The sequence below is a fragment of the Capricornis sumatraensis genome, chromosome 3 (assembly GCF_032405125.1).
Source record: "Capricornis sumatraensis isolate serow.1 chromosome 3, serow.2, whole genome shotgun sequence".
In the NCBI taxonomy this organism is placed as follows: domain Eukaryota; kingdom Metazoa; phylum Chordata; class Mammalia; order Artiodactyla; family Bovidae; genus Capricornis; species Capricornis sumatraensis.
Window position 1 is genome coordinate 24,488,869 of NC_091071.1, and position 72,089 is coordinate 24,560,957.

The window sequence follows — 72,089 nt, forward strand, 5'->3', positions numbered from 1 at the left end:
ATTATCTGTGGGTCACAAGGTAAGGAAATCTCTAAATAGCCTGGAAGCTTTGTCAGATCACGCACACCTGCCCCTCCCGAACCCCAGTTTCTCATCTCAGTCTGGTCGCCTGCAGACAAATCTAATCTATAGATTCTTGAACAATTATTTGCCAAACCTCTATGATGGCATGGTTTATTTATTAACAACCTGGAAAGGTTTTTTGTTTTGTTTTGTTTTTATTTGGCGTAATCACATTTAAATGGGAAAGTTCACAGAAAAGTTTTAATATCCAACTTGGCTTGAGTTATCAGACCTGGCCTCACGGGGCCTACATGACTCTGTAATAATCTAACAATGACATGTAATGATCTAACAATTCTAATGATGGGAACTGGACACAGGTCCCTTGTTGGGCAGGGGAGAGGCAAGATAGAGGGGCCAAAGGCCTCTTTATCTTGGGCCACCTGGAGTCCACCCAATTCCCTTCCCCCTTGCAATAAATGTTAAGGAGGGTGGGACACAGAGGGGGGACTTAGTCTTCGCTCAGCTCATCATATGCTCCTGCCGTGGCAGCTGCTCATCCCCACCTCTTCTTGGGATTTCTTTTTTTTCTTAATTTTAATTGGAGGCTAATTACTTTATAATATTGTAGTGGTTTTTGCCATACATTGACATGAATCAGCCATGGGAGTACATGTGTTCCCCATCCTGAATCCCCCTCCCACATCCCTCCCCCATCTCCTTGGGATTTCTACAAAATCTCTAACTCTCTCACACACTGTCTTGAGCCCGGGACAGGCATGTCTCCTTTACCAACTCTGTCGTGGCCCACAAAAGAGCCGCATGGAGAACTCTCCCTCTGCCTACTGTGAGATGGGATTGCCTGTTCAACTCCAACTCTCCAAGATTGCTGATATCCCCACCAGCTTCATTTCTTTTATCCTTCGCTCAACCTTCAAACATTAGTCCACCCCGCAGATAGTTTCCATGTGCATCTGTGTGCCCCGTGAGTGTGGTCATTGTGCATGTTGATGAGGATGCCCTTCCGTGTTCATGTGTCTAGATGTGGGATGAAAGGGCTTCCACGTGCTGGCCTCAGTGTATGAGTGCGCCCCCATGATGAGGTACTAAGTTTGTGAGTGTAGATGAGTCTGCCTGCGTGGCTGCCATCCTATCGCTGGCAGGAGGGCTCCTGTGTGGAGGGCTTCTGCTACCCTGCCCACATCCCATTCAAAGGCGCTCAGCTCAGGTACAGCCCACCTCCGGCCTCCCCCAGAGTCAGCACACACACTCAGCTGCACACACTCTTTCTTTTAAACTCGGGCCCTCTGGACCAGGAAAACAGAGAACCCTAGACAGAGCATCCTCATGTATGGATGTGAGACTTGGACTATAAAGAAAATTGAGCACCAAACAATTGATGCTTTTGAATTCTGGTGTTGGAGAAGACTCCTGAGAATCCTTTGGACTGCAAGGAGATCAAACCAGTCCATCCTAAAGGAGATCAGTCCTGAATATTCATTGGAAGGACTGATGCTGGAGCTGAAGCTCCAATACTCTGGCCACCTGATGGGAAGAACTTACTCATTGGAAAAGACCCTGATGTTGGAAAGATTGGAGGCAGGAGGAGAAGTGGATGACAGAGGATGAGATGGTTGGATGGCATCACCGAGTCAATGGACATGAGTTTGAGCAAACTCCAGGAGTTGGTGATGGACAGGGAAGCCTGGCTTGCTGCAGTCCATGGAGTCGCAAAGAGTCGGTCACGACTGAGCGACTGAACTGAACTGAACTAAGAGCATCCTTGCTCCTACAGTTTCCTCTTCTCACCCCCTGCCCTGAGTGGAGAGTCTTCTGTAGGAGATGGACTTGAAGCACTGGCGGGAGTGGGGAGAGGGAGCGGGAGGTAAAGGGGGAGAAGAGAGCTGGATGAGGGGAAGGTCGAGAAAGGCAAACTGAGGACACCCCGCCCCAATACAGAACCTTTGCTGGAGAAGCAGGTCCCACCCACACCACGCCCCTCCCACTCAGGGCGGGGGACGGAGGGTTGGAGATGAAGGTAGGCTGTTTCCACCCAGTCTTCCTTTGGGGTTCTCAGGTCTAAGTTCATGTCTCCTCCAGAATCTGGAGCAGAGAGGGGCAGCTGGGACCCCCTCCTCCAGAGCATCTCACCCCACCCCTCCACCCCTTCCTTCCAACGGGTCCAGGCAGTTGCTGATTGGCTGCGGGGACCGGCGTCCCAGCCCCCCGGCTCCGAGGCGGGAGCCGAGCGAGCCCGAGGTGGGAGGCGCACAAATGGGCTCCGGGAGCCCCTCCCGAGTCCCAGCGCCCAGCGCCCAGCGCCCAGCGCCCAGCGCTCTGCGGGAGGGCTGAGCCGGGATTCCAGGCGGGCAGGTGCGGAGGGGACCGCGGCCAAGGGTAGAAGCAAGTCCTGCGGGAAGAGAGGCGCTGCTGCTCCGGCTGCTGCCTAGGCGGTCGCCACCACCGAGCCGGCGTCCGGAGCGGGGCTGGCAGGCCGGGCGCCGAGCCGCGGGGAGCGAGGGGCGCGCTCATGGAGCACACGCACGCCCACCTCGTAGCCAACAGCTCGCAGTCCTGGTCCCCCGGCTCGGCCTGCGGCTTGGGCTTCGTGCCCGTGGTCTACTACAGCCTCTTGCTGTGCCTCGGTTTACCAGGTGAGGGGCGTGGGGGAGAGGGAGGGAAGCCGGGAGCCCAGAGAGTGCGGGGCGAACCCTGCTCAGGGCCCCCGGGCCTGGCCACCTTCTCGATGAGATCCCTGGCGCCCCCTCTGCAAAAAGTTTACGCCTTTCCGGGCAACTGCGGACATTTCCAGACTCTGGGGGGTGAGAGGAAGTTGCGGTGGCCTGGCAGGGACGGTGCGTGTGCGTGTGTGTGTGTGTGTGTGTGTGTGTGTGTGTGTGTGTGTGTGAGCGCGCGCGTCTCAAGAGTGTGCGCGGTGGGCGATGGGCCAGGATGTGTGTGGGGTTTGAGCTCCTCGGTGTGTATTTGTGTGCGCGACTGAAGGGCTCGGTCAGGCGTCCGTGAGGGGCTCCAGGGAGGGCTGTGTGTGTGTGTGACTCGACTGCAAGTCCGGACAGATGGTGTCATGGGGGCCTCCCCTCTCCCGTCGCCCCCCAGGTCCACCCAGACTAGGGGCACCTCTGCCCCGCGCCGCCTGACCCCAGGGGACGCTGAAAACCCTGATCCTGGGCACTCTCTTGTTCCGGGGGGGTGCTGGGATTGAGCAAGGGATGAGCCCCCTCTGCCACCCTGAGGAAGGCGAGGCTAGGAAGAGTCAGGCTGGCTCCAGGACCGTGCCCTGGACAGGGCAAGGGTGCGGAGGGACATGCGGGCTACCGAGGCCGCCACCGCAGGGGGTCACAGTCTCCTTGAGGACCTGCCTCACCTCTTGGCTTTGCCTCCAGTCCACCGACCCTGGGCAGCTCACTGCTGCTGCAGATGTCTGTCTGGTTCCACAGCTTAGCCTGCTGTCCGAAGTGTAGCTGAGACTTGCACTGAATTCCTGAAGAGAGCTTGGGGTCGGGGGGCGGCAGGGGGCATTGCCGCCGCGGGGAAGTGGGGAGTTGGTGCTTGCCAGGGCACCTGAGGCAAGCAAGAGTTTGGGGGGCTCCAGCTGGAGATGGACACTTCTTCCAGATAGTCCCTGCGACAGTCCCTGAATCTCTGTGGCTGAAATATTCCTGAAGATCACTTGCGGGCAGATGGGAGAGAGGGACAGAAAGAAATAGGAAAAAAAAAAAAAAATCCAGTCCTATCTAAAGCCTAGAATCATAGCATCATCTACCCTGCTGCCTTCAGGATCCTGGGAACTTGACAGCTGGATTTCTGAAGAGCCTGGCTGAGATTTCCTTTCCAAAACATTCAACTTGATAGCCACAGCCTCTGCCGTATTTAAATAAATCGCCCCCTCCCAAATTTGGCAGGTAGGAGAAAGCATAAGTTTGCTAAGACTGAGCCTCTCTGCCAATGAGTGATGAGGCTTTTATTACTAACGAATTGCTCTGGCTGCCCTGGCAGAGAGCTAGCCTGATTCGCACTGCTGGGGTGGCGGGCACGTGTCCTGTAATTACCCCAAGCTGGGATCGATTTAGGCCCAGCTCCCACCTCCCCGCCCCCACCCCCTGGCCCTCCTGAACCTCTCCAGAACTGTCCTTTGAGGAGTGTTTTTGAGAAGGTTACTTATTTGATGAACCACAGAAATGACAGAGCCCCCTTTCCTTTTAGCCCTCATACCAGAGTATATCTGACTCCCATCGGTCACCCCTCCATCCTCTCTTTAGACTGAAGTTACCACTCTCTCAGGCTTTTCTTCTGAAAACCCCTTGAGGCACAGAACCATAGAGACAAGGAAAAGCTCTCAGGGTCCAGAGCAGAGAAATGAGGATGGGGAGAATGAGGGAAAGCTCCGATCTTCAAACCCCTCAAGGTGGGAGTCAAGGTACTGCACATTTACAGATTAACTCCCATGCCTGCTAGGACCTTCCTGCCCCTAGCATTGGCACCTGTCTTATGCCAGGCACAGACTCTTCAAGGCTGAGCCCAGGGCTTGGAGATTCAAAAGAGTGAGGAATTTTGATCAGAACTTGGAGGACATTGATGTGTTCATACATTCAGAGTTATGACCACCTACTGTTGTGCCAAGAGCTGAGGAGGTGACTCAGAGACCCCTAAGACACAGTCTCTGAGATCAGGGAACTCAGAGATGGACGCAGAGGGTCAAACATCCTGGAGAAGAACCACTGGAGAGGTCAGGCTTGCGGGAAGATCATGGGCTGGTAACAGCTTGGTTAATGGCTTGCAAGGTGGCTCAAGGGTGACATCCTTAAGTCATTCTCTCAAAACCGTAAGGACAAAAAATATGTCCTAGTGACTAAGAGTGCAGACTGTAGAATGAAGCAGAGTTGGCTGTTAATCTATGAACTTTTTAATGTCTCCATGCCTCAGTTTCCCCTTCTGTGAAATGAGCATTATGAGAGTAGCTACCCTTGAAATTGTGGTGAGAAGTAAAGATGTTGATGGAGATGGGGGTGCAAGTCAAGCGCTCAGCTCAGTGCCCAACACACCACACATTGATTGCTGCTGTGTGTGCTGCTGCAGTTGTTATCATGAAGCTGATTCAGTTGTAGGAAGGACTGGGGCTGCTTAGCCCTGCCTGAGCTGGAGGAAGGACTTGGAGGCATGCGGAGAAGAGCACTGGGCTCAGTGCCGGCTCCTCCGGCAGAGCTCATTTCAGTATTCCCCACCCTGCCCCCAGCCCCCAACAATTAGCAAACTCTCACTACCCTACCTCTGAGGCTCAGCTATGCTGGGTGTGAAGTAACAGACCGAAGAGCTTGGTAATATTGTTGAAAACTGAGATTTTAATTGAATCACTTTTCCTGGCAGTGGACTCACCCCAATTTCAAATTCTCACTGTGGTGGTAGAGGGTTAGGGAGTGGCTGTGTGTTGGCAACAGGGGAGCCAGTAGCTAGGGGAAAGCAAGGCTGTTTCTTAGCCCCTTCAGCCTCTAGATTAAGAGGAAGAGCTTGGTAAAGGCCATATGGTCCAATCCCCTGCCTCTAGGAATTGCCCCATACAGTCTAATTTAACTGGTCTGGTGGAGAATACAGGGATTTCTAACAAAGCTCTGCCACTTGAGAATTCTTACTCTCTGCACCACAGCTTTCCCCACCCATTAAATGGGTGGAGCACACAGGCACTTTATGTTAAGATAACCTATGTTAAAATGGCTTACCACAGTGCCCAGACTGTGGAAAGCACTGTCACTCAATGCCTTCTCCACACTGGATTTTTTTCCTGTATAAAATGCTTCTATTTTTGCACTGAATTCCCCCATGATGTGTACATATCCCGAACATGTTTTACGGAGGAGCAAACTGAGATCCTGAGAAGTGGAGCACCTCGTCTATAGTTGAGCAGTCCAACCAGCATGCAAACAGCTGTCCTTCCATTGCATCCAGTACCTTCATTACTGTTGAGAAGTTATTTCACTAACTTCAGTCCTTCTTGCTGTGTGCTCAGTGAACAAAACTAGTGTCCCAGCTGTTCCTAAAACTCCGTCTCTTTCCTCTTCCTTATAAAATAAGCAAGATGTTTCCAACTTTTCAAAACACATACAATAAGCCAACAAAATCGAGTTGGGGACCCTGATTGGGCCAGCTGGGACAAGACAGTGCACAGCAGAAGGCAGTGCGGGAGGAAAAGATGAGCCTGAAATGCTTGAGGAAAGAGAGCAGGAGAGAGGACCGGTGAGCCTGCCTGATAAGGAAGGAGTAATGCAAAATTATACTGAGATTTGAAGGAGATATTTTTAAAACTTTTCCTTCTAAAAGGCACAATGAATGTTAAGGGAGACAAAGTGAGAGAGATGGAGTCACACAGCAGACGGGAGCCTTTGCCCAATTGCCTGTCTGCCTCTGGGGGTTGGTGCAGGATGAAAGGAGGTGATGAGGCTGTAACCTATCAGGTAGTAAACGCTTTGACATGTGCTAGTTACTGTTGTCGGAGAAGGCAATGGCACCCCACTCCAGTACTCTTGCCTGGAAAATCTCATGGACGGAGGAGCCTGGTAGGCTGCAGTCCACGGGGTCACTAAGAGTCGGACACGACTGAGTGACTTCACTTTCACTTTTCACTTTCCTGCTTTGGAGAAGGAAATGGCAACCCACTCCAGTGTTCTTGCCTGGAGAATCCCAAGGACGGGGGAGCCTAGCGGGCTGCCATCTATGGGGTCACACAGAGTCAGACACGACTGAAGCGACTTAGTAGCAGCAAACTGATCTGAGCCCTCTAGACGTGTTCTCTTTTGCCTGTAAACATCTTTGGAGAAAGTGTAGTAAACAGATTAAGAGTACCCAGTCTGAAGCTGGACTTCTGGAGTTTGAGTCTTGGCTTTGGTACTTAGAAGCTGTGTGACTTTAGGCAAGTGACTTTAACTCCTCTGTGCCTCAGTTTCCCCATTTGTAATGTGAGGATGATGACAATAATGGAGTCATAGGGTTCTTGTAAGGATTAAATAAGCACTTAACTCAATGCCTGGCACACAGCAAGCACTCTATAGGTCATTTTTTCATCATTTAAAAATTAGGGAAATCAAGGGAAAATTCCTGACTTGTTTTATGACATCACCTTTACCCTAATATCAAAATAAGACAAAGACATTATAGGAAAACTAGCAACCGATAGTCCTCATGAACATAGACTTAAAAATCCTTAACAAAACATTAGCAACTCTAATCCAGCAATATATGAGAAGGATAATATTGAGTTGGTCAAAAAGTTTGTTCAGGTTTTTCCATAACACCTTATGGAAAACCCAAATGAACATGTGAACCAACATAATACACAACACCAAACTGGATTTATCCCAGGAATATAATATAGTTATATATAGTTATAAAATAGTTCAATATTTGAAAATCATTCACCATATTAACAATGTGATTCACCATACTGGCAAACTAAAAAAGAAATTCTATATTATCATTTTAATAGATGCAGGAAATATTTGACAAAAGTCAGTATCCATCCATTTGATTAAAAAAAACTTATCGAACTAGGAACAGAGAGAGAACTTCTTTAATCTGATGAAGAACATCTATTACCTATAGCTAACATCACATTTAATGATGAAAGATGGAACGCTTTCCCCCTAAGATCTAGAACAAAGCAAGGATGTTCTCATCACTCCTATTCAGCATAATACTGGACGTTTTAGCCAGTGCAATAAGGCAAGAAAAAGGGAGGAAAAGGTGTACATGGAGGAAGAAATTAAATTGTTTCTATTCTTAGATGATATAATTGCCTTCATAGAAAATTACAAAGACTCCACAATAGAAGCTCCTAAGGACAAAATTAATGAATTAACACACTTGCACACTGTTAATATGCAAAAACCCTATTGTATTTCTACATATTAGCAATGGAAAATTTGAAATTAATAATTGGAATTAGGGGCTTCCCTGGTGGCTCAGTGGTAAAGAACCCACAGACCAATGCAGGAGACACAGGTTCAATCCCTAGTCCAGGAAAATCCCACATCCCACAGAACAACTAAGCCTGTGCACAACAACTATTGAACTTGTGCTCTAGAAAGCAAGAGCCGCAGCTACTGAGCGCATGCTGCGACCACTGGAGCCCACATGCCTAGAGCTGTGCTCTGCAACCAGAGAAGCCACCACAATGAGAAGCCCAAGCACAGCAACTAGAGAGTAGCCCCGGCTCACCACAACTGGGGAAAGCGCTCTCACGGCAATGACGACCTAGTACAGCCAAAAATAAATAAACAAATAAAACTGAAAAAAAAAACACCCACTTAACTTCAACTCGCTATTGTAAAAAAAAAAAAAAAGGGGGGGGGATTAAAAAAACATATTTCCAGCTTCCCTTGAAAAAACAACTGAAAACGTTAGACTCTTGTTCCCAAAACAGTAGCAGTCAGCTAGAGCTGAGCAGTAGGCTGCTTTGCCTTTCCTGTGCAACTCTGTGTGTGTGTGTGTGTGTGTGTGTGTGTGTGTGTGTACATGCACATTAACAGGTAATAACATTCATAGTACTTGAAAACCTAATAGTATAGAAAAGGCACATGTTGCAAAGTCTCCCTCCTGTTCCCTTTCCCCTGCTCATCAATACCCAAAACCATCCCATCATCACCGCCACACATAAGTAATCACTGTTGTTGTTTTTCAGTCACTAAGTCCTGACTCTTTGCGACCCCATGAACTGCAGCATACCAGGCCTCCCTGTGTTTTGCTATCTCCCGGAGCTTGCTCAAACTCATGTCCACTGAGTCTATGATGCCATCCAACCATCCCATCCTCTGCCACTCCCTTTTCCTCTTGCCTTCAATCTTTTCCAGCCTCAGGGTCTTTTTCAATGAGTCGGCTCTTCACATCAGGTGGCCAAAGTATTGGAGCTTCAGCTTCAGCCTCAGTCCTTCCAATGAATATTCAGGATTGATTTCCATTAGGAGTGACTGGTTTGATCTTGCTGTCCAAGGAACTCTCAAGAGTCTTCTCCAGCACCATGATTCAAAAGCATCAATTCTGCAGTGCTCAGCCTACTTTATGGTCCAACTCTTACATCTGTACATGACTGCTGGAAAAACCATAGCTTTGACTATATGGACTTTTGTCAGCAAAGTGATGTGTCTGCTTTTTTAATTTAAAAAAAGGGTCTAGTTTCCAGTTTATTTCGGTGCATATATACAAGCAAATATGAATAGGGGTTTTTAGTGTATATATACAAGCAAATATGAATAGGGGATTTCAAGTCTCCTTTTTTTTTAATTCTTTTGAGCACATAATACACATCAACTTATATCTTGCTGTTTTCTCACTTCATATATCAATAAGCCAAAACAGTATATATAATGCTTTTTCCTTCTTTAATGAAGTGATGTAGGATTCCATTGTATATTTGTACAATCTATTTAATGGTTACCCCTTCAAAAGAACACATGCACCCCAGTTCGAGACAGTCCCTATGTGGTGCACCTAATTCTCTGCAACCTGTCTGGCCCCTCTTAATTCTCATTTGGCATTAGGATCCTTGTCATAATAGTGGGAGAAAGAGCATTGCATGAGGAGTCCTGAATTCCAGGCTTGGTTCTTGTAATAACCCACTGTGTGACCTTGGACAAGTCATTCTTAATGAGTCTGTTAAAGGCCCAGGAGAGCTGAACTCTGCTTGTGTTGCTCAGTTGGAGATATGGCCCATTGATGGGATTTAAGCGCAGACCAATGAGGTAGCTATGATGGAGGCTGTCTGGGCTGGCCTTGGGCTGGAGTCCAGAACAGTAGCTTTGTAATCCTTGTCTCTGACTAAGAGTTCAATAAATGTTATTAACCTTCTATTCCCTGCATTGTTTTGTGGCAATTTGAAGTAAAACATGCAAAGGCTTCACATGGTCCCTCACACATTGTAGAAGCTCAATAAATAGTAGCTCACATTGTTTTTATTGCCTAACATGTCAGTGTGTTCAAGCACTGTAAACCCCCTAAGCCACAGACTGCTTTGTACATAGGACTTTTCCATAAATGCACAATTCCACTCCAAGTGTACCTACCAGACATGAAGCTCCATGTCATAGCAAACTAGGAGAGAATGATCCAATGGATTAAGCAATCAGTGCCATCATGAGCCTAGGGAATTTGTACCCCTAAGAGAGTTGCCTGTGGCTCTGTGAAGCCTCCAAAAATAATATCAGTCCAGGTCATGAAATGGTCTTCAGCTAAAATTAGTGGAGAGAATGACAAGCACCACCAGCAAGTTCACACTACGTGCTGCAGCTAGGATGGTGAACAGAAGAGGGAAGAGAGGTGAACACAGATCCTGCCACTCAGCCTCTATGTGGATCTGAAATACGTGGATGTTTATAGGAAATGCAGCTCTGCAGTGCTAGGGGTGGGGCAGTGCAGGTGTCTTGAATTCAGATACCTGCATGGGGCAGCCCAACAGTGTGAATAAACAAAATAGGCCAGTTTTAAGAACTGTTTCACTTATCCAAAGAATTATGCTTCCCTGCTGTTTTGCTGAAAACATGTGACTCTTTCAGTCTATTTCCTTTTTTCTCAATGATAGAGACATATATACCAAAAACACTGCCCTTTCCCCTTAATGATTGCTAACACTTATGTAGCACTTACTTTGTGCTGGAGATTCTTCAAAGTACTTTACATACATTCAGTTCAGTTCAGTTGCTCAGTCGTGTCCAACTCTTTGCAACCCCATGGACTGCAGCATGTCCAAATTCCCTGTCCATCACCAGCTCCCAGAGCTTACTCAAACTCATGCCCATTGAGTCAGTGATGCCATCCAACCATTTCATCCTCTGTCGTCCCCTTCTCCTCCCACCTTCAATCTTTCCCAACATCAGGGTCTTTTCAAATGACTCCGTTCTTTACATCAGGTGGCCAAAGTATTAGAGCTTCAGCTTCAGCATCAGTCTTTCCAATGAACACTCAAGACTTATCTCCTTTAGGATGGACTGGTTGGATCTCCTTGCTGTCCAAGGCACGCTCAAGAGTCTTCTCCAACACCACAGTTCAAAAGCATCAATTCTTTATAGTCCAACTCTCACATCCATATATGACCACTGGAAAAACCAAAGCTTTGACTAGACAGACCTTTGTTGGCAAAGTAATGTCTCTGCTTTCTAATAAGCTGTCTAGATTGGTCATAACTTTTCTTCCAAGGAGCAAGGGTCTTTTAATTTCATGGCTGCAGTCACCATCTGCAGTGATTTTGGAGCCCCCAAAATAAATTCTGTCACTGTTTCCATTGTTTCCCCATCTATTTCCAAAGAAGTGATGGGACCAGATGCCATGATCTTAGTTTTCTGAATGTTGAGTCTTAAGTCAACTTTTTCACTCTCCTCTTTCACATTCATCAAGAGGCTCTTCAGTCCTTCTTCACTTTCTGCCATAAGGGTGGTGTCAGCTGCATATCTGAGGTTATTGATATTTCTCCCAGCAATCTTGATTCCAGCCTGTACTTCATCCAGCCCAGCATTTCTCGTGACGTACTCTGCACATAAGTTAAATAAGCAGGGTGACAATATACAGCCTTGATGTACTCCTTTCCCGATTTGGAACCAGTCTAGCTTATTTAATTCTCATGACAACCCTTTGAGGTCTGGACAATGATTATGCTCATTTTCAGATGAGAACGTTGAGACACTTACCCAAGGTCACACAAGTAGAGAATGACAGAGCAGTATTCGGCACTGCTGTCCAGCTTTAGTATAAGAAAATGGCAGCACATGTGCAATGACAGCTGACAGTTGACACTCAGGCTGGGCTGAGAGGTGGGGTGATAGACAGTAGGGAGGAGGAGGACCTAGGGGAGTTAGAAAATGCTACCACCACTCAGTTTTCCAGCCAATGGTCCAGTGTTGTAAACTGTTCTAAAAACTCTAGAAATCCAGATATTTACATGAAATGCCCAACGTTTCAATGTTGGCACTGAAATTCAAAAATTTTTTAAATCACTATGTGAGCCAGCACCACCTGAGCCAAATCAAAAATGTCTGCAGGCTTGATGCAGCCCACCAGGCTGCCAATTCACAAACTCCAAAGTGGGCAGAACTTCAAGAAGGACCAAGAAACATCAAGCAGCTCGCAGATGAATTGCGAATAAAAACAAGCTGAAGGGAGGAGCAAGAAATAATAGAGATGGAGACCAAAAGAAAGTGTGGGTAAATCAGAAAAGCATAGCAACTCAGAAAACCAGGGACTTGGCATAAACTGGAAGGAAAAGTTCCAAGAAATCCACAAACTTATGCTGACAGTGTCTTGAAAGCTTACCATTTAGGGGGAAGGGAATTGCCCTGCGCATCTGACAATGATCTCTCAGTGGTCCCCAGACATGGATTCAGGTTCTAAATTCGTGGCTTCTATTGGTGGGGCTCTAGCAGATTGCTCAAAGCTCTCTGAGCCTCCACATTCCTCTCTGCAGAGAGAGTGGAACAGTGCCTTTCTCACAGGGTTGATGGTATGGACAAAATGAGATAATTTGAGACTAGCCAGGGCCCAGAGCCTGCCACTCCATGGTTGCTGGGTTTTGGTGAATCTAAACACTCCCATTTCCCAAAATGAGGAAACTGAGACCTCACCCAAAATCACAGTGCTGGGAATGACCGAGTCTGAACCAGAACTTAGTTTTTCCAAGTCTTGCTTAGTTCACTTCTTACAAGGTCACATGCGAGTGGTCTCTGACAAGGAAACAAAGTGATAAGAGTAAAGGAGCAAAAGGCTACTTTTAGAGCTAAGAGTGACCGTCTAGATGCGGAGGAGAGGTGTGGGTTGGTGGGGGCGCGGGGGGGCTGCTGGTCCGGTTGTTGTTTTATCTAGGATTATTTTAGGTGGTACAAGGCTGCAGCATCAAAATCCCTTTTCAGTTTTCTTAATCCTTCTAATTCCATCAAAGGGAGAGTCTCAGCTAGGTGCCAGTGTGTCTTTAACACCTTTTCACATGTGCTAAAAATCTCCCTTTCTAGCAGACACAGAGCAGACCTAGAGCTCAGCACCTCAGCAGGAAGCAGTATCTAGCGAGAATTTAATGTCACTCTTGTAGTGTCACTGTATTTATTTTTAAGGCTACCTTTTGTTTACAACAGGGAGGTGGGTTTGTTTGTGACATGTACAATTGTCACATGTCCATGCTATCCAGTATAGTCACCGCCAGCCACATGTGGCTATTGAGCACTTGACATTTAACTAGTACAACTTGCAGAACTGAGTTTTTTATTTCATCTCATTTCAATTAATTTACAATTAAAATCTGATACTCGACTCAGTTATTAGAAAATAACTGTTTGGAACAACATGAGTATGTAAGTCTATCCTTTCAACTGTACATTTCATGACATCTAAACAGATCAAGGATTTTCAGTGAAAATTTAGCATCCATAGAGAGATGTGCAGGAAGTATAAAAAAATACAACAGACTTTGGACATTTAGTATGAAAAAAGAGTTAAATATCTGGATAATTTCCATTGATTACATTTTGGATGAATAAGGTTAAATAAAATATATTGTTAAAATTAATGTCACCTGTTTCTTCTTATTTTTTCTAATGTGGCTTCTAGAAACAATGAGAGTGCATATGTGGTTCACATTACATTTATATTGGACAGTAGTACTGTATAAATACAAGAAAAAATGCATATCACTTTAAAACAAGATGTCAAATAAATAATAGTACACAGGACACAGAATATGGCAAAAGTTACAACATTAATGGGTCAGTTACTAAAATCTGGGGAACACTGATCTAATAGAATGCTCTTGATGAAGAAACTGAGACCCAGCCAGGGCAAGTTACCCAAAGTTTCATAGCTAATTAGGGGTGACCTTGACCCCAAACCTTCCAGATTCCAAATTAAGTAAGGTTTGACCACAGCAAGGGGAATAACCCTGTCAGCTCCACCTCCACCAAAGGAAACGTAAGGCAAGTAGAATTGCCGGGTGGGGAGAAGGTGGCTACCCTGAGTCCCAGTGGAATTCAAAGGGAAGGAACCTCTCTGTATGGATGACTTAGGAGCTTGGCCTTCCTACCAAGTGAAAGCAGAATGATTGGGACTTCTCTTGAGGAAAGGCATGACCAGCTGAACTACATTTAGGGGAAAGTAGGCTTTTATCCCAAAGATATATATTCACTTTGCCCCATGACAAAGAAGGATGAGATGAGAAACCAGACAGCACAGTTCCATTCAGAGAGCATCTGCACTCATTGATTCACTAATCCACCCATCCCTCCGTCCATCCACCTGTCCATGTAACTGGCAGTGCCAAGTGCCAGGCACTATACTGGCATGCAGTAAACCAAAAGAGATCCCTGCCTTGCCTTTGTGTGCATGTGCACACAACCATAAACACACACACACACACACACGTACATACAGAGATGGGGAAAACCAGCATGACCAGAAACCCTAATAAATGTAAACAGTCATCTGTGAAAAGATCTTGAAGCAGAGAAGGGCACGTGGTGACCTGCACATATAGGGAGCCTCAAGGGGAACAGCTGAAACCCGAGGCTGAGGAAAGAAAGGATGGAAGGATGAGGACAACGGGAGCCAGCTGTGAAGCCACCCTTCAGGAGGCGACCCGGTGCCCACACAGCTGAACAGAAAAGGCACTCAATTCTGGGAGTAAGGTGGCTGAGGCAAGGCGAGCGCATAGTGTGAGGTGCAAGCAGCCAGAGCTTCATTAAAACCATGCACACCGATCCTGAGCTGGGACAACACACTCTGCAGTGTGAGGACTGATGTGTCCACCAGCAACTTCTATCCTTCCCCATTGTTTGCTCTTGCTAGAGCTCAGGGAGCTGCTTTTTGCCACAGACATTTCTTACCATTTTCAGCTAAGTGCAGAGCAAGCTATCAGCCATATCTCTTCAACTGAGGGCCTCTACACACACACACACACACACACACTCACTCACTCACAAACAGACACATAGACACACACATACAGACATGCATACATATATCCACCCCACCCCCCACCCCCACAGACACATATTCCATAGTCAAAGGAAAAGAATGGCCTGTGATTCTCTTCTGGCTGCAACCCTTGCTTTTAGCATTCCTGGCCTCACCCCACGGTTCAGCTCCACAGAACCTGCTGACAAGGGCCATCATCTGCCTCTTGAAAAAAACCAGCAGCATCCTTGGAAGGTGGTAAAACAGAGCGTTGATTGCAGGGGCCACTGCTGTGAGGAGGGGGTGCTGCTGCTGCTGCTAAATCGCTTCAGTCGTGTCCAACTCTGTGTGACCCCATAGACGGCAGCCCACCAGGCTCCTCTGTCCCTGGGATTCTCCAGGCAAGAATACTCGAGTGGGTTGCCATTTCCTTCTCCAATGCATGAAAGTGAAAAGTGAAAGTGAAGTCGATTAGTCATCTCCGACTCTTCGCAACCCCATGGACTGCAGCCTACAGTCCATGGCTCCTCCGTCCATGGGATTTTCCAGGCAAGAGTACTGGAGTGAGTTGCCGTTGCCTTCTTCTCCAAAGAGGGGATGGATGTGCCTTAAAGGAATCACAGGCCCCACAAACTCTTGACCTTCACAGAGCACATGTCCGCCCTTCACACCCAGGATCCTTCCAGAACTCCACTGCTCATGGTCAGAGGCATCACAGAACAATGGTTTAGGAATTAAGTGCCATCTTGCCAGTTGTGAGGTCTTTCCCCATCTTCAAGGCTTGGTCTCCCACTGTGCATGTGTCTGTGGAGCCCCTGTCAGGTGCCAGGCACCCCTGTGGGCACTAAGGGAGGCAGCAGGCCCTCCAGGAGGCACACAGGAGTGACAAGATAACAGTGCAGCCACAAAGTCACATTAGATGCTGATGCAGTCTGAGAGGGTAAGACGTGGCAGAGAGAAGGGTGCAGGACAGGGCTCCCCGGAGAACGATGTCTGAGCAGAGGCTGGAATGACAAGAAGGAGGGGCATGGCAGCCGGAAAGGAAGGGGCAGGCAGAGTGTGAAAGTGGGGGAGGGGATGCGCTGCTCGAGCTGGAAGGCAGCGCTGGGGGGGCTTGAACGTGATGCCAAGAGGTGGGAACCAGGGAGTCGCAGGCTGGACGGTGTGGGCCTTTGGGGTCGATGAGGCGCTTGGGTTTTACTCTAAGTGTTGCAAGAGACACTAAGCAGGTGACATGACCTAATTTGAGTTTTTCAAAGAACTGTCTGGCTGCTGTGAGAAGAATGGAGGGAAGGTGGTGGGAAGGGAGAGGCTGAGGAGGTGGCTGCCGTGGAACGGGGTGTGAAGGGCCTCCGGGAGCTGGCACAGGGCAGGGCATGCAGCGGGAGTGTGGGTCAAAGGTCACGTTTACAGCCCACCCCACATCCCACTCCTGCCCCAACCACCATCTCCTCCGTCTCCAAGTAAAACAGGCAGCCAAGAGAAGTGAGCCAACTGGGGATGTCTTCGGACATGTGCCTGCTCCGGGACAGTGTGGGACCCTGCGCTGTAAGATCCCTGATCAGGGTCGTGGCCCTGGGTAAGTCCCGCTGATGACCCAGCTGTCAGTTGCGGAGAGTTCTGATCAGAGAGGAGGTGACTGCCTGGGCGAGAACAGTAAGTCACCTTCAGCTCTGTCACTTGACAAAGGAACGGGATCGAGTTGTGGCCGGCGTGGCAGCAGGACGTCATCATCATGGCTGCACTCAGCTCTGAGGCCTAGGGTCCAGCAGGAGGAAGGGAGTAATGTCCCCAGGACTGTGGTGGAGAGGCTGAAGACAACGTGACCACGGACGGAGAGGTGTGTGGAAGACGGGAGAAAGGGCTCTTGGATCTTCTCAGAGGAGACCTTCTGGCCAGAAGAGGCGGAGTCTGAGAAATGAGATGACCTTTTTTTTCTTAATCACTGCCAGCACTAAATGCTGGTCAGATGCTTGCTGGTTAACACCCTCCTCAAGCCCCTGGTTTCACTTCCGGAAGAGGTCTAGAGGGGGTCACAGCTTCCGGCGGCTGACTGGAAACTCAGACCTTTCAGAATATGAGAGAAGCCTATTCAAGGTTTTCTTAAAAAGTAGCACCTTCCCTATTAACTTTCAGAGAGAAGTTCATAACAATTCACATTTCTCATGACTCTTAAGAAATTTTAAAGTGTGGCCAAACTGAGCTCTCCCAGACTGTTATCAAGCGGCCAAAACCAGGAAGCCGTGACCACCTTTGCAGGGAGCTGGTGCTGTGCAGTTCACCACAGCCCCACCTCTTCCCTTACTCACGCCCAAGACAAAGATTTTTTTCTTCTACCTGGCCTGTGTCTCTCACTTAGGTCCTCTGCCTGGCCCCTCTAGGATTTTGAATTTTCTGTGTTAATGCCTTTCCTCAAATGTAACCTTGTATACACTACAGACACACCTCCATGTCCATTTACGCCCTCACACTTATGACTGCATAGCCACCTTCCAACGATTCTAAATGCTTTATTGCAAGAAAAGTTGCTAAGACCTGGATTTGAGGCCCACTGGACTTTCTGGGTGTATGTAGTTAACTTCTCTCTCTCAGCCTCTATTTCCAGATCTATTACATAAGGTTAAGAGTACCCACCTTGCTGAGAATATATGACATCATGTACATCAAAGGTGTTCAGTTCAGTTCAGTTCAGTCACTCAGTCGTGTCCGACTCTGCGACCCCATGAATCGCAGCACGCCAGGCCTCCCTGTCCATCACCATCTCCCGGAGTTCACTCAGACTCACGTCCATCGAGTCCGTGATGCCATCCAGCCATCTCATCCTCGGTCATCCCCTTCTCCTCCTGCCCCCAATCCCTACCAGCATCAGAGTCTTTTCCAATGAGTCAACTCTTCGCATGAGGTGGCCAAAGTACTGGAGTTTCAGCTTCAGCATCATTCCTTCCAAAGAAATCCCAGGGCTGATCTTCTTCAGAATGGATTGGTTGGATCTCCTTGCAGTCCAAGGGACTCTCAAGAGTCTTCTCCAATACCACAGTTCAAAAGCATCAATTCTTCGGCACTCAGCCTTCTTCATAGTCCAACTCTCACATCCATACATGACCACAGGAAAAACCATAGCCTTGACTAGACAGACCTTAGTCGGCAAAGTAATGTCTCTGCTTTTGAATATACTATCTAGGTTGGTCATAACTTTTCTTCCAAGGAGTAAGCATCTTTAAATTTCATGGTTGCAATCACCATCTGCAGTGATCAAGGGTGTAGCAGGTGCTTAATAAATAACGCTGACAAGGATTTCCTATCTGATCCCCACTTGGGCTCTTAGGCTGCATAAAGTATCAGGCTCCATTCCATGAGGCCCTAATTTGTGCCGAAGGTTATAGGGGATAATGATGGAGGGAAAGAAAAAGATACAGTGAAATTGTCCCTTAAAGCACTCACTCTAGTTAGGTAAAAAAGCAAATCAATAATCATAATATAATGTGACACATTCTTTAACAGAAGTGAGGGTGAGGCATTGAAATTCATGTAAGAACCCAAACTTACCTCTTCCTGGAAGCAGCAAAAAGATACTGAGTTAGGCAATGTGCCCTTGATAGTAGGCACAGAGTCTGAGTCTACTCTTTGATTCCAGTGCCCTCTGGTTTTGGCACATGCCAATGGCTTTGGTAAGTATTGGGTGGGTGGATGGATAGATGGATGGATGGATGGATGGATGGATGGATGAATAAACAGATGACTGCCATCTCAATTCCATGAGTATAACTTCCTTAATAATCTTGAAGAGACTGAAAATACATCTTGACCATAATATCGTCATCACCACCACTACCATTACTGAGCCCTGACTCTGAGACAAACACCAGATCAAACGCTTTGCTCCACAATGCATCATTTAATCCTCACAGCAATGGCTATGAGGTCGGAACTTCTGTGGCAGGTGGGGAAACCGAGGCTCTGAGAAATACAGTGAGCCACCCAAGAGAGTTCAGCCACTGAGCAGCAGATCTGAGCTGTGACAATCCTGTGCACCCATGCTTGTGCCTGAGCTGCCACGGGGCCTGCTGTGGACATTGGTATTCAGAGTATGAGAGAGGACAAATGCTGTGTCTACAGACCTCTGCCTTGGTTCACCCTCCCAGCCTGGTCTTTGCAGGCATTTTGAGGGACTACGTCTTCCTTTCTGATTGAGGACACTTCCTGGTGTCCCTATTGCCCTTTCCCCAAGCAGATGCTTTAATTACTTGAAATTATTTTTAAGCAAGGACAGGAAGGTGAATTCCCTATCCACCCCACACCTAACCTACAAAATGGAAATTGAGTTGCTTTTTTTTAAGAAGCACATTGTGATGAAATGACTCCCTGAAAAACTCTGCCATCTTCCAGAGACTTCCAAGGTGTCCTTTATCAGCCAGAAGCAAACTCACTTCAGTCAAGTGCTCAGAATTCCAAATCCAATTCATGTGGTGAATGTTTATTGACCACCTATTATGTGCCAGGCTCTGTTCCTAATCCTTAAAAAAAAATCATCAGTAATAGCCATTAATGTTAATATAGTGTTGGCCAATATACAAAGTGAATTAAAATTTACAGAGGGCTTGCTCATCCATTATGAAACTGAAGTTAGAAGGAGTCAGACAGCTTTCCCAAGTTACTCCCAATAGGCAGGCTTGAAAAAAATTAAACTACATCCTTGAATCTCAAACCCAGGCTCCGAGTTCCACAAAATGCACAAAGGCTATGAAAGACAGGAATGACCCCTACCCAAAACGGAGCCACCCCTCTGAATCTTGCTAGGACTGTCCAGTATCCATTCATTTGAAAACAGAGTGCTCCCTACTGGTGCTGCAAATAGATCTGGGCTCCTGTCCTTGGGGAGAGCACAGTCTAGCTGAAGAGATGAAAAAGCAGGTACATCTGTGTGGTATACATCTGTGGGGTGTGGTACACCATGGGACACAGAGGAAGGTATCAACTGCAGTCCTGGGATGGGGGATGGCACTGCTGGAGATGGGGTGGGGCTGTCAGGGCAGATATTTACCACTACCTGGAAAATCCCCTCTTCCCCTCTGTGATCTGACATGATACGTGTGTTCTGATCACAAGTCTGTTTCTTCATCACACACACACTGAGTGTCTCCTTCAGCATCAGAACCACTGCCAAGGACTGGGGATAAGAAAGGAGAATGAACTTTTCCCATGCTTTCAAGACATACACTACACTGTCCAGTACACAAAACAAGTAAATTGAAAATGATTAGGTTGTATCATATGAAATTGTCAATATTTGGCCACTTCTTACCTTTTAAAAAGTCCATTCTGTATGGTTCAATCGATTATCCAATAGTGTAATAACTTGCTGTACTAAAGAAAAACTCAGGATGATGTGAAAGTCCCAAACCCTCAGCACACTTCTTCCTCCGCCATCCCCCTGTGCCAGAATCCACAGCTGCAGCTTGGAAAGCAGGACCGCTGAAACCTTGATGGTAGAATCATAACGAACTTTGAGTGCCTGCTACCTGTTGGACAGTGTTTCTGGCACTTTCCATGAGTTAACTAATTTAATCCTAATCAAGTAGGTGCTGTTATTACCCCTCATTTTACATATAAGGAAACTGAGGCACAAGGTAAGTGATTAAGTGGCTCGAGGTCACGCAGTTACTTCTATTGCAAAGACGGACCTCTGACCCAGACACCAGGAGCCAGAGCCTGTGTGCCCATCTATCAGCTGCAGCAAGAGATAGAGATTTCCATGGTACTTTCCATCAGTTTTGTGAGAGATTTAGGGAGATTTCAGGCACAAGCAGGGCTGCTTGGGAACCCAGGAGACAAAGTACAAACCAGAGTTGGAAAGGAGACCATTCTCCCCACCGTTGGGAGCTTAGAATGCTGTGGATAGAATCTTCTTTCCGTTCCATTTTCTAATCAACTATTGTTATTACCTTTGACTTTGGTCCTCTTGAGGTCTCAGCTGCTGGTTCCAATAATGTTTTGACTACTTTCTTGAGTTCTGTAAACATACTATTGTATCATCTGCAAATAAGAATAATAAGTTATGCTTTCTTGAATAGTTTCACCTCTTTGTTTAGTTTCCTACCTTAGCATTTTGTTGAAACCGTAGATTTGGATTCTATTAGTAGTAGTATTAGTATGTAACATTAGTTAAGTTAGTTTTACCAATTTCATGAGACTGAGGAAAATGGATTGAGGTTTTGAGCAAATGTAGACAAATGGCTTCAGGAACAGAAGGGCAAGAGCCTGGGTGGAGTTGAGCAGTCCTGCAGTAACTCAGGTATAATATGATGCCGTCTAGACGTGGATGCTGCATTAAACAAATATTTGTCAAGTGTCTACTGTCTGTCAGAAACTGTGCTAGAGACACAAAACGAGGCAGACACACGCCTGTCCCCTACCCCAGAGCCCCCAGTATCAGGCTGCCTGAGGAAAGAGAAAAGATAGGGTTCATCAAGGAAGTATTTCGATAAAGAATTAGCTGGATGTGGTCTTACGGGTGAGCAACAAAAATTATTTCAAGTCTCAAAACCTATCACTAGGAAATCAACTGATATTTTTATTAGCTTCCAAAATCTATTACAATCTACTCACCTGAAAAAAAAAAAAAAAAGATGAGAACAAGGAAATGGGAATTTTTCATCTATGAATGCTTTTGAAAATGTGGATTCAAGAGAAATTAACAGGCATTTTAATTTTCTGCTATCTCATTCCTGATACCAATGAGGCTCCTCTGAAATATCTCGTGATAATTAACATTTGCCTAGCGCTCTTTGAGTTGCAAAGGCGCTTCCCATGCATTGTCTCCTTCAGTCCCCACAACAACCTTGGGAGTTTGCAAAGCAATTTCACTGAGGTTATCACTCTGCAGTCTTGAATTCTCAAACCTCATTTCCCCACGGTCCATATGCTAGCCAAGCCTGTCATTTTACAGTTCTGCAAACACAGCATGGTTTCACACTTGCTTGATTTTGTACTTGTGGTTCCCTCTGCCAAGAAAGGAGCCCATCCCTTCTCTGTCCAACCAAGGAGGGCCCTCTGCATTCTGGGAAACCCTGGGCAGGTAGGCAAAGACCTTTTACCCTGGGGCAGCAAGGTAGGTCCACTACCTTGGAGTCGGGAGCACCCCGGGATGGTGCTCCTGTCAGTGGCAGACCAGCAGACTAGTGAATGCAGAATCTGCCCTGCAGCTAATTTGGTGTCAGTAGAACAATGGTCCCAAGGCCCTCTGACTTCTTAGAAAGTGTAGCAGTTACAGTTGGACAGACCTGAGTTCAAATCCTGGCTTCGTGACTTACTAGGTGTGTAAACTTGGGCAACTCTAAATCCAGTCCAAATACCCTCCTCTATAGGATGGATCTGATAACACCAATCTATAAAGTGAGGGAAGCAGCAATGAAAATTGAGTGTAAAACACTTATCCTAAGATTGCTAAGTAGAAGTTATCCTTTTTATTATTAAGACCACTTCCAGGCATTCCCTGGCAGTCCAGTGGTTAAAACTCTGCACTTTCACTGCCAAAGACCTGGGTTCAATCCCTGGTCAGAGAACTAAGATCCCACAAGCCATGTGATGTGGCCAACCAAAAAAAAAGAAAATGTAAACAGTGTGGAAACCTGGAGAAATATAGTAATATTTTTTTTTAAAGACCACTTCCTTCATGACAGAAAAATGTATAGAATCATTCATTGTCATTATCAGCATCACTGCTACTACTACTACTGCTATTAGTACTTACATTTTCTCTTATTTCTAAAAGGGAAAAAAAGACTTGCATTTTTTACTGACATTTTCCCTATCATCTCTTGGAAATGGTATTTCTGCTAGGAAAAGAAAGAGAGGCAGAGGCAGATTATTTTGTCGTAGGGAGACCATAGGGGCATCAATGGGGGGAGGGGTGGACTAGACCAGCTGGCTCCTTGAGGGTCAAGGACAAGGGTCATCCTAATGAAATGGAAGAGGAGCATTACAGGAAGGGAGAACTCCATAGGCAAAGCTCAAAGCTGGAGGCAATGGGCTTGTTTGGGGTGCTGCAGGTGCCACGGTTCCTCTAAACTGGGAAACAGGGAAGGAAAGAGTGGTGAGTGAAATGAGATGGACAAGGGAGCTGAGGTCACAATTCCAGTGATGTCTACTATGCAAGTCCTAACTTTTTTAGGCACTTTCAATGCATTAACTACTTTAGTCCTCACAATTGTCTCCATTTCAAGATGCACACATGGAGGCACAGAGACGTTAAGTAACTTGCCCAGGGTCACACAGCACGTAGGAGTCAGATCTGGATCCCATGCCCATGCTCATCATCACAGCACTAGTCAGGGCAGTACTGGTTTCTTTTCTTCTGTGATGTTCAGGCAGAACATCAAACCATAAAAGATACAGGCCCCCTGAAAATCACAAAGAAGCAAACTGTCCTTCACCTGCTGAACCCAGCTTAGGCAGAATGGTAGCTAATCTCTCTCTCTGCCACCTCCCTGTGTGCAGAGGTGGGTCTTTAGAAGTTCCCAAACATAAATCCATTTCCATGTAATTATAGCTCCTTGACCTACATGTCATTCAGCTATGTACATGGGCTGGAGGCACAAAAACCAATTTCTCCAAGCAGAGAAAATTGCTTCCTGAGGCCCCCGGGTAATTAGACATTGTCTTCCGGGCATGGCCTGTTCCCTGTCCGTCCACGTCCCCTGGCACAGGTACTGCCACTTCAATCCCGCATCGGCTGAGGGGAATGCAGGTCCCATCGTGGAACAGAACATCCACCAGGACGGTAGCCTTGAAGAGCGTGCAGCGCGCGGGGGGTGTGCATCAGAGAATTTCCGACGTTCTTGAACATCCAGATCCTGTGGAGGTTTCCCCTGCCAGCCTAAGAGGAGAAGGGGACATATTATGCAGGAAGATGGTACCTCTAAACATTTCTGCTGCTGCTGTGAAATTGTATATAGGAGGAGAGTTATTGCACATATGAAGAGAGTAACATGGAAACTTACAATACCATATGTAAAACAGATAGCCAGTGGAAATTTGCTATATGACTCAGGGAACTCAAACGGGGGGCTCTGTGACAGTCTAGAGGGGTGGAAAGAGTCTAGTGGGGAGATGGGAGGGAGGTTCAGGAGGGAGGGGGACATGGGAAGAAAAAAAAAACTTTTATATAGGAGGAAGCTACAGTGCCAACCCATGTTTGAAAGTTTCAATGAACGATGTAAAGGAAACTGTTCTCCACCACCCCCTCATCTACCTTCAGGGATGTCTGTGGTTAGGTACAGAAATAATAGGCATCTTCCTTAGTAAAACCCTTTAGTGCTTAAAGCCCTTCAGTGAATCTCCATTGCCTCAGGACAAATTCAACTCAAACCCAGTTTAAATCATTAGAATCAAGTGCTGTTACTTCTCTACCTCTTCTCCCACCAGGGCTCCCTCCAGCTCCCACTCCAGCTCTGGGCTGGGACAGGCAGATGGCAGACATGAGTGAGGCCCATGGGGACTTACTGAGCTGGAGGCTAGCCCCAAGCGGAAATGTGGACCCAGTGTGGCCTCCCCTTCCAGTTTTCAAAAGGAGCTCAAATCTTTGATTGGACATGAAATACTCCAATTTGTAAACATGGCAACTGATTCAAAAACGTCCAAGACATACCTGCAGCCTGAAATCAGCCCCTTGGGCCCCCAGTCTGTGATTCTCTAGGTCGGACTCATCATCCCTTCCTAAGCACAGCCAAGGCATGCTTCCTCCCACTATTGTGGAGCTTGTCTCTGGGGATTGATCTGGCTTCTGCCAGGCTAGGAGCTCCAGGAAGGAAGAAACCATTTCCTCTGATTTACTAGGACATCCATGACTGTAGCAAGGTGCCTGAATTCAGCAGGAAGTCAATATCTCTAAGGGTTGGCCGAAAGGTTCATTCGGTTTTTTTCCACGTGTGCATGCATGCAAAGTTACTTCAGTTGTGTCCGACTCTTTGCAAACCTGTGGACTGTAGCCCACCAGGCTCCTCTGTTCATGGGATTCTCCAGGCAAGAATACTGGAGTGGGTTGCTGTTTCCTTCTCCGGGGGATCTTCCCCACCCAGGGATCAAACCCACATCTCCTGTGACTCCTGCATTGCAGATGGATTCTTTCCACTGAGCCGCTAGGGAAGCCCACTTTCCTCTTTAAGATGGCTCTAATAGAACTTAGTTGCCATTAACTTCATTCAGAACAATTTTCTTAGATAGTATTGTGACAGCTGACATATCAGCATGCATTTTTTTTTAAAGTATCAAAATTGGTGAATTTTTGTGTAACCATTTTAATACTGAAGATGGAAGGGGAAAAAGCAACATTTTTGGCAATATAATGCTTTATTATTTCAAGAAAAGTAAAAACATAACTGAAATGCAAAAAAAAAATGTGCAGTGTATGGAGAAGAAATTATGACTGATTGAATGTGTCAAAAATGGTTTATGAATTTTCTTGCTGAAGATCTTGCTAGAACAGTTGAAGTTGATAGTGATCAAATTGAGATATTAATTGAGAACAATCAACATTATACTACACAGGAGATAGCTAATATACTCAAAATATGCAATTGAAGTATTGAAAACCATTTGCACCAGTTTGGTTATATTAATCACTTTGATGTTTGGGTTGCACATAAGTTAAATGGAAAAGAAAAAACCTCCTTGACTGTATTTCCACATGTAATTCTCTCATTAAACATAACAAAAATGTTCTATTTTAAAACAAATTGTAATGGGCAATGAAAAGTGGATACTGTACAATAATGTGGAATGGAACATGGAACAAGAGAAATGAACCACCACCAACCATACCAAAGACAGATCTTTATTCAAAGAAGGTGATGTTGTGTATATGGTGGGATTGGAAGTGAGTCCTCTATTATGAGCTCCTGCTCAAAACCAGACAATTACTTCCAACAGTACTGCTCCCAACTAGACCAACTGTAGGCAGCACTTGATGAAAACCATTCAAAATTAGTCAACAGAAAATACATAATCTTCCATCAGGATAACACAAGACCACGTGTTTCTTTGATGACCAGGCAAAAACTGTTACAGCTTGGCTGGGAAGTTCTGATTCATCTGCTGTATTCACCAGACATTACATCTTCAGCTTTTCATTTATTTTGGCCTTTACAAAATTCTCCTAATGGAAAAAATTTCAATTCCCTAGAAGACTGTAAAAGGCACTTAGAAGAGTTCTTTGCTCAAAAAAATAAAAGTACTGGGAAGATGGAATTATGAAGTTGCCTGAAAAATGGCAGAAGGTAGTGGAACAAAATGGTAAATATATTGTTCAGTAAAGTTCTTGGTGTAAATGGAAAATGTGTCTTTTATTTTTACTTAAAAAACTAAAGGAACTTTTTGGCCAACTCAGAGGCAGGAAGGGGCAGGAAGTTGGACTGAGTAAGGAGTCCTGGTGAACACACAAAGTCCTCTTCACCCCTGAGTCTCTTTGGTTGAGCTGGCAAGCAACAAAATGACCACTTACTGAGCACTCACTGTGTGCCAAACACACTTCTCAGCTCTTGATTTAATTCCCACAAGAACCCTAGGAGACAGGAATTATTATCCTCACTTTACAAATGAGGAACTTCAAGGCACGGAGTGTTTAAGTAACTCAGCCAAGATCACAAAGCTAGGAATTGACAAACTTGGGATTTAAGTCCACAGAGTCTGGTTTCCGAATTGGTGCTCCCTGCTTTCTGACAAGGGAAAGAGTTGATGCTCTAAGAAAGAAGCTAGCACATCCAATGTACAAGTGTGTGTGCATGCTCAGTCGTGTCAAGTGTTTGTGACCCATGGACTATATCCCACCAGGCTCCGCTGTCCACAGAATTTTCTAGGCAAGAATACTGCAGTGGGTTGCCATTTTCTCCCCCTGGGTATCTTTCCTACCCAGGGATCAAACCTATGTCTCTTGCATCTCCTGCCTTGACAGGCAGATTCTCTACCACTGAGCCACCTGGGATGAATAATACTTTTGAGCACCTGCTAAATGCTAGGCATAGTATTAATGCTCTACTGTATGAGGTTACTCAGTCTTCTTTCTTAAATTTTATTTATTTAATTTTGGCTGCACTGAGCTTTGCACTTTTGCCTTCATTGCTGCACATGGGCTTTCGCTAGTTGCAGCAAGTGGGGACTACTCTCTAGTTCTCTAGTTGCGGTGCACAGGCTTCTCGCTGCGGTAGCTTCTCTTGTTAGGGAGCACGGGCTCTAGAGTGCAGGCTTAGTAATTGTGCACATGGGCTCAGCTATGGCATGTGAAATCTTCCTGGATCAGGAACTGAACCCAGGTTGCATGCATTGGCAGCCAGATTCCTATGCACTGGACTACCAGGGAAGTCCTACTCAGTCTTCTTAAGAAGTCCTTTGGGAAATAGTATTGTGCCTGTTGCACAGATGAGGAAACTGAGTTAAGACCATGCCTGGACAAGTAAATGGGTAATCTGAACCTAGATCCATCAACCATCTTAGGAGGAAACAGGAAAATTTTCCCAAGAGGCTACCTAGAGAAACCCGGTTTAGAGAGAAGACAGAGAGATGGGATAAGATCATGTCATCATGGACAGAATGGAGCACCTCAGAAGTGACAGCCAGCAGATGAATGCTCCACAGAGAGTGCCTTGGGGAATCCATTCATCCACCCATCCATCCATCCACCTGTCACTCTTTTATTTCTCTAACATTGACAGAGTGCATACTCTTTGTTTGCCCTGTGATAGGCCCCCCAAGGTTCACAGAAAAGAAATACAGTCTCTGCCTCCCAGGGACTCCCAGTTAATGGATTGGTAAAGATTTGAAGGAGATCATTATAAAAGGTTCTAAATACTCTATCCAATAAGGTGCTTACCTCAGTGCCTTGAGAACAGGAAAGGCTTTAAAAATAAAAAGTCTGCCAGGCAAAGTGGTATAGGCAGGGAGAAGATTCCAAGCAGAAGAAATAGCCCATAGTGTGCTACAAAGCTAGGAAAGAGCACTGCACACTGGGGCAACAGCTCATGAAGTGAAGAGCGTTTGCATGGGATGCAAAGATATGGAAGGTATCTGGATGTTTGTGCAAAGACATGGGATTTTGCTCTAGAGCAGAGGTCTCAAATCCAAGACCCATGGGTCACTGTGTGTTTGTGTATGTGTGTGTTGCTTGAAATATTGGATGACCGAGCCACAGTTGGCTTCCCTGGTAGCTCAGTGGTAAAGAATCCACCTGCAGTTCGACCCCTGGGTCAGAAGGATCCCCTGGAAACAGAAATGGCAGCCCACTCCAGTATTCTTGCCTGGAAAAGTCCCACGGACAGAGGAGCCTGGCATGCTGCAGTCCACGGGGTTGCAGAGAGTTGGACACGACTGAGCAACTGAGTACAGCCACAGTTGGTTGTCATTCCCTTCTGGGAAACCACTTGTTGTTGTCCAGTTTCTCAGTCATGTCTGACTCTTTGCAACCCCATGGACTGCAGCACACCAGGCTTCCCTGTCCTTTACTATCTCCCGGAGTTTATTCAAACTAATGTCCATTGAGTTGATGATACCATCCAACCATCTCATCTTCTGTCTCCCCACTCTCCTGCCTGCAATCTTTCCCAGCATCAGGGAAACCAGTAGGTGGAAATGAACAGTGACTGCTCTCTTGAAAGGGAATATAAGCTAGGGAGTCGATTAAAGGCCCCTGCAGGCTCACCTCACACATTGATGTCAGCTGCCTGGTATCTTGTGACATCTGAGTTTATAAGCCATGGCATAGTCACTGAAGGGAGCAAGGAGTTTGAATGATTCCTCATGCTGCCTTGGGATGACTTATTCAGTAAGATCTCAGCACCCTGAGCCCAGGGTCTTGTACTCCTTGAGAGACTGATCCAGGCTTGGCACATAGTTAGGCATCACTGAATTTATACTGAACTGAAATTGGATTCACATGGAAGATTCTGGCACAAAACATTGAGAAGCTGATAGTCTTTAAAAGATCTCTCTCCCACTGAACACTAAATTAATTTCCAATTACCCTTGATCACATCACCTGACTTATTTTCCACAGTAAACACTTAGCAATCTTCCAGTCTATTCAAAACTATGACAAAGCCCTTTTCTGCATGTCTACAATGTCATATTAATCTATATTCATAATCATTCATTCAATAGATATTTAGAGTACCTACCATATGCCTAGGACTTCTTTCATGGTTCAGTGGTAAAGAATCCACCTGCCAATGCAGGAGATGCAGGTTAGACCCCCGGGTTGGGAAGATCCCCTGGAAAAGGAAATAGCAACCCACTTGTGTATTCTTGCCTAGGAAATCCCATCGACAGAGGAGCCTAGTAGGTTACAGCACTTGGTTGCTAAGTCGTTGCAGTTGTGTCCAACTCTTTATGACCCAGTGGCCTGTAGCCCACCAGCCTCCTCTGTCCATGGGGATTCTCCAGCCAAGAATACTGGAGTGGGTTGCCATGCCCTCCTCCGGGGAATCTTCCCTACCAAAGGACTGAACCCGTGTCTCTTATGTCTTCTGCATTGGCAGGCAGGTTCTTTACCCACTGAGCCACCTGGGAAGCCTAAGTTACAGTACATGAGGGTCACAAAAGAGTCAGACACAACTTAGTGATTAAACAACAACAACCATATGCCTGGGACTGTGTAAGAGGTTGGCAATATGTTAATAGTAATACACTTCATGCCCTTCTGGACTTCTAACCTAATAGTTACAGTGTTAAAATTAGATGGCCTATATGGTACCATGCACTGTGCCTGGCACTTTCCATGTGTTAATTCATTTAATGCTCACAAAAGCCTGTACTGTATCATTATTTTTTACATAGATGTGCCAACTGAAGCACAGAAAGGTTAAGTAAATTGTCCAAGTTCACACAGCTAGAAAGTGGCAGAAGCAGGTTTGCACCCTAGCAGCAAGTCTCCAGAATCTTTATTCTTTGCCTCTTTTCATTCTGGGATGACACTGGGAATCCCTGAAGTGCCTCCCAAATCATCAAAGAAGTGTTCGTGAGAGTTGTGCTAACATTGGTGTTGGTGGTGTCTGTAGCAATGGAACCCTGGTGTTGGTGGTGTCTATAGCAATGGAACCCTGGGTAAGTAGATTGACCTTTACAACATGTCCTGGGACTTTTGTTTATCCTAGCGAGTGGGATTTGTTTCTTGGCATCACGTGGTATTGCTTTTCCTTCTTTTAACTTGGAGACATTTGATGCAGACCTTATACTAGAAAGCAGCTGGAGGTGCAAAGTCGACAGCTGATTGCTGCAGGTTATACCTGGCTTTAGCTGCAGGGCAATCAGCTGTCCCTAGGAAATGGTCCCTGGGAAGAGAGCCTTCAGGCTAGAAAGACAGCTTGGGTTATTAGCTGAAGAATTATTTGTTTAATTTATCTATTATGTTCCTCGTTCTTGACTGTGTCACCTATGGCCCCATTTCCTTTGCTCATGCAGGTCCTGGATCCCAGCTCCTCTTCACACTTTCATGCAGCTTTCCCAGGCCCCAAAGTCAGAATTCATTCCCACTTTCTCCCTGTGGGCCCAAGAAAATACCTGGGCTCCCTGGGTCACACTCGCTTCTCAGTCATGCAACCTCTTTCCCTTTCTGCCTCCCTTGCCAGTGGAGAGAGACTTGCCTCCTCGCTCCAGCAGCCTCAGTACTGTGAATGCCACATTGCACCTGCCCAGCACATGCTTTTTGAATAAGAAAAGGTCCACAGAAACGTGTGATTCACCCAAGGCCTCAGAGCTAATAGGTAGCAGAACTGACCTATACTTGGTTAAAATAGATCGTAAGCCCCTTGTGGACACGATCCACCTATGTGTTTGCACAGTGCTGCATCTGCAGTGCGTGGCCCAGTGCCTGGTGTAGGGTGAGTTGCTCAGTAAATGTTTGTGAAATGTGTAAATGAGTGCCAGCCTCCTTTAATTGTCCCATTGTCCTTGACTGCACAGAAGATAGGCAACAGGAATGAAGCTTTCATACTGGCTGTGTTTTATATGCATGATTGATAAGAAATTTGCCCATAGCTGCAAATACCTACCCCCAGCAGCCACTGGGAGACAGATGGATGGTGCTTAGCGCAAGATGTTTAATCAAACAGTGACAACCTGAGCGGAGCCACAATTAGCCTCTGACACCCGAGTGAACTCCAGATGAAGAGCCCAAAAGCCTCTGATTTCCTGTTGGTCCCCTGACACCCAGTGACCATCACTCTGGGTCCACAAAGCTGTCAGGCAAATGAGCATCCTGTGCACACAGCAGCCACCAGCGGCAAGCACCTGGGGTGAATCCCAGGGAGGATTAGCCAGTGTAAGCACCATTCCATATCCGGAGGAGCCACAGAGAGGGCCCCAGTCATAAACCTTGTACTTGAAGGGAGAAATTAGACCTTCAGAGGCAGAGATGAACCCCCTGTCTCTTTATCCTTGCTTATTCCCAGGGGCTGGGAGTGGCAGGTGTTCTTTAAAAAAAAAAAACAAAACTTCTTACTTTGTATTGGGGTATAGCCAGCTAACACTGTTGTGATAGTTGCAGGTGAACAGTGAAAGGGTTCAGCCATATGTATACCTCTTTCCATTCTCCCCCAAACTCCCTTCCCATCCAGGCTGCTACGCATCATTGAGCAGAGTTCCATGTGCTATGCAGTATGTCCTCGTTGGTTATCCATTTTAAATACAGCAGTGTGTACATGTCCATCCCAAACTCCCTATCCCTCCCTCCCCATCTTTCCCCCGGCAACCATGTTTGTTCCCGACGTCTATGAGTCTCTTTCTATTTTGTAAGTTCATTTGTATCTTTTCTTTTTAGATTCCATGTATAAGGGATGTCATAGGATATTTTGCCTTCTCCGTCTGATTTACTTCACTCAGTATGACAGTCTCAGGGCTTCCCAGGTGACGCTAGAGGTAAAGAACCCACCTGCTAATGCAGGAGATATAAGAGACCCAGGTTCGATCTCTGGGCTGGGAAGATCCTCTGGAGGAGGAAATGGTAACTCACTCCAGTATTGTTGCCTGAAAAATCCCATGGGCAGAGGAGCCTCGTAGGCTATAGTCCATGGGGTCACAAAGAGTCAGGCATGACTGAAGTGACTTAGCACTTAGTATGACAATCTCTAATCTCTAGGCCCATCCATGTTGGCTCTATTTCATTCTTTTTAATGGCAGAGTCATAGTTCATTGTACATATGTACTACATCTTTTTATCCGCCCCTCTGTCGATGGACATTTAGGTTGCTTCCATGTCTTGGCTACTGTAACAGTGTTGCAGTGAACACTGGGGTGCATGTTTGGGTCCTTCTGGATCATGTTTTTCTCTGGATATATGCCCAGAAGTGGCACTGCTCTATTTTTAGTTTTAAGGAACCTCCATACCATTCTCCATAGTGGCTATACCAGTTGGTAAGTATTCTTGAAGGACTTACAAATCCTCTGTAGGGAATTTTTCCCTCAGCTACCTCATGCCATATACATACCAGCTGACACCCACTGTTAAATAAAAAAAAAGAAACAGAGAAAGAATTGACCCATTTCTACTTAATGGTCAGTTCCCTTGAGCTAATGATGGAAGAAACTGGATGAGCAGGTCCATCAAACGGACTCTAAAGTCTAATAAATTGTTTTTGAATCCTAGGTCCAGAGCACATTTGATATCTAGTGGGCCAGTCTCTTAACCCACTGAGCCTCAGTGTTCTCAACTCTATAATGGGCTTATTAATAAATAGTATCTACCTCCTAATGTTGTGTGAGGATTAAATTTGATTCCAGTAAAACCTCTAACAAGTGGGCCACAATAGCAAGTGCCTAGTAAAGGGAATCATTATTAATAAACGTCCCAATTATTACTGCAGATGCTCAGCCCTTGTATTATAGATCTGTGTGAGTGGAAGAATTGGAAGAGGCATTGGACACTTTTGCATCCAACTTCAGTCAACTTCTTCACCCTCTGAGCCTCCGTCTCTCTCATCTATAATAAAGGGATGAAAATAGTATCTACTTTATTAGCAAATATTGTATATTGGATATTTGAAAGTGAAAGTGTTAGTCACTCAGTCATGTCTGACTCTTTGCAATCCCATGGACTGTAGCCTGCCAGGATCCTCTGTCCATAAAATTTTCCTGGCAAGAATACTGGAGTGGGTTGCCATTCTGTTCTCCAGGGGATCTTCCCAACCCAAGAATCGAACCCAGGTTTCCTACATTGTGGGCAGATTTTTTACTATCTGAGCCACCTAGGGAAGCCCTGTTGAATATTTAATATTAGATATTGTTTGATATTATAGACATGAAATATTCTTCATAGATGAAGAACTGAGTTCAGGGCCTGACAAACAGTAAACACTCAGTAACTGTTAGCTGCCCTGAGAGGATGATGAGGGATCTTCCTTTTTCCTTCTCTTTGCCTTGGCACATACTGGTCACACTCTCTGGGAGCCCTCCCTTTTCTTGTGTACCTGTTAAACCCTTGCCCACCTTTACCGAATGGGAGCTATGATACTATTTTTAAATTAGTGCTTTGTTAACTGGCTCGCTTTGAAGATCTGGAAATTGAGGCCCTGAGAAGGGAAGCAACTTGTCCAGGAGCACACAAGTGTCTATGTGAGAACTCAGTCTAATCCCGAGGGGTCTCCTAACAAAATTGAAAAGGCTAAGGATGCTTTCTTTTTTCAGTTTTATCAAGATATCATTGGCATACATCACTGCATAAGAGTAAGGTGTACAGTATGATGACTGACTTACGTATAGCATGAAATGATTACTCCAATGAGTTTAGTTGACATCCGTCATCTCATACAGATGCAATACAAGAAAAAGAGAAAGCAGGAAAGGAAACAAAAATAGTTTTCCTTGTGATGAGAACTCTTGAGATTTACTGTTTAACAACTTTCATATGTAACATACAGCAGCCTGAAGGACACTTTTACTGCACGAGTAAGAAAAATAAGTCAGAGGACTCTCCTAGAGCCAGTTCTCCAAGCCTCAAGAACTACACCGGGAGAAGCCCCACCTAGACCCGTGTTGTTGCCTCTGCATCAGGCTTTTGCCTGGTCCAGTTTGTCGCCTTCACAGGACTGGTCATCACACTCAAAGACACTAACTGAGACCACTTACCACACGCTCTCCCTGTACCAGGCACCATGCCAAGAGCTTTATCTGCGTGTGATTCCCTCTAATCCTCAAAACAGCCCTCTGAACCAGACACCACTGTTACCCTCATTTATCACTTTCCCCCTGCACTTACTTGCCCAAGGGTGCCGTGAGAAATGTGAGGAACTGGAGTGCTAACCCAGCTCCTGCAGACTCCAAAATCCATGCCTCTCACTTTTACCCAAGCCCATTCTTTCTGATAATTCTTCTGCTCTCTGTTTCCTGGCCAGTCACCTCAAGCCCTGCCCACATCTGTCTCTGTGACAAAAGCCCCAGAGCTGAGAAAAAAACACAGCTGCATCCCTCACTTGGCACAAAACTTGACCCAGAATGGCACCATCAAGTGCTCTCAAAATGCATCTTAGACTTCCCAGCTGTGCCATCTTGGGCAGGTGGCTCACCCTTTCTGAATATTAGTTTCTCCTCATTTGTAAAATAGAGATCAGAGAATGCTTGCACTGCCATTTTATATACTTCTTTAAATCAGCTCAGTTTTTAAATAAAGTTACTTTATACACAGGCTTTTATCACTGCCCTAAATGGAAAAATAACATTCCTCTAATACCATTTAAATTAAATACATAACTTGGAAAGTAAAAATATTCATCAGCAAATCTCATAAAATCATCTCATCTATACAAAGCCATCCAGCACACAGTAGATGTTCAATATATGGCAGTCATAAGACAATGAAGCTTGGCACTGAGAAGTGTGGTTTGGAAACATTTGAGTCGTTGGCCAGCTTGAATGTGGTTTCCCAGTTGAGAATCTAGTAGTTGTCATGGTTACCCAAAGAAGCTGCCCCTGGTCAAAAAGCCAGAATCAATTTTACTGACAAGAGAAGGCCAACTGATTGGTCCCTGGCCTAGATGCTGACTCCCTTCTCCCCATTGCCCTGACTCAGACTGGCCTGAGGTGGCAGCAATCTTAGCTCTTGCTGACTAGGCAACTGCAAAGGCAGGCTTGGTTGGTGGTGGTTTAGTCGCTAAGTCATGTCCGACTCTTGTGACCCTATGGACTGTAGCCTGCCAGGCTCCTCTGTCCGTGAGATTCTCCAGGCAAGAATACTGGAGTGGGTTGTCTTGCTAGGTCTCAACTAGTCCTGGTCAACACCGGAAATGACTACTTCCTTAAGTTCTGAGGGAAAGGAAAGCTGCACTGTGGATTCCAGTCCTAAGACTTCCTCATGGCAAATCCCCACAGCGTTTTTGTTTTTTTTCTCCCATGATGGCAGACATCACCAATGCGTCACAGCACTACCAGACACAAGTGTGATTTTGGGAAAAGTTTCAATACGGTCACTGCTGAGTTTTCCAGATTTGCTGGCATATTGAGTGCAGCACTTTCACAGCATCATCTTTCAGGATTTGAAATAGCTCAACTGGAATTCCAGCACCTCCACTAGCCTTGTTCGTAGTGACGCTTTCTAAGGCCCACTTGACTTCACATTCCAGGATGTCTGGCTCTAGGTGATTGATCACACCATTGTGATTATCTTGGTCATTGAAGATCTTTTTTGTACAGTTCTGTGTATTCTTGCCACCTCTTCTTAATATCTTCTGCTTCTGTTAGGTCCATACCATTTCTGTCCTTTATCAAGCCCATCTTTGCATGAAATGTTCCCTTGGTATCTCTAATTTTTCTGGAAGAGATCTCTAGTCTTTCCCAATCTGTTGTTTTCCTCTATTTCTTTGCATTGATCCCTGAGGAAGGCTTTCTTATCTCTTCTTGCTATTCTTTGGAACTCTGCATTCAGATGCTTATATCTTTCCTTTTCTCCTTTGCTTTTCACTTCTCTTCTTTTCACAGCTACTTATAAGGCCTCCCCTGACAGCCATTTTGCTTTTTTGTATTTCTTTTCCATGGGGATGGTTGATCACTGTCTCCTGTACAATGTCACGAACCTCATTCCATAGTTCATCAGGCACTCTATCTATCAGATCTAGGCCCTTAAACCTATTTCCCACTTCCACTGTATAATCATAAGGGATTTGATTTAGGTCATACCTGAATGATCTAGTAGTTTTCCCTACTTTCTTCAATTTAAGTCTGAATTTGGCAATAAGGAGTTCATGATCTGAGCCATAGTCAGCTCCCAGTCCTGTTTTTACTGAGTGTATAGAGCTTCTCCATCTTTGGCTGTGAAGAACTGATGCTTTTGAACTGTGGTGTTGGAGAAGACTCTTGAGAGTCCCTTGGACTGCAAGGAGACCCAACCAGTCCATTCTGAAGGAGATCAGCCCTGGGATTTCTTCAGAAGGAATGATGCTCAAGCTGAAACTCCAGTACTTTGGCCACCTCATGCAGAGTTGACTCATTGGAAAAGACTCTGATGCTGGGAAGGATTGGGGGCAGGAGGAGAAGGGGATGACAGAGGATGAGATGGCTGGATGGCATCACTGACTCGATGGACGTGAGTCTGAGTGAACTCCGGGAGTTGGTGATGGACAGGGAGGGCTGGTATGCTGCAATTCATGGGGCCGGCAAAGAGTCGGACATGACTGAGCGACTGAACTGAACTTCAATATGGTGTCCAGCAGCCCCTACCAATCAATTGAAGATTTAATATTTTTGTCATCCCTGCCTCAAGCTGTGCTCTCACTCTAGGCATGAGATCCTAGAGCAATTCAAAGAAAGCAGGAAACACTGATCCTGCTTTGAGAAGAATACATTCAAATGCTAAGTGTGGTGACAAGTAGTATAACAGTGAAGGGCATGATAGTAAAATTACAAAGAAAATTAAAGGGCTATCAAAATAAGAACTAGAATTTAAAAAGAACAAAGGCTGTTTCAGAGGACCTAAGGGACACCTGAATCATCAAGTAGTAAAGCGCAATGGTTTTCTCCACCAAACAGAGAAACAAAGAGGAGGCTGGAGGTGAAATACAGATGCAGCTAGAGGGACTGGGAATGAAGAATTTCCAGATAAGGTGACAGGACTGTAATGCCTGGAATGATCCATAGAGGGAAATGGGACTCTGCTATGGATTCGTTGAGAGCTCGCACTCTCGCCTATTCAGCTCCACTTCCAGCACGGGGTCTGGCCTCTAGCTCAATATGGTCTGCTGAACTGAACTGTGTGTTCAGGCCAGATGTGAAAAGTAACAATTAACATTTACAGAGTGCTCACCATGTTCTGGGAGCATTTGACACACTTTATTTCCTCTATCTTTCTATCAGTCTATGATGATACCGTTTATATTGATGCCAAATTCACAGATGTAGGAACTGAGGCTCAGGGAGATTAGTCACTCTACTTCATAACTTCTTCCACTATGATTTGCAACTTTTAGCCTGCAAAGAGCAAAAGGAACAAATGGCCCTTCCAGGAAGCTTGAAGGCATCTCTTAGGGATTACCTTCCTATGAAGTGGGGCCCCACTGTCTGATCTCCACTCCACCAGCCACAGTCAGTTTTATGCCTCTAACAACCAACTTCAGGAAGGACATCCACATTCCCTGGCTTCTGCTCTGAAGCAAGTGGAACAACAGGAAACAAGGATGGCCACTGGCCAGCAGGCAGTGCCTGGGGTTGGAAACCCTTCCCTGCTCCTCTCCTAGGAGCCCTCAGGAGGGCACAACCTCCTGAAGACCTCCTGACACCGTCCACAGAGGCCAAAAAAACTGAATACCAAGTCTTGTCAGCATCATCTTCCCCACCAGCCCGCCCCCACTGGAGACAGGAGATTTTCTTGAGGCTGATGGGGTGGGAAGGGTCCAGAGGGGGTAGGGGCAGAGTCAGTCAGCAGATGCAGAAGCAGCCTGGGCACATGGGGGTAGGTTAGGGTGCATTTGTTTTCCTTGGGTTTTGTGGCTCCTTCTTTGGGGAAAGGAGAGAGCATCTTGAGTGGGGAACAGTTTGAAGAGCAGTGAGGGAGCAGTTAAGGACAGGACAGCTGAGAGCTCTTAACCTGAGAGGACGCAGCACCTAGGCAGCAGTGTCTGTGTGGGAAAACAGGGAGGGGCACCGGGCTGCTTCTTGGGGAGGGGCACCACCTTGAGCTTTCAAGAGTACCTGGTGTTCCCAAGTGGTGTGGAGCAGAGCCCAAAGCCCCTTTCCTGTGGGCCTCTTTTAAAGGCATTCAGGAAACACCTCCAGGGGTTTCAGAATTGTCCTTTAGGCTCAGCTGGGGCACTCAAGACACAATTAGAGGCAGGGGCTCTCCCAAGCTGAGTGCTGTCCTGCCACCAAGTTGAGCCCTGCTCGTAGCACACAGCATGGGTCTGCCCTGCTCCTTGAGGAGCCACAGGTATCAGGCTGGGCTCTCGGGTCTTCCCTGATGTCCACCAGGTGGCTGGGCACCTCTGGGGAGTGGTCACACGCTTCTGGATGCCACTGATGCCACACATTCTCTGCAATGGAGGCACAGATGACAAAGACATTGGCCTAAGGGTGAGAGAGTGTGCAAGAGGGTCATACTCCTCCTGGCCCTGCATCCCACAGGTCTGGGCCCACCATGCACTCAGGGCACTGTAATCATCAGACACTGCAGAGCTGTTCTCCTTGGGGAAGGCATCAGTTTTGTAGCTCTGAGTCCCATCACCTGCCACCACACACCTGATGCTCTGCATCGTCGGTGTGGCAGCTGCAATGGAAACAATGCCTCCTTCCACTTTTGGCCCCTCTAGATGCAGCAACCTGGTGCCCTCCCTACCACAGGGGAACCGGGGCAGTAGCAGCAGCCTGGTTCAGGATTCCAGAGCTAGCATCATTTTGTTTCCCCTTTCTCCACTCCAAGATCTGTAACTGAAAAGGTAACAATAAGGAAAGCAGCAGCCCAAAAGAGGCAATGTCCCATCACACAGTTCAGCCCCCACAGCTGATCTAAACAAGGACACTGCTGATTTCTTGCTCGTGGGACTTGGAAATTGCTTTCCCTAAAAATCTGTCCTTGAGGTACCTTCCAGCAGCCACATAAATAACACCACCAGAATTGCTCACAATGTCAGGGGTCCTGCTGTGTCTGTAGGACACGAGGACTGCCTCTTCTAGTGCAAAACATGGGCATCCGAAGGAGAGGGGGGATTCATTTAAGTCACAGGTGATGGTGGCTGAAAGGGTTGAATGGTTCTCTTTTGGGAAATTCACAAGAACATGATTTAGGATGCAGAGAGAGGATTTGTAGAAGGTAATCCCAGGAATTTAATCAGCCCAAATACACAACTCTCTGTTCTTTTTGGAAGACCTGCATGGACCAAACAGCTGTGGTATCAGTGGCTTGCTCTAGTTCACATAACTGCCACTGCAGTCAGAAAGTGCTCTTTGGATGTCTAACCTAAATCTTTTTGTAGCTTCAACTTGAGCTTCTTTACTTCTTACAAATTCTATTAGCTGTCTTTAGGAAGAGAGGAGGCTGACAGGGAGGGAAAGAGGGAGGAAGGAAGGGAAAAGGGAGAACAGGAGGGAAGGAGAGAGAGGGGAAGAGAAAAAATGTGTTATCCTTTAAACCAGCATTTCTACTTTGGAGAACTTATTCCACAGAAATATGCAAAGATGTTTAATGAAACTCTGTAGTGGCCAAAATAATAAAATAAGTAATGTCCAGCCATAGGTGAATATTTCCTGAATATTGTTGACATAGGAAGATTCTAATTTCTAATTTTTTAAAAAAAACAGCTTGCACGACAGTATTAGTGTATGACCTCATTTTGTGGTGATGATCACATTACTAATTATATTTATAATTATAGGCATGTAAATATCCTGGAGAAACAAACACCAAATGGTTAATCTCTGTTCTGGTGGCAGTATCGTAAACTATTGTAAACCAGTACTTACAGCCTTAACACAACAGTGTAGGATTGTTTGTCCTGGTTCTTAGGCTGACTGGGCTCAGCTGGATGGCTCTTGCTCGGGGTCTCTAGCAGTTGCAGCAGAGAAGCAGCTGGGACTGCCATTATCAGGGGTTCCATTGAGCTGGACATCCAAGAGTGTTCACTCACATGACAACTGATGTTGGATGTCAGCTATGAACTCACCTGGGGCTTTCAATCAGAGTCCCTACGCACAGCCTCTGCAAGTGACATGGACTTCTCACAGTTGGACTCCAAGATAGAGCTTCCCAAAATAAGTTTTCTTTTGAAAAACTTACAGTCTGATTGTGCAATGTCACTCCCACAACAGTCTCCTGGTTAAAAGTGAGTCACAGGACCAACCCTGAATCAAAAGGAAGAGACTGCACAGAGGCATGAATATCAGGAGGTGGTTCCCTGAGGGCCATCTAAGCAACTAGATATTGTAATATTTCTAGAAAATGGGATTTGGACAGACTTTCACTTTCCAGTGTCTGATGTAATAGTTAAATGTACCAGCACAGGAGACAAAAAGCCTGGCTGTCCTGGCTCACCACTCGCTTTCTGTGTGACCTCAAACAAGTTACTTATAACCTCTCTGAGCCTCAAAGCTTTTAGATAACTGTTATGACCTCATAGGGTGGTTGTAAAGATTAAATTGAAGTGTTGTATGTAAGATGCTTAAAAATAAATGCTCAATAAAAGTGAGCTAATAATATTATTATGCACTGTTATGTTCAATTTTTACAAGTATATTTTACTTTTATAATTGAGGAAAATAATTTTCAAAGACCAAAAAAAACTAGACATGTAGCGGAATTAAGAAATGTAAACTCCAACCTCCCAGTCAGGGCTCTTCTGAGGAATCTGAAGGGACTCTTATTCCTCACAGACATAGAAAATACCTCAGCAAAACCTTGACCCTTCCCCTCTGCTCCAGTCAACCACCCAGTGGTGGGGTCTGACAGCCCGACCTGTGTTGTTCTTTTAGCTGTTCCCCAAATCCTCTCAAATTTGTGTACAGTAAGCTGCAAAATATAGGAAATGAATTCCCCCAATAATATAACCAAGAAGCTTTGCAATCACAAAACATGGGCTTTATATTACCCAGGAGCTTAAACCTGTCCAAAGACAACATTGACAGAAAGGATTTGTTTTATAGAAGCATTGATATTTTGATCATGAAGTTGATGGGGACTTGCTTGGATGGGATTTGGTTGGGTTTCCACACAACAGATTCTTGGGCCAGTTAGTTTGAGGAAAAAAGTAAGAAATGGAATTTCAGGCGGTGATGACTCGGGTTCCTTCGCTTATTCAACCTTTATAAATACACACAGGCCCTGTCAACACCACTCCTTTTCTTCGGGGAAAAGCTGTCACAGTGGAAATGAAAGGATTTTTCAATGTGAGGAATTATAGCAAATGTCAAACCCTAAGAGTTGAAAATTCTACCTTCTCATTTCTTTTTCAGAAAATCAATACACAGGCACTGTTCCAGTCCCCTCTGGGTCTCTGTGGCTCACACATCTCTCTCATCCCAAGGATGTCTTAAGTGTTCTTGATGTTGCCTTGGGGGCAAATCTACCTGCATGAAAGAAATGGGAAACTCAATGGCTGCGGGTTAGTTTCTCGAGAGACGCAATTACTAGGAACTTAAGGAAATGTCAAATATGAATAGCTGGCAATTTCATTTGGAGTTGATGATTTGCCTGGCTTAAAACACTAATTAGATGGAGCTTGAATATTTTTAAAGAGTTTAGTTATGGAAGATTTTTAGCACCACACTACAAATAGGTTTCCATGAAGAAGTAAGAGATGGTGGTGAAGAGTCACTCTCTGCAGAATATATACAGTCAGCCGTCTGTATTTGTGAACGCTGCTACGTCACTTCAGTCGTGTCCGACTCTGTGCGACCCCATAGACAGCAGCCCACCAGGCTCCCCCGTCCCTGGGATTCTCCAGGCAAGAACACTGGAGTGGGTTGCCATTTCCTTCTCCAATGCATGAAAGTGAAAAGTGAAAGTGAAGTCGCTCAGTCGTGTCCAACTCTTGGCGACCCCAAGGACTGCAGCCTACCAGGCTCCTCCATCCATGGGATTTTTCCAGGCAAGAGTACTGGAGTGGGATGCCATTGCCTTCTCCGTATTTGTGAATGGGAACCCACAAAGTCAGAGAGCCATCTGTACTCTACAATTTTATACACAGGACTTGAGTACTGGCAGATTTTGGTATCAAAGGAAGGTCCTGGAACCAATACTCTGTGGATACTAAAGGATGACTGTATGACATTTCTTTCTGGGGAGATCTCAGCATTTATTCATTCTGTCCCCCCTTATAAGTCGGGAGCAGAGCAGGGGCATGAGAGAGATTTGGGGCATTATTTAATGAATGGGAAAAAGAGGTTCTGAGAAATAATGGCACTTTTCTAAGTCAGAGGCAACCTAGAGAACAGGAATCACTTTTCTCTGGCTGGAAACAAAGTTGAACTTGATATGCCATAAAGTCAGACAAAGCTGGATAAGTAAATTTTTGAAATTTCAGGATTAATAATACAAAGAATTTTGCTTTAATGGGCCTCTTTTCTTTAGTGTTGACTTAAAGTTTACTTATAATTTTTCTTTATTATACAGGGTATAACATACCTGCATGGTACTCCCACCCCTGTTTAGAAGTATTGATATTATCAAGTGGTTTTCAGCTCGAGTATTAGTCCTGGGTTTGAATACTGGATAACTTATATAATTGGTACCTTAACTCTCCACCACTTCAAAACGTTATTTCAAAGTGCTTTGAACAAGAACAAGGGCAGCACAGACTTAAACAAACAAATCAAAAACCTGACAGTGCCAAGTACAGAGAGGTTATGAGCAACTGGAACTCTCATACTCTACTGCTGGGAGTGCAGATTAGTAAAACCACTTTACAAAGCAGTTCAGCAATATCTGGGAAAGGCGAAGGTTCACATGCTCTGAAACATAGGAAACACACTTCTAATATGTATACGCTGCTGCTGCTGCTGCTGCTGCTGCTGCTGCTGCTAAGTCGCTTCAGTCACGTCCAACTCTGTGCGACCCCATAGACAGCAGCCCACCAGGCTCCACTTTCCCTGGGATTCTCCAGGCAAGAACACTGGAGTGGGTTGCTATTTCCTTCTCCAATGCATGAAAGTGAAAAGTGAAAGTGAAGTCGCTCAGTCATGTCCGACCCTCATCGACCCCATGGACTGGAGCCTTCCAGGCTCCTCTGCCCATGGAATTTTCCAGGCAAGAGTACTGGAGTGGGGTGCCATTGCCTTCTCCAATATGTATATGCTATCTGAGAGAAGCTCTCACATGTAGCTACTTCTCATGGAGAGCCATATCAAGGTATTAACTATAGCAGATTGTAAGAGCAAAATCCTAAAACCAGTTTAAATGTGTGTGTATGCATATATGTACACATATAGATGTCCATATAATATGTCAGTATATATACACACTGCTGCTGCTGCTGCTAAGTCGCTTTAGTCATGTCTGACCCTGTGCGACCCCATAGACGGCAGCCTACCAGGCTCCCCTGTCCTGGGATTCTCCAGGTAGAAACACTGGAGTGTTCTTCAGTGCATGAAAGTGAAAAGTGAAAGTGAGGTCGCTCAGTCGTGTCCAACTCTTAGCGACCCCATGGACTGCAGCCCACCAGGCTTCTCCGTCCATGAGATTTTCCAGGCAAGAGTACTGGAGTGGGGTGCCATGGCCTTCTCCAATATGTATATGCTATCTGAGAGAAGCTCTCACATGTAGCTACTTCTCATGGAGAGCCATATCAAGGTATTAACTATAGCAGATTGTAAGAGCAAAATCCTGAAACCAGTTTAAATGTGTGCATATGTATATACACATATAGATGTCCATATATGTCAGTACATATACACACTATAGACAGTTAAATGTATATGTCTATGTAATATGTGTATATATACATAGAGACATATATAGACTTAAGTTTGTATATGCATAAACATGCCTATGGATAAGTGAATAAGTAAATTCTGGCAAATTTATTAATGGAATTGCTCTATAGTCATTAAGATGAGTGAAACAGATCTACATGTATCAGTAAAAATAGATCTCAAAACCATCTTGTTGAGTGAAAAACAGCAGCATGTAGAGCGGCAGGTTCTGCATAAAAGAAATTTAAGATTATGCAAACGTGGCCCTAGAGATGACAGCACTGTGGCTGCCTCTAGGGAGAGAATGGGAGAAGGAAAAGATGAGCTGGAACAGTTTCAAAGAAGACTTCAACTGTGAATATAGCGTCATTTCTTCTTTTAAAAAAAATTAAAGCGTATGTGGCAAGATGTTAACATTTGTTTAATCTGAGTGATGAATATGGCAGGATGTGTATATTACATTTTCACTTGTGAACTATTGTGAAATAATTTTAAACAGGCATGCAAGAAAGACAGCCCTGGATACCAGCCCTGCCACCGCACTTCAAACAAGGGACATCAGTTCTCTGAGACCCTTGTTCGCAAACTATGATTAACAATGTTCAAATTTCAGAGTTGGTTGTGAGTTAATGAGAGTAAAGTGTAGAATGACTTTCAGATGTTATCCATTGGGATATCCTTTTAGAATGAGTCCCTAATGATTTTCCAGATGTATCTTATTCAGAGAGACATTTGCTTCTTAAAATTGATCAGAAATTATGTGGATGCATTTCAAAACAATTCTGATCTCCATAAAAATAATGTATTGCTATTTTTTTGCAACACTATATACAACATGTATTACACAGACATGTAAAGCACTAATTATTTAACTATGATTGCCCTGAGGGTGGTTGGAGTATAAGAGTGGAAGGAAATTTTACTTTTCTCTGCTATTAACTTTAATTATGTACCATGTGTGTAGACTACTTATTCTAAAAATAAATATAATTTATTTAAAAAATAATCTAAAGGTCATAGTCTTCTCCATTCTAAACCCACTTACAAAGGAAAGGTCTTCAAATCTAAGTTCTAAAGATTCTTTAGAGGTCACATAGTCCAATCTCCTACCTGAGCACAGGATACGCCATTCCAGCCCCATATCCTCCTTGAAGTCAGACGAAACAAAGAGCATAGGATTAAGGATTAGGAGATCTGAGTTTGGTTCCTGTCACCATGAATTACTAACTCTTGACTCTAAGCAAGTCCCTTAAGTTCTCTGAGCCTCAGTTTCATTTCTGAAATGAGGACACAGCAGCACCACTGTTGTGACTGTGTGAAGACAGATAAAGTACAATGTGAACATGAAATTTTGTCAAAATAGTGTCAGGATGTTTGTATGAGATGCAACTGCCGTGCAGAAGTTTCCCTCAAGAACATGGGTTCAGTCCCTTTGATTTCCATGGGAGTGCTCAATACACTATTCCTAAGGGGCCCCTAGTCACCGACAAAGTCATCTTGCTTCAGATGTAAACCAGATTCTCTTCTCTCCACAGCAAATATCCTAACCGTGATCATCCTCTCTCAGCTGGTGGCTAGGAGACAGAAGTCTTCGTACAACTATCTCTTGGCACTTGCTGCTGCTGACATCTTGGTCCTCTTTTTCATTGTGTTCGTGGACTTCCTATTGGAAGATTTCATCTTGAACATGCAGATGCCTCAGGTACCCGACAAGATCGTAGAAGTGCTGGAATTCTCATCCATCCACACTTCCATCTGGATTACTGTTCCATTAACTATTGACCGCTATATCGCAGTATGCCACCCGCTCAAGTACCACACGCTCTCCTACCCAGCCCGCACCCGGAAAGTCATCGTAAGTGTTTACGTCACCTGCTTCCTGACCAGTATCCCCTACTACTGGTGGCCCAACCTCTGGACTGAAGACTACATCAGCACCTCCATGCATCATGTCCTTATCTGGATTCACTGCTTCACTGTGTACTTGGTACCCTGTTCCATCTTCTTCATCTTGAACTCAATCATTGTGTACAAGCTCAGGAGGAAGAGCAATTTTCGCCTCCGTGGCTACTCCACGGGGAAAACCACTGCCATCTTGTTTACCATCACCTCCATCTTTGCCACCCTCTGGGCCCCACGCATCATCATGATCCTCTACCACCTTTACGGGGCACCCATCCAGAACCGCTGGCTGGTGCACGTCATGTCCGATGTTGCCAACATGCTGGCCCTTCTGAACACGGCCATCAACTTCTTCCTCTATTGCTTCATCAGCAAGCGGTTCCGCACCATGGCAGCCGCTACTCTCAAGGCCTTCTTCAAGTGCCAGAAGCAACCCGTTCAGTTCTACACCAACCATAACTTTTCCATAACAAGTAGCCCCTGGATCTCACCGGCCAACTCACACTGTATCAAGATGCTGGTGTACCAGTATGACAAAAATGGAAAACCTATAAAAGTATCCCCATGACCCCATCGGTTTGGCACCTAGTGCCTCTGCATAATCCATTTCCAGATGGGAACGTGGCCCATCCTGTGGCTGAAGAGCTCTCCTTAAGAATGCTAACCTGATTTCCTGTCTCCACAGACTGAGCAACTTTCAGACTGGTCAATGAGAAAAGATGGAGGAGAAAAACAACAAAAGCTTGAATCTTGTTTTCCTTTATGCATTTGTTTCCATCAAGTCATGTAGACGGCAAAAGTCTCTACCAGTTTGAAGATGTCATTGGAGGTTGTATCATTCTCCTGTGGCCTGTAAGGACACACCAAAGAGAAATAGTCTATGGACTTAGGCTTGGCATCATCCACAGTCACTGGGAACTGCTCATTTACATGACACATCAAGCCACAGTAGCACATAGCTGAGCCCACACTCTTCTTCCAAGAACTGAGGTCATCCATCATTTCCCTGTGTTGTTACCAGCAGCTAACAATGCAGACCAATTTGGGAATTTTCCAAGACTCCCTCTGTCCTAGGGAGGGTTTTGGTCTTGAAGTGGCCCTGACAGGGGAGGATTGAATCCTGCACAAACTCTGGCAGAGTTTCTGTGAAAATGCTCCAAACCAACATAACCATGACCCTCAGACCCTCAGGGGTCTAAGATGCAGTCTTTCTATTTGCCATGATGTATAGGTTTTATCTAATGCCTCCAAAACAAAGACCCTGCCTGGTGTGCAGGGCCATAGGAGGAATTCTTGAGCCCAGAAAAACAAAAAATAAGCCCACTCTTGCCATTGTTTCAATCCACCCTTGAGTCAGCTGTGTATGATCTCTTTACTGAAATAGCTTCTTCTTGCCATGCCACTCAAGCTTCCTGGAGAAGCCTTTATGTGTAGAGTTGCCAACCCTGCCACCCTGCTTGCTGACGCCCTCACCAAACTGTTTTATTTGAAGTGACTTTTGAACTGGATTTAATTTTTGAGGGTCAGGAACTGTAGCTCTCCAGGTGTGAAAGGAGGCAGTCTCAGCTCCACCCCGCAGTCCAGCTGGCATTGCCATTTGGCCACAAATGGTAATGAGAAGGTGCCCATGTTGTCTGCATGTCTGCCCTTTGATGCACATGGCTCAGAAGGGTGGTGCCAGTTTTCAATGATGCTATTTAACCCAGATCCTTTGCAAAATAATAAAATATGAATTTCATTTTTCTTCCCTTGCCTGTACAAGGCAAGAACAGTTCTAGGGTATAATTAATGGAGGTTTCCCTGGGAATTACCACTCATGTGTGCATACGCACAGACTTGAATACATTAGGCTCCTGTGTACCCCATGATGTGTTTTGAAAGAAAAATCTATGCTGGAGTTTTTCTCAGTATTCTTTTTTTTTAACCTTCTCCCAGATTCCCAGTATTTGAAGTTATCCCTGTTCTGAAAGAAGTATTCCAACATGATTTTGGAATTGTATGATATTTTTGGTGACCCAACAAAAAGCAGAGAGTCCACTTGAAACACTTGGTTCCTCGGGCTGGATTTTTACTGCACTTTTGTCCCTAAATTGGAAGACACATCTACCCTTTTAAAGGGAACTTGCAATAAATGAGCAGGGTAGAAAAGACTCCAATGCCACATAATCCCAAAACTTCAGCCAATACCCTCAGCATTAAATCAGTACAATTTTAGGTTATGTTCACCCTAAAGATCCTAATTCCTACTCTGTTTAAATGATTGCCGAAGAGTCTCGTCTCACCCAAAGATTAGTTCTGAAGTCAGTGCAAATGGAAAAAATCTGGCAGAGCCAAAGTTACCTCTGCAAAGTTCTCAGGAAAGATCCATGTTGGAGACCACATTCTATCCCTTAAAATTCCTAACTCAGATAAGTTTCTTTTTTTGCCAGCATTGGAACAGTTTGCTGTTTCTTCCACTGAAGACAAGACAGAATTGACTTACATTTAGAGACCATATTGTGTGACTCCATTGTATTCAAGAACATTAGGATCACACTGGTGCAGCAAGGTGCTTCCACTAAAAGATGTTCATGGAAGTCTGAATGAGGGAAGAGCAGATTCATATCTTCCAGGTCACACTCTCCCCAGGGCAGTGTGCTTTGTGTGGTAGGATGGGCAGATTTCCCATTAAGTTACCTTTCTGTTTCTTTTTTGCCAAGCATGTGAAGTCGGGTACCTGTTCATTAACTGTGTGTATGATATGACTCCATCACACCCCTTTGTGAATGAACCAAAGGCTACCTACCCCTAATATATATAAATATTTATTTGATTATTTATTTTTAAACAATAGGTCTGAAAAATGCTAATTTGAGCTATACATGAATGAGTCACCGTGCAATATCTATAATGGTTAAGCAATTCCTTTTTGAGAATGAATGTAAGATGAAAAATATGTATGTGGATCTCAATGCTCTCTGCTCCACATTTTTAGGTATGTGTAAAAATTAATTACTGATGTTTAAAAAGTAAAAGCTGAGTGTGTACTTGGAATGTTTTCCTCATACACTCATTTATTACTTCTCTTAATAATAGAGGCTATACGAATTAGTGTTTGATCTCTTGTCCTTCTGACTGTATTTTATATTTTGATACAATAATGTTTAAAAGAGGTCTGATTTTTGAAGGCAGTCCATGTGTTGTCTTCTGGTTACAATGCATACAAATGCCTGTTGGCTTAGGTTGATACATTTCTCCTAAAATTTATCTCAAATAACATAAGGACTTTTAATTTATTCTTATTTATAGTAATAATTGTGGACAAAATTTAAAAGCTTTTTAAAGAGAAAACAAACTTTTAAGCCTTTTCTTTCAGGCCAGTTTTGGAAATATAGCTTTGAATTTTGAAGTGTGCACATAAACAGCTGCTGTTGATGGCACATAAGCAATTGCCTTATATCAGGTTTTTGTGATGCCCCTTTCAAAGACTGTTAACTAGCGTCCCTCCGGTATGATTTGTGTCCTTGATTGGACATGCAGTGATGCTACACACGTACACTCTGTGTCTTTCTATTGAGAAACTCAAGGACTGAACTGCCTAATGGGAAGGAAATAAGGAGGATGACAAACAAACCGTAAAAGACAGACCATGGGAAGGCATGAAGTTTCATTTTGCAAACACTCTGCAAATGGAAACTTACTTTGCACAGTTGGTGCCTACTGGTCCAACCTGAGGGGCCTATCTGAAGTGAATAAGAGACTCTAATGTTGGTTATTCCAGTTCAAAGAATGGGAAAAAAATAGCAAATGTTCATATTTTCTTAATTAGATATTATATTGTGTTTGGACTTGTTTGTATTATAATAAATTCTAATATGGTGCACAATTGGGGTTTCGTATATGCATATATGCTCAAGAAATGGCAGAACTCCAATTAAAATTTTTAAATAAGTATCTTCCTTATACTTTGTGCTGGTGCTAGAATGAAATCTGCGTCCCACCTGCCCCTGGTTATCCAGGTATATTCCAGAATTGAAGACTATTGAACTCTGCTTTCTATAATCCTAAACTAGGGATTTCCCCAGTAGTCCAGTGGTTGAGAATCCACCTTGTAATGCAGGGAACACAGGTTCTGAGAACTAAGACCCCACATGCCGTGAACAACTAAGCCCGTGAGCTGAAACTACTGAGCTGCAACCCCTGACCCATCGTGTGACACAACAAAGATTCCCCGTGTAGCAAGTAAGCCCAGATGCAGCCAAATAATTAAATAAACAAATATATATATATTATTTTTTTAATTCTAAATTAGGTATCTTACTGGGAGTAAATCTGAATTCTCTCTGACTACATCCCCTAGGCATCTTTGAGAGAGTGAGGGCTATAACCTTAGTGGAAATCTAGCATAAAGGCTAGGAATTTAGGCTCTGAAGTCAGATGGTCACAAGTTCAAGTCCTTGTTTCTCCATGTACTAGCTGGGTTGCCTTGAACAAGTCCTTGAAGTTCTCTGAAATATCATCCTCATGCAGAAAGTGGTGTAAAAGTTAACTTTTCCCAGGTAACTTCAAGGTTAGAAGACACTCTCAAGGTCAGGAAACCAAGGTTTGGAGTGAGTTATTGTTGGCTATAACTTTGCAGCCTCTACCACTTTCTAGCTGTGTAGCCTTGGGCAATGTTTTCAGTCTTTTGGAGTCTCAGTTTCCTCTCCATAAAACAGGGCTAATAGTAATTCTATTAAATACTTTATGAGGTGATAACTATTAATAGTACAGTTAAAAAGAGCCTCCATTGTACATTCTCTTACAGGTGAGGATGCTAGGCCCAAAGACGTTAATGATTTGTCCAGAGTAGAACCCAAGTCACCCAACACTTCATCCTTTCCACTCTACTTCATTGAATCTCTGCAAGATTCTGACTCATCCCTCCCAAGGTTCACATTATTTTTGTGTCCTTTTTAGAGTTGGGTATATTGCCTAGTTTTCCAACTCTTCAAATACACATCATCCAAGCATGAGATATATTATAGCAGCATCATAATTAAAACACTTAATTTGACCTTTCCCTGTGAGGTAGGATTTTTTTCAGTGACTCCATCAGGAATCCTAACCACAGCTCTCAAATTAGCGATGCATTTCCCACACATACCACCATCAATTCTGACAGCCACCGACAAACTATTGTCATAACCTATCTTTGCATCAACTTGGAGAATGAAAATAACTTACAAAATGAGAGGTAAGAAGAGAAAAGCAAAGATTTTGCTAAGAAGGTTGCAAATGGAAGCTGGTAGGCATGGCCACATTATTCTCATTAATTTTGTTCACCAACTCAGGCAGGCAGGATAAAAGTGAGTTGAAGGAGGTTGAACTGCTAAATAATAATCCTTTTAGTAGTACACTTGGTTAAATGTGATGGCTCAACCTCTGTGAGGGTGTACAATTAATCTGAGTACTTGCCAGACACAACAAGGGGGATAAGAGTTTCATGTCTATGGGATAAATGGACACTGAATTTCCTGGGTTTATTGAGAGAATATGTCACCGTCATGCCAGAAAAAGAGAAAGAAAACTTTTCTGATTCAAAAAGAGCACAAGTCTACAGGGAAGAAAGATGCCATCTGACCAACTCTGCATGAGGCGTTACCTTGTCTGTGGGGCTTTGTTACCTAGTGAATGGCAGAAACATAATATTTTTCTCCACTGGAGATAGAACAAGAGGGAATGAGACTTAAACTGCAGTACAAGGGATCCAGATCAAACCAAAGAAGAAATGTTTGCAGTGATGTCTATTAACTCCACAAATGGTTTTCCATGGGGATTCTTAGAATCTGCTTCTCTGGATGTATTTCCAAATGAATTGTATAATAATTAGAGTCTTGGAGAGAAGCAAATCTCACTCAGATGATTTCAATAAAAAGACTTGAACAAAGAGACTATTAAATAATGGTCTGAGCAAGATCATGGGAACACTCAAAAGAGCTATTGTGGAACCCAGGAACTAGAGATAATAGGAAGCCTTACCTTCCTAGGCCTGATGGAGTAACGAGAGGAAACAGTTGCTACTGCAGCTCAAAGTAGGCTGTGCTTTGTAGAAGGGGGCCCTCCAGCAAGCAGGTGCCATGCTGCTGCCAGAGATACAATGCCAGAGAGGAAGGAAGTGACACCCCAACCTCTTTCTTCCTTCCCACTGACATCATACAGATGACTCCACTGGCTGATCTCAAAGAGAAGTCAGCCAGGAAAAGTGCAGGTGATATACTCCATAGTGGCCAGATCCCAAGGCATAAGGCAGTGAACAATCAAAGGTGAAGTGAGGTAGGAAACAATTGAATAACCAGCAAAGGTTAAATTCTTATTTTACTATCATTGGATGCTGGACAAGATCTTAGAGATTACTTCACTCAAAACATGACCTAGATGCTTGACAGGTCCAGTATCCAGTGATTTCCTAGCACATTCCCAGAAACATATGTTATAGTCCTTTACAAGCTTGCTTTCTAAACTTCATCGTTAGAAATCTCTTTCATTAATCTTCAGCATCTCCAATGACTAGACTGTCAACTTGAACATGTCTAGGAATGCAAATGAAGAGTATCAAGAGAGTGGGCATTTATTCAATATCCACGTGTCCCAGGCACTCCCATGGTCATTGATTTATTTGACTAATATTTATTGAAATACACTGTGTGCCAAGATCTATTCTAGGCATAGTGATTCAAGACAGATTCAGTGAAAAAGACAGATAGGGTCTCTGCCCTAGTAGGGGAGACAATACACGAAGAAGCCAATAAAATAATTTCAGATAGTGATATATTCTAGGAAATAAATAAAAGTAAGTGACTCAGGTCACACAGAAAGAACAGCAGACAAGTTAATCAGGGAAGGTCTTTTTGAGAAGGTAACAGAACTGGAATCCAAATTAAAAGGAAACAGCCATATAAAGAGCATTCTAGGCTAAAGACAGAGTCCTTGAAATGGGAATAACTTTGAGTACTCAAGGAACAAAGAGAAGACTAGTATTGCTGAAGCATAGTGATCCAGTAGAGAATGGTATTGAACAAGACAAGGAGGGGTGGACAGAGGCAAAATTATATAGAGCTTTGTGGGCCCTGGTAAGGAATTTGTGGGAAGACAAGGGAGAATTTTAATCAAGAAGTTGATGTGATCTTATTTCATTTAATCAGCATAACTCTGAAAATGCTGTTACCTCCATTTTTCAGATGAGAAAGCTAAATCTCTGGGGATTAAATAAAGCTTGTTTTAATACAAGGTCATAGTGAGTAACTTATGAATTGTTATTTAAGCCCAGTCCTGTCTGGTTCCATGAAACACTTCATCAGGCCACTGTGACACTTTTTTTTTGACATCCCAGCACTCTCCTGAAATAGCAGTTTGTTCCCATTAGACTTTTCACTATCCAAGGTTGCCATTTCAGCTAAAGTCATCCTCTAATTCCAGTAATGAGGATTCAGAAACCACCAGGTCATATTATCATATGGTTCTAGTTGATGATCCAAATCATGTGTCTCATGAAATCTGGCAGAGAAGCAGCCAAACAAGATTATGGATGAAATGATACAGGCTCTACTAGCGGGCAAGGCATTAAGTATATACTTTTTAAAACTTTCTTGCACCACCCTCAGTAATATTTTGATATCATTGTTTTGTAAGTGGTTTTGTGTGCAGGTTTCAACTCTGAATCTTTCTCCAGTTTAAGTACTGGTCTTTCCAAAAGAAAAAGCCAATGTCTCTGTCCAAGGTGCTGACGCTACTGGGCCACAAATTTGGTTTAAGCATCAAGGGTAATACATGTTAAGAAAATTTTATGTATGAATATTCAGATTTTGTGCCCCCCTTCATAAAAAAAGGTATTGGGACAACATTATTTACCTTATGGAGCAATTTTAAATCGGGTTTCTTACCGAAACAAAATTCACTGTGGTCTTGCTCTTCTAACTCACAGGAGCATTGCATGGGCAGAGTGTGTAAAAAATGTAGTCACAGACCTCAATGGGCCTGCTGAACCAGAATCTGAATTTCAAAACAATCCCCAGGAGATTCATACACATATTAAAGTTTGGGGAGCACTGCACTCTTGCATTTTTAAACAGTGGTTTCACACCATTGAGAAGCTTTTGAAAATCCCAATCCCAAGATGAAATCCAGAGAGCAGTATTTTTTAAAGTTCTTCAGATAATTCTAGTGTTCAGCCAAGAAGGAGATTTTTTTTATACTGAAGTATAGTTGATGTACAATTATTATATAAATTACAGATATACAATATAGTGATTCACAATTTTTTAAGTTTACACTCCACTGATAAAGTATTGGCTATATTCCCTGTGTTGTACTCATATTCTGTTGTATTCTTGCAGCTTATTTTATACATAGTAGTTTATACTTCTTATTCTCCTACCCCTATCTTGCCCCTACCCTCTTCCCTCTCTCCACTGGTAGCCACCAGTTCCTTCTCTATACCTGTGAGTCTATTTCTTTTTTGTTACATTTGTTAGTTTGTTTTATATTTTAGATTCTTCATATGAATGATATCATAATTATTTGTCTTTCATTGTCTGACATATTTCACTTAGCGTGATATCATCCAAGGTCATCCATATTGTTGCAAATGGCATGTTTTCATTCTTTTTAAGACTGAGTAATGTTCCACTATGTGTATATAAGTGCATATACATATATGGCACATCTTTATCCATTCATCATGAACACTTCCATATCTTGGCAGTTGTAAATAATGCTGCTATGAGAATTAAGGTGCGTGTATCTTTTTAAATTAGTTTTTTTGGATATATTCCCAGGAGTAGAATTGCTGGATCATATGGTAGTTATATTTTTAGTGTTTTTGAGAAATCTCTATACTGTTTTCAACAGATGCTGCACAAATTTACATTCCCACCAACAGTGTATGAGGGTTTCCTTTTCTCAGGGGAAGATTCTTCCCAAAGAAAACTTTATGTCACTATCATAAAAGAAAACTGGTATCACCTGCCATAAATAGATAGCCACCATTAAAGAAAAAGATCAAAGACTGTCAGTAATTCTTACCTTACATAACTATCAGAAACTGATATCTACACTCCGTTTTTTATTTTTAAAGGTAGATGTTAAGGGCCTGCTACCACCATATTGAGAATTTTCTTCAACCTAAGCAGAAGAATTAATAGCAAAATGGAAAGGTAGAATTTTTTTACAGTGTGCTTCAGTGTAATGGCCATCTCAGTCCACTCATACACTCTTTGTGTTATGAACACTAAACTTTGAGAAACATGGGAGTCTGCAGCAGTTTCTTTATTTTAGTGATTCCCAACATCAGGTGCACTTTAGACTCACCAAGAGTTTTTATGCCTATGTCCTGACTCTACCCCTAGATGCTTTAAATCAGAACCTCTGGGAATGGGCCCAAGGTATCAAAATGTTCTAAAACACTTCCAGGTACTTCTGATGTACATCCAGAATTGAGAATCTGCGTGTCTACTTGGTAACACTTGAAGAACTATAAGAACTGAGGAATTACAACATAGCTTTCCCAAATCTGCCATCAGGCCAGTTGCCTCATTCAAACTCTCCACAGTTTGTTGAGGTTTCTTGGCATTTGCACTTCTCACTGTTGAAGAATGAGGGGACTGACAAGTCATATCCATCTCTCCCCTCACTCTCATTGTGGAACCAACTGAGAAATTGATTCAAGAAATATACCAGTGAAGATCAGTTATCAGCTCTATTACTGGAAGGGTAGGTTGGAAAACCTCAGTTGAATTCAGGGTCAATGAATTTCCTACCCAACCAGTTTAGATCTTGGTTCAAACATCCCTGAGGGAATCTGGAACTGTGTAAAAGACAGTTACCCAGATGACTGCAGGCAGAGTTTCTGTTCCCCAAGTAGAACCCTACTAGTGGGGACAATTCGAGATGGACATCCATACCCTCCTCTAGAAGCCAAGCTTGGATCACAATGCAGTTAGGGTTCCAATATGGGAGATGGGGGCACAGAAAGAACTTCTCCCTTCTAGAGGCCTGAGAAATAGAGGGAAGGGGGTTTTCTCACATATGTTGTGTTCCTTCTTCCAGTCCTACAGTCAAGGCTTTCCTTCCCCATCAAGGATGGAATGAAAGAGAAGGGTTGAGAGAAGTTATATTCCAAACAGTTCTGACTGTAAGATTAAGAATTCCTAAATTATGGGCTAAAATGGAACTATTAGAAAAAACAAGTCCCCCTATACTCACTTCCTCATGACCTAGGGAATTTTACAATTGTGACTCAGGGAATTTCACAACCCTGAAGGAGACAGACAGTCAGGTGTGCTGTACTGTTAAAATACTTTGAGAAAAGGCAAGAAAAGAGTCTTCTGATCTACCTAGGGCTTCACTGTCTTCAAATTAGGGCTACTGGGTGCTTCCAAAGGCATGATTCAATCTTCAGGGTCTGAGATCCCAGACCCTGGTATATCTATCTTTCAGAGCTGGCACACAGGTCATAAAAGCTCTGAAATCAAAAATACTTTTAATTGACTTTAATTAAAATAAGAATGCCAAATAGACTTTTAGGAGTGAAAAAAACTGGTGTCAATACCAGACATCTTCATAACTTTACAACCCCCAAACCCCCAGATTTCTGGTTTGCAAGGATATGGATTGTGCAGATCTGGATTCAAATCCTGATTCCATCACTTTCTAGATGAGTGACATCGGACAAGTTACTCCCAGTCTCTGAGCTACTGTTGGATAGTGTGTCAACTGAAATAACAATAGTGGGAAATATTAAAATATTTATAATATTATTAAGTGTCTAGAACATATTTGTATCATTAATAAACTATTTTATCATTATTATTTAGTTCCCTTTAGTAAGGACAAGAAGAACATGGCATATTCCAGGACTTCTAGGGGAAACTTGGTTACCTTGACGATGATGAGGACTCTCCCAGGAAAAAAGGGTTTAGCTGTGTTATTTTCCAGCGCTCTCTCTTTTCCAATGTAGAAAAAGCATATCATTCATTGCAGTCATCCAGTGACAGTCCCTGAAAAAGATACATCATCAAAGATGTGGAAGACTAGAGGCAGGCCATCAGCCACTCCATGCATGCTTATCCTCGGTCACTTCAGTCATGTCTGACTCTTTGTGACCCTGTGGACTGTAGCCTGCCAGGCTCCTCTGTCCATGGGATTCTCCAGGTAAGACTACTGGAGTGGGCTGCCATGCCCTCCTCCAGCGGATCTTCCTGACTCGGCAATTGAACCTGCATCTCTTGCGTCTTCTGCATTGCAGGTGAATTCTTTACCACTGAGGCACCAAGGAAACCCCTAGTTATTCCGTGGTGGTTTAGTCACTTAGTCATGTCTGATACTTTGCAGCCCTATGGACTTTAGCCTGCCAAGTTCCTCTGTCCATGGGATTTTCCAGGCAAGAATACTAGAGTGGGTTACCATCTCCTTCTCCAGGGGAACTTCCCAATGCAGGGATTGAACCCGCGTCCATTGCAGGCATTCTCCTGCACTGCAGGCGGATTCTTTACCAACTGAACCATCAGGGAAGCCCATACTCACTCTATACTCAATTCCAAATTTCAATGAAATGTGGTCTCTAGTTTTACCTTAATTCCTTCTCTCAGACAGTTTGCATCCACTGCCAATCTCTAGAGCAAAACTTCAGCCTTTAGGGGCAATATGATAGCACTTGCATAAAGGCCACTTGCCCATCTTATTAGAATTGCTATCACTTGGTTCTAATGATGAGAAAAACGGAACTAGTCCTTCCTCTTGGTGGGTGGAGGTTGGTTCAGATGACCTGTATGTCCCGACTATGTCAAGTATGTCTCTAGGGCTCTGAGAGAGGATACAAATATTCCTCAGCTGGAGACAAGGGCTTCTTGTTATTGTAAATTAATCTTGTAAATATCTGATTTCTAAGAATTTGTAAGGAAATGACTCCCTACTGCCATACATGTGTGCCTCTTAGTGCATCTGATTGCTGGGGCATGGTGATGTGTTCTGACATTGCTGTGCCAGTGAGGTCTGCAAGGGAAAGGCCACAACCATGAGGGGAAAGCACAGGGTCATCATAGCATCAGTCATCTGGGGAAGAAGCAGGTCATCACACAGGGAGAAAGGAAATGTGCCTGGGAAGGTAGGAGAAAGGGCTCAGATAATCTTTGTCTTCACTTGGACAGTTTAGATATCAGCAGTAGATTTCCTGGGGCAGAGATGTTAAAGATAAGGGGTGAAGCCAGAAGGAAAAGGACTGGGATGGGCCATTTTTCCTGAGGCCCTGTTGATGAGAAAGGTGAACTTGGAGCAGCAACTCTACTTAAAGCTTGACCAGCTCCTTGTGCTTCTTTTGGTTAGTTTCCTGTTATAATCCCAGGATTTTAGCAAAGCCCTATTTAAATATTCCATCTTGTCTCAGTTGAACTGAAATGTCAAACAAGAATATACTCTCAAACAAGACCAGCACAGCTATAGACCTCCCCCACCCCTCCCAAAGAGAAAGTGAGCAGGATCAGATCTTTATGATAAGAGATGCCCTGCCTGAGGAAGCAGCAGTATCTTTGAGAGATTAACTTCTCCCTTTGGTTTACACACATCCTCTTGGGGTATAAAAGGATTTACTGCTAAGTCACTTCAGTCGTGTCCGACTCCGTGCGACCCCACAGATGGCAGCCCACCAGGCTCCCCTGTCCCTGGGATTCTCCAGGCAAGAACACTGGAGTGGGTTGCCATTTCCTTCTCCAATGCAGAAAGTGAAAAGTGAAAGTGAAGTCGCTCAGTCATTTCCGACCCTCAGCGACCCCATGGACTACAGCTTTCCAGGCTACTCCATCCATGGGATTTCCCAGGCAACAGTACTGGAGTGGGTTGCCATTGCCTTCTCCATAAAAGGATTTAACGGGTGCCATATTATCCACAGCCCAGAAAAGGCTAACATGTTTAATAATCCAAATATGTTCCTGCTTCATCTTACAAAGAACTACACTGAGATCCTGCATGAATCGTAATGTTCCAAAGTGTTTATATCTTGCCTGTGTTCACACAGGTCCCTCCTTCGATATTCTGGGAGTTTCTGTAGTCACTTCACATATTCTCAATCTGTCAGTTACCATGTCTATGTGGGGTCCTGGCTAATTCTCTCCAGCTCCTCACCTCCTCCTCACTTCTCAACCCATGCCACCCAGCCTCCAACACACCCATTCCTCTTCCCTTGCCTCACATCCTCCTTGTTGATGTCTCCCAATAATAAAGAACTTCAGGGACTTCATTGCTGCCACTGCTGACAGAGGCCACATGAAAAGGCCACCAAGGAGCTGGAACAGGGCCCCTTCTGAGCAGAGGCAGGAAATGGTCCCTCTTCCTGGTCAAGTCACATGGGCACACATTTGGGGGAAAAAAATATATGAAAGTTCTGACTATGAATAGGCAGTTAATTTAAAGAGAAACTCAGATGACTAATAGTAAAATCAAGCCCTAGTTCACTAAAAATCAGAAAAGTGAATATTAAGACATCAACAATGTTCACATCTATCAGACTAATAATGATTAAAAGAAATAGACAACCTTAAGTATTAGGTGGATGTAAAAAAGACAAGGGCTTCTGGTGAGAGTGAAAATGGATACAGCCACTTTGAAGAGAAACTGGGCAACATATAGAAAAATAAATGATGCATTACCTTACAACCAAGTGATGCTATTTTCATGTGTATACTGACAAGTAAAAAGCTCATATGTGCTTGAAGAGATGGATACAGCAATGTTTATTTTCCCTTACTGCATTAGCAACAAACTAGAAGCAACCTATATGCCCATGAAGAAAAGAACAGATGAATAGAATACTCTACCTCGAAGCAAATGGATGTACTAAGGCTTCATGTGTTAATAAGGATAGGCCTCCAAAAGGGAATGTTGAAAGTTGACACCTATGTACCATATGATTCCTTGTATATGAAGTTTCTCTGCGTACATACATACTTTTATAGAAACAGTATAAAGAATCATGAACAGAGATGGGAAATTACCAATTTCTGAGACTGAGTACTACTTGGATAAGAGAAAGAAATTAAGAAGGGGACAAACATTTCCAGGGGCTGAAACTCTGTTCCATCACTTTAAAAAAAACTCTGAAACAAACAAGGCAAACTATCAAGATATTATATAGATGAGTATCCTTTCTGTTACTTCCTTTGATTTTCTGTGCATTTATCATATTTTATACTAATGTGGCAGATACATGCTAAAGTCAACTTCAGTGAGTCAAGTCCTGATATGATATCCTCCCTACGAGTTCAAGCAGAACCTGTGACTTAATTATAACCAATAGAACACAGTAAAGAAGACGGATTGTCATTCTCAATATTGGGCTATATCTTATGCAAAGGTGATAGGATATCACTGTAATGATTTCATTATATTATATAAGACTCTGCCTTAGAAGATGAGAGTGAGAAATTCTTGCTGGCTTTGACAAATAAGCTGCCGTATTGTGGGAAAGCCACACGACAAGGAACTGTGAGTGGCCCTCTAGGACCTAAGAGCTGCCTGCGGAAGCACCCTGCAAGAAGCATGAACCTTCGGTGATACACTCACGAGGAAATGGCAGTGGCTTGACTGCTCACAGGTCTGAATTTTTCCCAGTCAGGATTCCAGATGAAAACACACCCAGCCAGTCTTTTGATTCCAGCATTCTGGGATCCAAGCAGAGGACCCAGAAGAGCTGTAGCTGCATTCCTGACCCACAGAAACGGAGACCATAAGGCTATGTTGTTTTAAACCTAATTACTAAACTACTAGATTTGCAATAACTTGTTACACAGTGGTAAAAAGCTAATGTTCATGAAAAGAAACAGACAGAGGAAAACCATAAAACTGCTACATCACAGTGTTCAGGTCTCAAGAAGAAGGAAGTGATTAGCTAAACAAATGCTGTCAGGCTAAAGTAGGGGATGACCAAGACATTTCCTTGGCTCTAGTTTCAAAGCAGTGGGTGGGTCCGAGCCTGAGTGCCAGTGAGTTGAGAGGTGAGCAGGAGGCTAGGAGTTAGAGACAGCTAACTAAGAAGTATGTTAGGAAGGAAGGCTGAGAGGGAGGGAGCCTCTTGCTGCATGGAGGGGTGAGGCTGAAGGAAGTTTGCTGGGTTTAGTTTTTGTTTGTTTGTTTGTTTTTTTAATACACCAGGAAAAGTTTCTAATTTATAATGGCATGGTGCATACAGGTATATCTCATTTCATTTCACTTTGCCTTATTACACTTTGCAGTTTCATTTTTGTAAACTGAAGGTTTGTGGCAACCCTGCATTGAGTAAATCTATCCATGATATTTTCCTCACTTTGTGTATCTGCTCACTTTGTGTCTCTGAGTAATTCTCAAAATTTTGGTAATTCTCAAACTACTTCAAACTTTTTCATTTCTATATTTGTTATGGTGACTGGTGATCAGTGATCTTTGATGTTACTCATGAAAGGCTCAGAGGATGGTTAGCATTTTTTTTTACCAATAAAGTATTTTTTATCCAAGCTATGTACATTTTTAGACAGAATTGCTACTGCACACTTTAGTATAAGCATAACTTATATCTGCACTGTGAAGTAGAAGATTCATGTAACTCAGTTTATGGAGATATTGGCTTTAGTACAATGATCTGGAACCAAAGCCACAATGTCTCCGAAATCTGCCCATGTCTAGTGTATATCCATGCTATAAAATACTGCTATTAATAAAATATAAATATATGCTGCAACTTGGATGAACCTCACAAACATCATGTCAAATGAAGGAAACCAGACCCAAAAGACCACATACTGTTTGATCTTATTTATATAAAGTGTCATACTCAAAAAGGCAATTTTATAGAGACAGAAAGTAGATTAATGGTTTCCTGAGACTGAAAGTGGAAGTGGATATCAATTGTAAATTTCTTTCTTCTTACCACTGTTCTATTAAAGAAACTTTTTCACCTCATTTGTCCCCAGGTCCTGGCTCTTGGGAGTCTATACTTCTACTGGGGCAACGTCCTCTCTCTGGATGATCCTCATGTGTGGCATGCCTTTGAGGATGACTCACAGCCAGCTGTTTTCCTTGAATAAGGTGAGGCAACCTTGGCTGTGAGGCTGGGGGATACAAAGGAAATCTCATCTCATACTCTGCTTTGAACCAGCATCTTGGCTCTGGATTGTTAAGAATGCAATAGGTTAGAGTTGCTCTATTCCTCAAGTTTCAGGGGATTTAATTCAACCTATCCAAGCAGATATCTTTAACTCTACTACCATCCCCTGCTGCCCCGTGGCTGGAAGAAGAGGGATAAATTTATCAACAGTCTAAAAATTCTCTCCAAAACCATCTTAACCCTTTGGTTTCTTTACCCTCTACTGTCTTTAACTTCGGAATGAAAATTTAGCCTCTTCACCTGGAGGCTGGGGATGAAATAATCCTAGAAAACTATCTGGGGGCCTACAAAGGTCCTCTCAAGAGTCTAGCACCTCACTTTTAAATATAAGGATCCTTGGCCCCCATCACTTCATGGGAAATAGATGGGGAAACAGTAGAAACAGTGTCAGACTTTATTTTTTTGGGCTCCCAAATCACTGCAGATGGTGAATGCAGCCATGAAATTAAAAGACGCTTACTCCTTGGAAGAAAAGTTATGACCAACCTAGATAGTATATTCAAAAGCAGAGACATTATTTTGCTGACTAAGGTCCGTCTAGTCAAGGCTATGGTTTTTCCTGTGGTCATGTATGGGTGTGAGAGTTGGACTGTGAAGAAGGCTGAGCGCCGAAGAATTGATGCTTTTGAACTGTGGTGTTGGAGAAGACTCTTGAGAGTCCCTTGGACTGCAAGGAGATCCAACCAGTCCATTCTGAAGGAGATCAACCCTGGGATTTCTTTGGAAGGAATGATGCTCAAGCTGAAACTCCAGTACTTTGGCCACCTCATGCAAAGAGTTGACTCATTGTAAAAGACTCTAGTGCTGGTAGGGATTGGGGGCAGGAGGAGAAGGGGACGACCAAGGATGAGATGGCTGGATGGCATCACGGACTCGATGGACGTGAGTCTGAGTGAACTCCAGGAGATGGTGATGGACAGGGAGGCCTGGCGTGCTGCGATTCATGGGGTCGCAAAGAGTCGGACACGACTGAGTGACTGAACTGAACTGGACTGAACTGGCCCCCATTTATTTCAGCTTTGGGCACTCATCCAAAAATTTGAGATGAGATGACTGAACCATATGAACCATCTATGATTTCATCTTTGTTGGCTGTCTGAAGCAACCAGGATGTGCAATGACCCAGCTGTGATTTGAGGGTGTGAGTTACTTCCAGATAAAGGTACAAGTAAAGGGATGTGTTACATTAAAGGGAAAGGCATGCTCAAGGTGTTGAGGGACTGGGTTTTAGCTTGAACATCATTCAGATGGCTGTGCTGTGATTATCATGCTTAGTGGGTGCGGGCTGTTATGAAATATCATCAACCTCACCCGGCTTTTCTCATTCAAAACTGCACACTGCCCCAGCTCACTAACACAGACAAAAATCTAAGAATTGGATGGGCCAAACTCCACATCCAGGGCATGATCCAGACCTCAAGCCATTAAGCTATGGTTGTTCTGGCCTGTAGCCTCATTTCTATACAGGTGATAGTTCCAAACATGTGACAATTTTGACATCTTATCATGTCAGTTATCATGCAGCTCATATCAGTTATTCACCTTGAAATACACGTTGGTTCTTCTCTAGCATAAGAGTCAACGAACTTTTTCTGTAAAGGGCCAGATGATAGTTTTGACTGAGAATCATACCACTTTCATCACAGCTACTCAGCTCTGCCATAGTAGCATGAAAGCAGCCATAGACACATAAATCAACGAGTATGGCGGTGTGCCAATGAAACTTTATTTACAAAAATACAGGCGGAAGCTATACTTGGGTCATGGGCTGTAGTTTACCAAAGCCCTGTTTCAGCAGATTGAACTATTTGTCCAAAGATAGGTAATCAGTGATGAGAAAAGCATAGGAGGGGATTTCCCTGGCAGTCAAGTGCAGGGGGCCCAGGTTCCATCCCCAGTCAGGGAACTAGATCCCATGTGCCACAATTAAAAGTTCATATGCTGCAACTACAGAGTCCACACGCTTCAATGAAGACCGGGAAGATCCCACGTGCCACAACTAAGACGTGCTCAGCCAAATAAGTAAATAAATATGCAACAACATGGATGGACCTAGAGACTGTCATACTGAATAAAGTAAGTCAGATAGAGAAGCAGGGATACCATATGACATCCTTTATACATGGAACCTAAAAAGAAATTATACAAATGAACTTACAAAACAGAAATAGATGTACAGACTTAAGAGAATAAATTTATGGTTACTGAGAGGAAGGGAAATTAGGGAGTTTGGGATGGACGTTTATACACTGCTATATGGTGGCTCAGGTGATAAACAATCTGCTTGCAATGTGGGAGACCTGGGTTCTATCCCTGGGCTGGGAAGGTCCCCTGAAGAAAGGAATGGCAACCCACTCCAGTATTCTTGCCTGGAGAATCCCCATGGACAGAGGAGCCTGGGGGCTACAGTCCATGGGGTCACAAAGAGTCGGACAGGTCTAAGCACAGCACAGCACATATTTCAAGTGGATAATCAACAAGGACCTACTGTATAGCAAATGGAACTCTGTTCAGTGTTATGTGCTATGTGGCAGCCTGGATGGGAGGGGAGTTTGGGGGGGAATGGATACATGTGTATGTATGGCTGAGTCCCTTTGCTGTTCACCTGAAACTATCACAACATTGATAATCGACTATACTCCAAAACAAAATTAAAAGTTTTTTTTAATATTTTTAAAAACATAGGAAATATTTTGCCAAGTAATCTTATTTCCTTGGAGTCTTATTTATTGCCCAATAAATTGTACATTTATATGGGAAACAACTTTTGAGATACTCTAATAGATGTTGGTGGAAAGGAATCAATACAGGACAGAAGTTGAAACAACTGGAAATACTGGGGGTAATTGATGGAGCAAAGACCCTGAGAACCCAAAAGGGGGGATTCCAGAGCACAGGTGAGACACCTCTTGGACCCTAAGGAGAAGGAGAAAATGCTCAGTTAGAAAGAAGAACCTCCCCAGTGACTTTACCCACTGATGAAGGTGGAGATTGGCTTTTCCTGGTGCCCAACCATGATAATAAATAATACCAATTCATATAGTGGGGCAGTACTTTCTTTCTCTCTTCTTTTCCTACTTTCCTAATCACCTCACATAAAAAGTCCCCATTTGTACTGGCATGTCTATAACACCTCTCTTGACACGTGCTAATTTCCTATTTAACAAATCATGATTTGAATCGCCTGATTCAGAGCTTGCCCTGGGTAACAGCACCTGAATAGAATTTAATACTGGGTTTGTTTTCCTCCTATTTATTTTCATGGCTATCTTCTACTTATAGCAACTGATTGGCTTTTCATTCACGATATAAATATTATGTAATTTTTCCTTTTAAAGTAAACTTATGGTGAGTCTTTTTAATATAAAAAAATCAAATAACTAAATCTTGACGTAGTGCACAGATAGAGAAAAACAATGAAGTTGTTGAAATAATCAGACATCACAGAGAAGGAAAAGAATTTCCCCCAGATCACACAGCATGCTAGAGGCTGAGCTTGAATCAAACACCAGACCTCTCTGTGCCCAGTTTCTTAGTCTTTCTGGTAAACCAGGCCTCAGCCTCACTGAACAGCTTCCATTACTTGTATTGTACAGCCCAAAGCTGAAACCCCATCAGTAACACTTTCACTCTTTTTTCTCAGAGGTGCACCTTGCTAGGATGCAGTCACCAATCAACATGGTGGACCAAAGGATTCCTGTCCATCAGCTCTGGCTTTTCCTGCAGGAAAGTGGAGCTGCACCCTGATACTCGTGAGGAAGCAGCTAGTCAGGGGCCAGAGCTCAGGGAGCTCTGCTTTATCCCAGAGCATGCTGCTTTATCCCAGAGTCTCAGGAAGAATCAAGATGCTCCGGCAGCCACTGGTGCTGATGAGAAAATGTAAGGGACATTTGAAGGGAATACTGAGGGTCTGGAAAGGGCAGTGAAACTTGATCCAGGTAGTAGGGGTTTCTGGAGACCAAGGGGCCAGGCCCACTCACAACTCAAGGACAGAGCCCACTGCCCACATCTTAAATGAAAATTGCTGCTGTGCTATTGGGCATGAGTGGTTCTTGTTTTGTTCTCTACTATATCCTTATGTCTTAGCAGGTAGTAGACACTCCGTGAAAATCTGCTAAATGTCTAACAAAAGTGAGCCTGGAGCAAGAAAGAAAGGAAAAGGGGAGGGAGAGAGGAGAGGAAGAAACACAAAGGGGAGAAGTGAGAAAGTGGAGGCTGTAATTTCTGTGCAGGCAGGGACTGTTTCTAACATCTTTCCCAATATTTCCACAATGGGTAAGATAGTACATGACACAGGGATGACTCTCCTTGGATATCTTTTAAAGAAAGATGGATGGATGGTGAATGGAAGAGCAATAAGAAGTATTCATAAATAACAATGCTACGATTAAAAAGTGGGAATAGTCAAAAACACTCTATTAGACAGCATTTACTAAGAACTTACTATAAGCATTCAGTGGATGTTAATGATGTTAACTGTTGCTACTATCACTAGTTTTACGGAACACCAGGCACAATGCTAGGTTATCCCATGTAATCCTCAGTGTGCTTCAAGTCAGGACCTTTCATCAATCCCACTTTACAGACGAGAAAACTAAAACCCAGAGAGGCCAAGAATCTTACTCAGAATCACTAATCTAGTAAAGAGAATTGTAGAGCCAAGACCCTTGTCCAAATCTATTCGTCCCCAAAATCTGAGGTCTGTCCCTTACATGTTGCTATTGTTCAGTTTCTAAGTCATGTCCAGCTCTTTGTAACCCCATGGACTGCAGCATGCCAGGTTTCCCTGTCCTTCACTATCTTCCAGTGAAAGTGAAAGTCACTCAGTCATATCCGACTCTTTGGGACCCCATGGACTATACAGTCCTTGAAAGTCTCCAGGCCGGAATACTGGAGTGGGTAGCCTTTCCCTTCTCCAGGGGATCTTCCCAACCCAGGGATTGAGCCCAGGTCTCCCACATTGCAGGCGGATTCTTTACCAGCTGAGCCACCAGGGAAGTCCCACTATCTTCCAGAGTTTGCTCAAACTCATGCCCATTGAGATGGTACCATCCAACCATATCATCTCTTATATGATTGTGATTAATAATACATAATGAATAATACTGAGAAGGCTGAGTAGATTTGAGAGGTGTTTGAAAATAATCAATCAGACACAGAAAGTAGAAAGAGGGAACGAGAGACGAGACATTGTGGGAGATATTACTAGGACGCATAGACATATGGCTTTCTTTGGCCAGTAGAATGTGAGCACAAGTTACATATACCATTTTTCGATATTTTAGAGCTGTACAGTAATTGTCTGCACTCTCTCTCCCTGCCAAGTCAGTGCTGAAAAAATCTGAGCCAAGCCAATACATGGAGGTCAGGCACCCAAACCCACAGTGAATTTTGAATGAATAAGAAATGAATTTGTGTTAAGCAACTATACTTTTGAGGACATTTGTTACTGCAGCATCGTTTTCCCTACCCTGTATAATAGGACAATAGCTATGAAAGTGTTACAAAGCAGTGGTACTTGTAAAAACTGAAATGTAGGCAATAACATTTGCATCGAAGAATCTATTCATGGATGTTAAATCAAAGAGCGCATTTTTCAGTCTGCTTAAAAAAGAGCAGCAATATCAAACCTTTTGAAAGGATGGCACAAGGTGGTAGAGGAAAGTTGTCTGACCACCCTGGGATTAATTCTGATCTTGGACACTCAGCAACTGGGTAGACCCAGCCTCTCTGAGTCCGTTTTCTCATCAGCAACATGGGATTGACAGTAACATTAACCTCATAGAGTGATTACAAGTTTTTTCTTTTTTTTCTCCAGTCTATTTTATTTATTTATTTTTTAATATAAATTTATTTATTTTAATTGGAGGTTAATTACTTTACAATATTGTATTCGTTTTGCCATACATCAACATAAATCCGCCAATGGTACTTTACACATAAACTACTTGACTTTGCACCAGGCACAGGATAAGCCCTCAAGAAATGTAACTGTTATTACTGAAGGAGGAGGCCAGAGTCATTGGCAGGGATGAAAAGCCTGAATTTCCCCCTCCCAACAACACCCTGTGAGCCCTGCCAGGGTTAGCCCAAGACACGCACGCATGCACATGGTCACAATCGCAGGCACACGCAGCCCCACGCACTGCCCTATGATTCGTCTCCCAAGGCAGGAATGGAGATGGAGTCTGCCAACTGTGCAGCCCTAATTGCATTTCCTTCCTGAAAGAGGGTCTGGTGCAGAACACCTGCAGTCCAGAGCTACGTGACACCAAGGCTGTCGTGCAGGCAGCAGGGGCACAGGCAGCCTGCAAATTCAGGGGCTCTGGGACCTGAGATGTAGCCAGACCCCTGGATGCCCTCCCAACTCCTGTCCCCGCTGTGGAAACATGGCTTCCTGCGCAAGGCTTGGGGCAGTCTGAAATTTTGCAATTAATCCCCTTTTCAGGGGCCCCCAGGGGCTGAAGGCGAGGTGGGGTGGGGGGCGGGGGAAGGGAGTGCAAACATTTTCCCAACACCCTGGGAGGCAGAATACAAGTGTGTTGCAGAGAGCAGAGGGCTTTAAAAAGAAGGAGGCAAACTCCAAATCAAGCTCTGACATCACTAGCAGTGCAACGTACGCAGGAGTGACACTCTGCAGAGAACCCGTTTCCCCTGCTATAAGACTCGAAATGGTAACATTTGCAGGCCTGTGTGGGGTGATGTATCTAAGGTGGTCAGCCAATACCTGACATGTAGCAAGTGCCCGATTAACTGTAGCCATTATAATCAGGACAGTTCATTCATTTACTGGGCAAACATTTGTTCAGTTTTTGCCATGTGTCAGATACAGCTTTTGCCAAGTGTCAGTTCCAGAGACCAAGCCTCTGCCCGTACAGAGCTTATATTCTTGCAAGGCAGAGGAAAACAAGCATGCAAACCAACCAGATAAATTTAGCCTAGGATAAGTTCTCTGAAGGAAATAACACAGGATGTTCATGAAAGTGTTCTCTGGGGCACCTGAAGGAGAACATGTTTGGCAACTATGAAAAGACAGACTGTAGTGTGTTTCAAGCAGAAGGAACAGCAAGTACAAAGGCCCTGAAGCAATCTTTCAGTCATCTGGTGGAGAGATGGCAAAGAACATCCTATAAACCACAGCTACCACCATTCATTCAGGCTCACAAGAACTGGGATCAATCTTGAAGGTCTTCAAATGTTTCAGGGTTCTGATGCAGAGGGAGCAGATTAATTTTCCATAAAAGGTAGTCTAAGACTGCTGCTTCCACTCTACCAATATTTCCTGAGCATCTCCGTGCAGCAGGAAGTAGGCTGGATACTAGGAAACACAAAAGGTAAAATGAGATGGCTATTGCCTTCTATGCCTGGGACTTCCCTGCATCCCAAGCTCCAAGCCCAGGGTCTGGAAGGTAGAACGTAATCAGCAAATACCTGTTGACAGAAGCAACAAGAACCATGATATCTGTTAAGTTCTTATTCAGCTCTTCTACACCATTAACATATTAACTCATGTAATAGTATTTATACTATGTTTACCCCCATTTTACAGAAAGGGAAAGTGAAGATAGTAGAGTGATCAAGTAACTTGCCCAAGGATCACACAGCTAGTAAGTAGCAGAGCCAGGCTGGGCTTCCCTGATCACTCAGTTGGTAAAGAATCTATCTGCAATGCAGGAGACCCTAGTTAGATCCCTGGATCGGGAAGATCCCCTGGAGAAGGGAAAGGCTACCCATTCCACTATTCTGGTGTGGAGAATTCCATGGACTGTATAGTCCATGGGGTCGCAAAGTGTCAGACACAACTGAGCAACTTTCACTCACTCACAGGATTCAAACCTTAACAGAACCTTGACAGGTTCTGCAGCTCATGATCTTAACTGGCAGCAGTGTGACCACCCACCCCGATTTGCCTGGAGCAGTCCTTGATTTAGTGTCGGAGGGCTCAGGTCTTCGGAAAGCCCCTCAGACCTGGGCAAACCAGGACAGTTGATCACTCTACCCAGTACTGACTTTCTAACAAGATATATTTCCATGAAAGAGAGTAAATTTCAACATGGTGAGCTAAGCAGAACTATAAATGCATGCTCACCTCCAGACTAGCAGAGAGAGGGAACCTAGACTGTTTCTGGAAAGAAGGGAACTTTCATATAAGACTCCTGGAGGAACGGATGTCCAAGGTGGATGTTGAAGGATGAATACAAATTTTTCCTGTTGGATAAGATACAGATGACTTTGTGGGCAGAGAAGGAAAGTCAGTGAAATGGTGTTGGAGGGAAACTCAAACCAGTAGAGTTTACTGAAGTAAAAAAAAAGTTTAAGGACAGAAAATGTAAGAGCAAAGAGTAAGGAAATAACCATCAACTCAGAACTTGGAAACCTGAAGCTCAGATTTGTCCTATAGTCAATAAGGGGCCATAAAGGATTTGAGGACAGAGAGGGACATAGTTTTGCATTTTAGAAGGACCACCTGGGGGGGTTTGTGGAGGAGGACCTGGAGGGCTATGAAGCTATTTCTTATAGTGGTGGGCTTGACTGAGATTAGAGAAGGAATTAAATGATGCCTCTATCATTCTTAACTGGGAGTCAAAACCTTCAGTAGTGACCCCAAAGTAAAGGAAATATTTAGAAACAGGATGCTGGAATTGTGGGGAGCAGTTCCATAATCCCACCTGATATCCAGTTTGCTCCAGTCAGTTGCCTCTTCTCTGTATTTGAAGGACAGCATCATTCACCAAAACCAACTGTTCCCAATTTGACTCATACAGTCATTTAATGAACAGAGCTGGCTCTTTGCTAGGCACTGTACCAGTCAAGGGCATTGAGGATTTGCAGCTAACCACACAGATTCCACCCTCCTGTCACTCTTAGTCTAGTGGGGACACAGGTACTATTAAGAAACTATCAAAGACAACTGATGCATCCTACATAGTTAGAAACCATGATGCAAACCAATACCAATAAAGTACCAAAGGAGCGACTAGTTCCGGCTTAAACTAAAAAATAAGGAAAATCCTTCCTGGCCCCAACAGTGGTCAGCAGTTAGCCAGCTAAGTCAGGCAGGTGAGCATTCTCAGTAGAGGAAGCCGTGTGTGCAAAGGCCCTGAGGTAGGAAAATGATTTACTTGGCTAGAAACTTCAAGAAGACACATGGAGTTGAAGCAAAGTGAACGAACTGGTGAGAGACACGAGATGAGCTGGAGAGAGTGGGCAGGAGCCAAATCATGAAGGGCAGTGAGTCTGGATTTCATTCTAAATGCAAAGGGAAAAGCCACTGGAGGGTTTGGCTAGAAGAATAAAGGGTCAAATCCACATTTTACAAAGATCTCTCTGACTGTTAGATGCAGAACAGATTGAAGATGAGCAAAAGTGGCTGCAGGAAGGCAGATGAAGAGGCCAGGGGTCCAGGCAAGAGATGATGCAGGTTGAACCAGGCTGGTGAGTATAAACACAGACATCCGGGTGCAGTGGAGAGTTCTTTAGAGGAAGGTAGACTCTATCTTTATTTCAGTCAGCTCAGTCGCTCAGTCATGTCCAACTCTTTGTGACCCCATGGACTGCAGCATGCCAGGTTCCCTGTCCATCAACAACTCCCAGAGCTTGCTCAAACTCAAGTCCATCAAGTCGGTAATGCCATCTAACCATCTCATCCTCTTTCATCCCCTTCTCCTCCTCCTTCAATCTTTCCCAGCATCAGGGTCTTTTCCAATGAGTCCGTTCTTCACATCATGTGGCCAAAGTATTGGAGCTTCAGCTTCAGCATCAGTCCTTCCAAAGAATATTCAGGACTGATTTCCTTTAGGATTGACTGATTTGATCTCCTTGCAGTCCAAGGGACTCTCAAGAGTGTTCTCCAACACCACAGTTCAAAAGCATCAATTCTTTGGTGCTCTGCTTTCTTTATGGCCTTTCTATCTTTATTTATCTTAATTGGAGGATAATTGTAATATTGTGATGGCCTGTGTCATACATCAACATGAATCAGCCATAGGCATACATGTGACTCCTCCCTCCTGAACCCTCCTCCCTACCCTATCCTTCCAAGTTGTCACAGTGCTTTGGGTTCCCTGCACCGTACATCAAACTCCCACTGGCTGTGTTTTACATATGGTAATATATATGTTTCAATCCTACTCTCTCAAAGCATCCCATCTTCTCATTCTCCCGCTGTATCCGAAAGTCTGTCCTCTGTGTCTGCGTCTCCTTTGCTGCCCTGTACATAGGACCATCAGTACTATTTTTCTAGATTCTA

The 72,089-nt window shown here is 44.1% G+C and overlaps 1 protein-coding gene across 1 annotated transcript; it reads left to right on the forward strand.

Moving 5' to 3' along the window:
• The first annotated feature begins 2,533 nt into the window (after window positions 1–2,533).
• GPR139 (G protein-coupled receptor 139) lies at window positions 2,534–46,261 on the forward strand. Its single transcript, XM_068969476.1, has 2 exons — window positions 2,534–2,657; window positions 45,327–46,261. Exons 1-2 carry the CDS (start codon window positions 2,534–2,536, stop codon window positions 46,259–46,261), a joined length of 1,059 nt encoding a protein of 352 aa, XP_068825577.1.
• Window positions 46,262–72,089: the final 25,828 nt, after the last annotated feature.

What these genes read in the sequence shown, in the direction of transcription:
- GPR139 (XM_068969476.1), top strand. Translation starts at nt 2,534, where the DNA reads ATGGAGCACACGCACGCCCACCTCGTAGCCAACAGCTCGCAGTCCTGG. An exon ending in GCTGTGCCTCGGTTTACCAG is followed by an intron (nt 2,658 to 45,326) that starts GTGAGGGGCGTG and finishes TTCTCTCCACAG; the next exon opens with CAAATATCCTAACCGTGATC.